At 40.5% G+C, this 72,089-nt stretch overlaps 1 long non-coding RNA gene across 1 annotated transcript; it reads left to right on the forward strand.

Moving 5' to 3' along the window:
- Positions 1-13,989: 13,989 nt before the first annotated feature.
- Positions 13,990-52,279, forward strand: LOC140482167 (uncharacterized). Its single transcript, XR_011961678.1, has 5 exons — positions 13,990-14,222; positions 17,667-17,767; positions 19,642-19,846; positions 50,441-50,566; positions 51,710-52,279. It is a non-coding gene; the product is annotated as an uncharacterized lncRNA (long non-coding RNA).
- Positions 52,280-72,089: the final 19,810 nt, after the last annotated feature.

Consider the following 72,089-nt stretch of genomic DNA (forward strand, 5'->3'; position numbering starts at 1 on the left):
GTTGCTAGTATAACCATCCCAGCTGATACTATATCCTAGTGAGCCTGCCATTGCTGGTAGGTAAGTTGTTGGCAGGAATTCTGAGGGACAGGATTTACCTGTATTTGGAAAGGCAAGGACTGGTTAGTGATTAGTCCCCTAGTCTCCTTATCACTTTTCCTAAATAATGGCACCATGTTGGCCAACCTCTAGTCTTCTGGCACCATACCCATGGCTATTGATGATGCAAATATCTCAGCAAGGTCCCCAGCTTCCAAGCTTCCCACAAATTTCTGGGGTACACCTGATCAGATTCTGGGAATTCATTCACGTTCATGCATTTTAAGACATCCAGTACCTATTCCTCTGTAATATGAACATTTTTCAAGATATTGCTATTTATTTCCCTAAGTTCTTTAGCTTCCATGTCCTCCTCCACAGTAAACACTGACGCGAAACACTAATTTAGTATCTCACCCATCTTACACATCCCAGCTGATGCTATTACTGGACAAGTCAGATCCTAAACAGGAAACTGGCTTGATAGATCATTTTGTGATTTGTCTTGGTTTTAACAAAGTGGTCTCTTGCTGAATTATAAGTGCAAAGTGCTGCAGATTTTGTTTCACAAATAAGACAGAAATTTATTCATGAGAAATGAAGATAAAATTGCATGATCAAACTACCTACTTCACTAATATAAATTCAAAGATTTTTAAACACAAAATAAATGTGTAATTCAATTAATTCCAAAACACTCCTTTATATATATTGTGAAGAAAGAAAGCAGCTTTTTATAGTACTCAAAACATTATTTATAAAACACATGCAGAGTCCCTGTATCTAGCACCCTCAGTCAGTTTAAGTCACTTGTGATTTTGAGTTTAAACTAAGACTACAAATAGCTTCTTTCCAGAGCTGTTATACATATATTTAAATGTAATCAGCTTTAATTAACCTCGACAGGATTTTATCCACACACTCCTGGATGGGACTAACACTTCACTCTTGGTAATATATATATTAGACTTCTCAGGTGCTCTACTCTATACAGCCATTCTATTCTATGTACTTTCCACGATTGATTTACTCAAAGTCAAAAGTGCAACTAAAAGTCTCTCTCTCAGCTATAGGTGTTTCCCTTATGCTTAAGTAATAAGTTCCACAACTCTCCAACAAACCCTGAAACCCTCCTATTTACCACGCTGGTTGTAAAACAATATATGGGAACAGAAGTCCATTAGTCGAGCAGAAAACCCATTCATTCTAAAGTCAGGCTTCAAAAACTACCTTTGAAACAAAATGAGTGCAGAAATGAGTACAATTAATTATTAACTTGATACACATAGAAAGCCTATTGGTTTCTAACTCAAAGACTAGAAACCCAAACCTCCACTAGGAAATGTAGACACAAATCCCACAATTTACATCATAAAAGACACTAGTGTCTTAAATGATCAGAGACTTCCTGAACTCTAATTGACTTCTTAATGATAAACAGTTCATGTTTAATCTTAGATTGACTGAGCAGCCTCTTCCCAATTCTTGGTTGTCTTTTCAAGAGGTTTCTTACTTCCCCTATATCACTTCCTACTGTCGCCTGCTTTATTCCTTAATATGCCAGTCATTTTGTAAGATTATCCATTTAGTAACTGCTTGTCCCTCATAATTTATCAACTCCATAGATATTTACTACAATAGGTGCAGTAATGAGGGATGTATGCATCTGCTTACAATATGCAATGTCACCTCTCAGTGATTAGCTATTTTTAAAAATGCCCCAACTTGTACATCTAAAAATGATCAAAACAGTTATAAGATTGCAAAACTCAGTACACAGCCTAATTTCAACAAGTCGGATGGTTGGTCCTTTAACTAATTGCAATGAACGGTCTCTCGTGCAACTTAAGATATATTCACTGGGCAGTGATTATGAAAGGGCTCAATTAGACTTGCATGATCCAAATGGTAGATTGTGTGTCAGACATAATTAGATGCTGCTAAACATCATGGTCAGCTCACTCTGCTTATTTCTGAACATGTCTGTGTGCTTTGCCAGTCAGGTTGTGCCACATGGGATATCTTTGACGTGGTCGGCATTGTTCTGAGCAACATTTTCTGAACTCAGAATTTCCATAGCATTATCTCATGCTAGCTCTTTTAACTTGAATTTCACAATCAAGGAACATTAATTTTGAACTTATAAGATTTTTAAAAATTCTACCTGCAAAAAAAAGTTATCTGCCAAACAACATAATTCCAGCAATTGCAGAACATCCTCACTTTCTCAATATAACATTTTCTTAGTTTATGCATAGCTGAATTTTACCTTTCTTTTCTGCCAGTTTGATCCACCAGAATTGAAACTTTTATTTACAATTTTGTTACCCAGACTCAACTTCTCTATGACAAAACAAAAAGAAATTGCTGGAGAAATGCAGCAGGTCTAGCACCATTGTGGAAAGAAAGCATAGTTAACTTTTTGAGTCCAATTCTGATGAAAGGTCACTGTTTTACTTTCAGATTGCTAGCATCTATGTTTCTTGGTTTTATTCAACTTCTCTATGACCTCGTTATCTGCCTTTCAAACTGAAAAAATATAACTCATCTAAAGTTGCAACACATGTTCTGTTCTACAATGTATCTTGTTTATCCATTTTTTTCTTGACTCTGTTTTTCTTATGTCCAGCTTTTACACCTTTCTGTAATTTCTTTGCAAAATTGTTTCTTTTTATCCTTCCCACTAGTTGGTGACCCATAGTAATTTAATATCACCTACATTGCTTCTTGCTTCTAATAAAGTAGATTTAGTCCCTAACCCCTTTCGGATATCAACTATCTGGCACTGTGGTATTTTTGTTAATAAATACTACCGCCTACCTCCAATTTTCCTTGCCCATCGTTCACAAACAACTTAAATCCAGGAATATTTAGTTCCAGTCATACCATGTTTGAGTCAGAACTCTATTACCACCACAACATTATATTTTCACAACTAATATTATTTACCAAACTCTCTGCATTCACATACAAGCACAGTAAACCTAATTTAGAACTTGGTGTTTTCTCTCTAAGTCTGACATTACTTGAAACCTAACTGTTTCTTACACAAGTACTCTATCTCCTGCAATTACTTGTGTGCCTTGTTTTTCTCCCCCATTTTAATATTACCTTCTGGTTACTGGAGAAAGTCAAAGGGAATAGAAGCCATGCCAAGGTGTGATTTTTTGGTAAGAGCCACAATAACACTACAAATGGTAATTTCAGTTAGACAAGTGGTGAAGGTATAGCCAGACAATGATGTTTTGTTTTAACCTTGAGTCATGTTTCCATCAAAGCAACTACATTAATTCAATCATCCAAAATAAACTCACAGTTAAGTAAGGGGAACCTTGCTCCACAGTGAATGAATATTCTGGAGGGAGATGCCCAGGATGTGAGGAATGATCTGCTGCTGGATTAAGACTGTGGAAAAAAAAGCTTAATTCAATTTATTAATACAATTATACTCTATTCATACATGAGTGTAGTTCGTAAATGATAGACACGTAGCTTTGGTAATAAAATATGGATTAAATTTTGGTATTGGAAAACAGAGGCTACTTTAATTATAAACAGATTATGCAGACTAATTTCCTTCCAAGAGTCCTGTCAAAACCTTCAGTAACTTCCTATGCAAGACAGACATTTGTGTTTGCTCTCCTCAATTCTGTTTTAATTCACTTTTTTGGACGGTACAACATTAGCCTTGAAGCGAAATCTCACAATGATAAGTGCCAAATGCCGTCCGCATAATGCATCTTAGGAGCTCTTAATCATGTGACTTGGTCTGCTGCCTCGTCCAAATACTTGCACTGCAGCTATGCAAGACCTTTCTCTGCTTAACTCATTTAACAAGATCAGCCAGAATTGGTATAATTGGGCCATATTTTGCAGCTCTCCACATGACAGATTTTCATTTAGTTGGGGGAGGGAGGGGAGAGCGGAGGGAGAATGTAGAAGGGGGTGCAGATGTAAAATGTGACAGGTACCCAGCCATTGCCTATCTGTCTATCCCTGGCTGATTTCCTATTGTACAGATAATGAGTAAGGCAGCCATTAGCCCATCCACCCTTAGGCCTGTTTGACAGTCTTATAATTATTGTCCAGTTAAGGCCCTTAATTTATTTCCACGGCCTTAAAATATGAGGGAGTAGAAGGTGGGTGAAAATCGTAACAACTTTGTTGAAAATCATATGCAGGAAGGTAGAGAATATTATCAGAAATAATATAATTGAGTTGGATTTTACAATCCTCCAGGGAGCAGGTTTACAGCAGGGACCATGTAAAATATGTTATTTGGCTAGTCCACTGCCTTCCCAACAAATCCTGCAGTGTGTTAGGCAACTATTAGCAGTTCTCTGTTAGGACTATTAGCAATGTATTTCCATTAAACTGGCTTTGCTGCTATAGCGCACTAGGCTAGGACTCATGTAGTGCAGTGGTAGTATTCCTACCCCTGGACCAGGATGCTTGGGTTCAAGTCCCACCTCCTCCAGAGGGGTATAATCACATATCTGAACACGTTGATTATAAACAAAGGTTCAAAGCTTAGGAGAAGGTTTGTAGCTCGGGTGCTCGTTGTTGTGGTTCTGTTCGCTGAGCTGGGAATTTGTGTTGCAGACATTTCATCCCCTGTCTAGGTGACATCCTCAGTGCTTGGGAGCCTCCTGTGAAGCGCTTCTGTGTTGTTTCCTCCGGCATTTATAGTGGTTTGTAGAGTGGAGGTTGAACTTCTGACTCGACTCATCTCCTCTCCCACACAAAGGCAGTCCACTTGCACTTCTATACTATTGGCCACCTCACCCTATCTGAGCTCACCTCATTCATGCCTTTTTCAACCTCACCAAATTTTTTAACAGATTGTCCACCTCTAATCTTTTACACCTTATCCATAATCCTGCAACCCACATACACAGTTTCACATCAAGAGGGGCTGCCTGACAACCTTATGGGTGTTGCTGGTCTGATCTCGCCAACTCCTATCTCAACGGCACACCCATGGGCTCACCCATCTCTGGACTCATAGCAGAAGCGGTAATGCAAAGGTTAGAACAAACAGTCTTACCGCAAATTCAACCCAAACTCTGGGTCAGATATGTAGATGATACCTTTGTAATCATTAAAAACACAGAAATAGAGAACACACACTGGATCATCAACGCCACACTCACAGGAATCCGATTCACTAGAGGAAGAAAAGGACAACCAACTCCCATTCCTAGAAGTGATGGTACAGAGAACACCAAACGGAGAATTCACCACAAAGGTATACAGGAAAGCCACACACACAGACCAAGTTCTGAACTGTGAAAGCAACCACCCCAACACACACACAAAAGAAGTTGCATCAAGACACTGTTCAAAAGGGCCACAACACACTGCAGTGCATCAGAACTGCAAAAAACGGATACCCCTGCATTTTCATCAACAGATGCCTAAGGGAAAGACAATGGAATGAGGACATGCCACAACCCAAAGGACTAGCCACGCTACCATACATCAAAAACATTTCTGAACTGACAGCCAGACTACTGCGACCACTAGGACTCATAACAGCACACAAACCAACAGCCACTCTCAGACAACAACTCACCAGGACGAAAGACCCAATACCCAGCATGAGCAAAACCAATGTAGTGTACAAAATCCCATGCAAGGACTGCACAAAACACTACATAGGACAAACAGGAAGACAGCTAGTGGTCCGCATCCATGAACACCAACTAGCCACGAAACGACATGACCAGCTATCCTTAATAGTCACACACTCAGATGACAAGCAACATGAGTTTGACTGGGACAACACTACTATTATAGGACAAGGAGAAAGTGAGGACTGCAGATGCTGGAGATCAGAGCTGAAAATGTGTTGCTGGAAAAGCGCAGCAGGTCAGGCAGCATCCAAGGAACAGGAGAATCGATGTTTCGGGCATCAGCCTGAATTCCTGAAGAAGGGCTGATACCCGAAACGTCGATTCGCCTGTTCCTTGGATGCTGCCTGACCTGCTGCGCTTTTCCAGCAACACATTTTCAGCTATTATAGGACAAGCCAAACAGAGAACAGCCAGGGAATTCCTAGAGGCATAGCACTCATCCACAGATTCAATCAATAAGCACACCGACCTGGACCCAATATATCGGCCACTGCAGTGGACAGCTGGAACTGACAACCGGAAGCAGCAGATACAAATCACTATAAATGCCGGAGGAAACATCACAGAAGTGCTTCACAGGAGGCTCCCAAGCACTGAGGATGTCACCTAGACAGGGGACGAAACGACTGCAACACAAATTCCCAGCTCGGTGAAAAGAGCCACAATAACAAAAGGTTAAATTTTTTAAAAATGTAGAACACTGGGCTGTGGAACATGGACAGTCATCAGAACTCCATTCTTTTAATTTCATTGTTGAAGAAGCAGGAGGTAAAAGAACATAGAACATAGAACATAGAACAATACAGCACAGAACAGGCCCTTCGGCCCAAGATGTTGTGCCGAACTTCTATCCTAGATTAAGCACCCATCCATGTACCTATCCAAATGCCGCTTAAAGGTCGCCAATGATTCTGACTCTACCACTCCCACGGGCAGCGCATTCCATGCCCCCACCACTCTCTGGGTAAAGAACCCACCCCTGACATCTCCCCTATACCTTCCACCCTTCACCTTAAATTTATGACCCCTTGTAACACTCTGTTGTACCCGGGGAAAAAGTTTCTGACTGTCTACTCTATCTATTCCTCTGATCATCTTATAAACATCTATCAAGTCACCCCTCATCCTTCGCCGTTCCAAAGAGAAAATGCCGAGAACTCTCAACCTATCTTCGTACGACCTACTCTCCATTCCAGGCAACATCCTGGTAAATCTTCTCTGCACCCTCTCCAAAGCTTCCACATCTTTCCTAAAGTGAGGCGACCAGAACTGCACACAGTACTCCAACTGTGGCCTAACCAAAGTCCTGTACAGCTGCAACATCACTTCACGACTCTTGAATTCAATCCCTCTGCTAATGAACGATAATACTCCATAGGCCTTCTTACAAACTCTATCCACCTGAGTGGCAACCTTAAAGATCTATGTACATAGACCCCAAGATCCCTCTGTTCCTCCACCTGACCAAGAACCCTACCATTAACCCTGTATTCCACATTCTTATTTGTTCTTCCAAAATGGACAACCTCACACTTGGCAGGGTTGAACTCCATCTGCCACTCCTCAGCCCAGCTCTGCATCATATCTAAGTCCCTCTGCAGCCGACAACAGCCCTCCTCACTGTCCACAACTCCACCTATCTTTGTATCATCTGCAAATTTACTGACCCACCCTTCGACTCCCTCATCTAAGTCATTAATAAAAATTACAAACAGCAGAGGACCCAGAACTGATCCCTGTGGAACTCCACTTGTAACTGGGCTCCAGGCTGAATATTTACCATCTACCACCACTCTCTGACTTCGACCAGTTAGCCAGTTTTCTATCCAATTGGCCAAATTTCCCTCTATCCCATGCCTCCTGACTTTCCGCATAAGCCTACCATGGGGAACCTTATCAAATGCCTTACTAAAATCCATGTACACTACATCCACTGCTCTACCCTCATCCACATGCTTGGTCACCTCCTCGAAGAATTCAATAAGACTTGTAAGGCAAGACCTACCCTTCACAAATCCATGCTGGCTGTCCCTAATCAAGCAGTGTCTTTCCAGATACTCGTAAATCCTATCCCTCAGTACCCTTTCCATTACTTTGCCTACCACAGAAGTAAGACTAACTGGCCTGTAATTCCCGGGGTTATCCCTATTCCCTTTTTTGAACAGGGGCACAACATTCGCTACTCTCCAGTCCCCTGGTACCACCCCCGTTGCCAGTGAAGACGAGAAGATCATTGCCAACGGTACTGCAATTTCCTCTCTTGCTTCCCACATAATCCTAGGATATATCCCGTCAGGCCCGGGGGACTTGTCTATCCTCAAGTTGTTCAAAATGTCCAACACATCTTCCTTCCTAACAGGTATCTCTTCTAGCTTATCAGTCCGTTTCACACTCTCCTCTTCAACAATACGGTCCCTCTCGTTCGTAAATACTGAAGAGAAGTACTTGTTCAAGACCTCTCCTATCTCTTCCGACTCAATACACAGTCTCCCACCACTGTCCTTGATCGGACCTACCCTCGTTCTCGTCATTCTCAGGTTTCTCACATACGCATAGAATGCCTTGGGGTTATCCTTGATCCTATCCGCCAAGGATTTTTCATGCCCTCTCTTAGCTCTCCCAATCCCTTTCTTCAGGTCCCTTCTGGCTATCCTGTATCCCTCCACTGCTCTGTCTGAACCCTGTTTCCTCAACCTTATGTAAGCCTCCTTCTTCCTCTTTACTAGACATTCAACCTCCCTCGTCAACCAAGGCTCCCTCACATGACCATTTCTTTCCTGCCTGATCGGTACATACATATCAAGGACACGTCGTATCTGCTCCTTGAAAAAGTTCCACATTTCCACCACATCCTTCCCTGACAGCCTATGCTCCCAATGTATGCTCCTCAAATCCTGTCTTACAGCATCGTAATTTCCCTTCCCCCAATTGTAAAAACTTCCTTGTTGTGCGCACCTATCTCTCTCCATAACCAAGGTGAAAGTCACAGAATTGTGGTCACCATCACCAAAATGTTCACCCACTAACAAGCCCACCACTTGTCCCGGTTCATTACCGAGTACCAAATCCAATATGGCCTCCCCTCTGGTTGGACAATCTACATACTGCGTTAGAAAAGCTTCCTGGACACACTGCACAAACACCACCCCATCCAATCTACTTGATCTAAAGAGCTTCCAATCAATATTTGGGAAGTTGAAGTCGCCCATGACTACGACCCTGTGGCTTCTGCACTTTTCCAAAATCTGTTTCCCAATCTGTTTCTCCACATCTCTGCTGCTATTGGGGGGCCTATAATAAACACCCAACAAGGTGACTGCACCTTTCCTATTTCTGACTTCAGCCCATACTACCTCCAGAGGCAGATCCCCCTCAAACTTCCTTTCTGCAGCCGTTATACCATTTCTAATTAGCAATGCCACCCCCCCTCCTTTTTTACCACCCTCCCTAATCTTACTGAAACATCTGTAACCAGGAACCTCCAACAGCCATTCCTGTCCCTCATCTATCCATGTTTCCGTGATGGCCACAACATCGTAGTCCCAGGTACCGATCCACGCCTTAAGTTCACCCACCTTATTTCTGATACTCCTTGCATTGAAGTATACGCACTTGAGCCCATCTCTGTGTCCGCAAGTAGTCCCTGTCAGTGCTACCTTCTCCACAGCCTCCCTCCAGTCTTGGACATCCTGACACACAGCTAGCTTACTTGCTGGACTACAAGTCCGGATCCCATCCCCCTGAGGATGGAATGAGGATAAATCATTCAAAGGGTGTTCTGTGCACAACATGAGCATAAGCACCTCAAGATGTTAACCCCCCCCATCTTTATCCACCTTCAGCTGGCCTCAAAAAACCCCATCAAACCACTCATGTTCCCTGCCTTTGGTATGATCCCTTACCTGGGCCTTACCTTGATCTAGACACAATGTGTGGTCTTCATGGAACCCCTTGCAAACACAATTATGCCTTGCTGTTACTGAGACTGTGAGAGCTGCTGGCCAATGTCAAGAGTAGGACCTCATATTTACTGTAGAGGAGCTCCCACTCCCACCTTGTTTCTCTCAGCATGTTGTTGATTCAGAGCACACATTATAAATGTCATTCAGTTTGAAACCTACATTTCATCATGGGGGAGGGGAAGGGGGATTACAACCATAAATTGCAATCCATCATCTTTTATGGTAACATCAACTGACAAAGGTTAACATTACATGCAGTCTTATTTTCCATGAACAGGTACTAAGTTGGTTGGAAAAATAGTAGTTCAGTTCCTCATCTTGATTGTTCCTTTATTATTTCTCCTCTCGAAAATGATGCTACCAACTGTGGTCTGGCTGAAATTATCACATTGGGGCAGGAAATTAATTGTTTGATTTCCACTCTTGGGAAATTTAGTTGACATTAAGAAAATGCTGCATTATTGAAGTTGCAGGCTTTCAGATGAGATGTTCCAAAACACCCAGTCTATCTGGTTACTTAGATGTACATCTCTATTAGATCCCAAGGTACAATTTCAAAAAAGACCATGGTGTCAAAAGTAATTTTTACTCATCAATCCTCATACCTTAAAACAGATTATCTGGTCATTATTCCATTACTGTTTGTCAGACCTAGTTTTATGCCATTAAATGTCATGTTTGCTGCTTCAGTTGCAATCATATGACAAAAAATTGCATTGCTACCATATGATGTTGTAAAAGTCACTAAATAAATGCAAGTCTTTCAGCTCTTTTTGATGGCTCATGCCTGAGGTCTCATTTTCACATGGAGTCATGCCCCTCTGGTATCATCAAACTGGACAATTGGCATATACAGGCCAGTGAGTATCAGCACCTTTTTGATAATTTGGGACATTGCAATCAAGATTCATTCTGTTGTCTGAAGTCTGCTTCTACAGGGGAAGGGACAATACATTCCTTTTCCTTCTTACACCTTTGTCAGGCTCACTCAGAGAGGATTAGGGGTCAAATAGGGCTCTTTCCTCAGTCACATGAAACACATCATGCCCAATATTAGTGTATAGCTTGGGTTAAAATGACAAGTGCATGAAAAGTACAACAGTTCAGTCACCATTTATGAGGAGATGATGAAGATTTATGAGAGTGGATATGCTCTGATGAAAGATATAAACCCAAAACTTTCTAACCTATTCTTTCCCATGCTGACTGACTTGCTGGGTCTTCCTAACATCTTTAACATTTTTAAATGGAGATTGCCAGCATTTACGGCTTACCTTTTTCTTAAACTGCTGGAACTGATGGTGATACTTTTAAATAAATAAACCTCCAGAAATTGACCTCATTAAAACAGCTCTAAGGACATGTATCCCTAAAATATGTGACTGTTTATATTATAGGGTAATTAATGATAATAATTTTTAAGATTTAAGCCAAATGTGCTATCTTGGTGCATGTAGAATGACAGAACTAGCTATATTGTTCCAATATACACATATGGTCACAGTAATAAGCAATGTCAAGCTTGTGATTCAGAATGGAAACACATTGATCAAAGTAATAAGGGTGAAAGGACTGCAAACAGCTGAATGAATATAGTTGATGAATAAATGGCAATTTGAAAATTAGGGTAAGATATTGGGGAGATAAAGCTGGAGGCTGGCACAAAGAAGCCAGTAAAAGAAGGGAGTGAGAGGCCCAAGTTAATAGGTTCTTTGGCAAACTCCCATTGATCTTGAGCAGACCCAATAGTTGGGATAGAATTATTGCTTAGGCTTAGTAGGATAGTTTATCTTCAATGATTTATAAAAACATTTACAGACATATATCTTTACTTTTTCCATTTTGCTTTTTTTAAGCTCTACTTGATATGTATTTTTCCCCTTATTAGGTTGCCCTGCATCATTCTTCAGTGAAGGAGGCGGGCAGGTCACTAGAAATCCACATAAGCAGCATTCTAAAATGCTCCTAAGAGATGTGTGATATCAGTCTGAGATAAATTGTCCTCCAGTTTTCTTGACCCTCATTGCTATAATAGCTGGGTCAGTGCTACAGGTTAGATAGACTTTAATTTATAAAAACTTGCTACTTACAATAATATGGACTAACAACATAGTTCCAGAAAACAACAGATCCAGAAAAAATTACCTTTTGATTGTATTAATATTTGTAAAAAAAAAGTTGATATTTTATATTAATAACAGCATCTCCTGTTTAAGAATTCTCTGCACAGTTGAAACAGTAGGCCAAATGGGCTTCAGTTGTCCAGTACTGTGTAACCACCATGTGTTAGCATGACTTAAAATGAGGGTTGGCATTGCATCTAAAGAATGGAGCAATTAGAATTGTGTGGACAGCTTTTCTCTTTAGAAGAGTAATTTACTTTTCCAGATTCAGCATCTTCCAAGGTATTGAACTTTAAATAGTTATCACAAGGCTGAGATAACAAGCCAATTTCCTCTATCCCCTTCCCTCTCATCTCTGAACATGTTGGTTCATGCTCTGAATCTATGAGCTGAATATATGCACCAAAAAGAGACAACTAATGATATGAAGTGGACATGCTAAGCCAAGTACAAACCAGCAATGATTTGCATGTTACATTGCCAGTGTGTTTGGAGGTGACAGGGAAAGTAGGACTCATTGGTTGGCCTCACTACCACCTATTCTTGGCCTCTCTGAGATTCTGTAGGAGGGATCTTGGGTATTCGCTTGCCCATGGGTGTACTGAGACCCTTCAGTGGCCAATTAATGTTAACTGCAGGGCTTTATTCCACCACTGCATGTATTATACCCACAGTGGTTAAGGTCCAACAGAAAACCCAACATCTTTAGCCATGGGAAATATTGTTGGGCAAAACTGGAGTGACCCCATTTGTGAATCCATTTTATCCATTCAAAGCACAATAGACCACTAGAAGTCTGCCCTGGCTTTTGGATGAACCCAGGCTCCATAGCCTCCTAAACCAGACCCTTTTCTTGCTGAGATCCCAGATCTTGGACTACATTTAGCATGGTGAGATGCTCTGCAGTTCCCAGCAGTGACTATCACTCCTCACTGTTGCTTTTTGGGACTTTGCTGTCAGTCATCCAATTGGTTGGCGGGTCTCTCAGATGGGCTTTCCTCCCCAGAAAAAGATAGCAACCTAACCTTAAATCAATTAATGTTACTTGCAGCTTTAGATTGTTGTGGGACAGTGATAAGGGTCACATTCGGCCTTCACAACCACAGAATCTGGCCCACCATCTTCAGAAATGATGAAGAATTACTTGTAAAGGTGAAGTCACTATAGTCTTAGTAGACCTTTGGGTTGTTCTCTCATTTAAGAGAGAGAAAGAAATAACTGTAGTGTTATTGACCTCAGGGTCACCACATCTCAGGCAAGCGCAGAGGTTGAGAGGAGAGCTATTCATGGTAACCTCAGCTATTGTGTTAAAAATCACACAACACCAGGTTATAGTCCAACAGGTTTAATTGGAAGCACACTAGCTTTCAGAGCGCCACTCCTTCATCAGGTGATAGATGAAGGAGCGTCGCTCCGAAAGCCAGTGTGCTTCCAATTAAACCTGTTGGACTATAACCTGGAGTTGAGTGATTTTTAACTTTGTACACCCCAGTCCAACACCGGCATCTCCAAATCGTGTCAGCTATTGTGGAAATTGAACCCACATTGTTGGCATTATTCTGCATTGCAATCCAGTCAATTGCACCAACTGACCCTCTAAATTTGAGTCACAATGAGCCTCAACAGTATGTTTTGTATTTTAGTTTGTTCAATTTTTTTAAACATTATTTAACTTTTCAAAACATATGCATTCAATAAAACATTTATTTATTGATTATAATGTTTGAAGAGAGCTGTTTTGTAATAAATTGAGCATAATTATAAAAGAAATTTACATCACTTTATTTACTCTGGGAATAAACAATTACATGAAAGCATCCTGTGGAGTCTAGGTCTTAACTGTGCAATACATATAGGTATGGGTACATTAAGTTTGAGTCCTCTAAGTGAGAACATATTAGTTTACATTCCCAGTAAAGAAGTAGCATGGCTTGGATGGGAATCAAAATGTAAGGACTCAAAATTAAATATCAGTCATAAAGCTACAAGGTGAAATAAAGTGAATTAATTTCTTGATGTTTCAGAATATAATTTAGATATACTGAAATATTTTTTCATATATAAATATTTCTTATGAAAGTTTGATGCTGTATTGTGCTCCTGTTTCTGTCAAAAAGTTCAAAAATATGTTTTATTGTTTGTAACTTGCCAATAGAATGACAGCAGATCTCACACGCATATATTTACAAAGAAATATATTTTCAAGTGAAACTGGCAGACTCCGTGAATTACATCACTAGTGCCATGATGCCAAAGTAATGCGCAGCAAGAATGGATCTGGGCTATATCATCCTCCTTTAATCCACATGACGATTGCAATAAGGACAAAATTTACACATAGTAAGAGGGCATGTCATGATTTTTTTGCTGGACCTTATCAACAGAAATCACTCAATCATTATAAAGCTGACATCACCAATCTTCTAAAGGTGCCTAACCTGAGGAAACTGGAAGATGTGAAGGTAAGTTAATATATCTCTTCTTAATCCATTTTTTTATATAGTTTGTAAATTAATTTGCTCAGTGGGCTAGCTTGTTCATAAATTATGATTGCACACATTCTAGGGTTCTAGTCTCTCTTACTAATGGAAACATTTCCCCCACACCCACTCTATCCAGATGTCTATGCATTCTGTAAGTTCCATTTAGGTCCCCATCTCGTCTTTCTAAACTTCATTAAGTACAGACCCTGAGTCCTCAACCACTCCTCACAAGACAAGCCTTTTATCTCCAGACTCATTTTTCTCCTTTGGGCCACCTGCAATGCCAGAACATCCTTCTTTAGTTACAAAGCCCAAAACTGCTCACAATATTGCAAATGTGGTCTGACCAGAACCCTATACTGCCTCAGCAATATGTCCCTGCTCTTGTATTCTAGCCTTCTTTGAATAAATGCTAACACTGCAATTGCCTTCTTAACTGCCAACTTAACCTGTATTTAATCTCAAGAGAATCCTGAACTAAGACTCCTATGTCTCTTTGTGCTTCAGATTTTCAAAGCCTTACGCCATTTAGGAAATAGTTTATTCCTCTATTCTTCCTAGCAAATGCATAACCTTACACATCCCCACACTGTATTGCATCTGCCACTTATTTGCTCACTCTTGTAGTCTGTCCAAGTTCTTCTGTAGTCTCCCACATGCTCAAAAGCACTGTCCATCCATCTATCTTTGTGTCATCTGCAAAACTTACTAACAATGCCCTCAGGTAATACATATCAGGATTAGTTGTGGTCCCAACACGAACCCCTGGAGACATCCTCTAGTCAGTGGCTGCCATCATGAATAAAACACCTTTATTCCCACTCTCTGCCTTCTGCCAGTCAGCCAATTTTCTATCCGTGCCAGTACCTTGACCCTAACACCAATGGCTCTTATCTTATTTTGCAGCCTCTCGTGCAACACCTTGTCAAAGACTTTCTGGAGATCGATAAAGATCAAGTCCACTGGCTTTCCTTTGTCTTACTAGCTCATTACCTCCTCGGAGAATTCTATCAGATTTGTCAGGCACAATTGATGAAGCTCTGCTTAATCAGCCCTATTTTAGCATTTGCCTCCAAGTACTTCACAATCTCAGTGTTAATGATGGTTTCTAAAATCTCAGACTGAAGTCAGGATAACTGCCTATAATGTTACAATTCTGCTTCTCTCCTTTCTTAAACAGGGGTGTCACATTTGCCATTTTCCAGTCCTCTAGGACTGTCCCTGATTTCAGTGATTCCTGAAGGATCACCACAAATGCCTCCACAATCTCCTCAGCTATCTGTTTCAAAATCCTGGGGTGTAGTCCATTTGGTCTGGGTGATTTATCCACCTTCAGAGCTTTCAGCTTCCTCAGCACCTTTCCCTTAATGATGGCACTCACCTCTGCGCCCTGATTCTTATGAAGTTCTGCTATGATACTGTTGTTTTCTACTCTGCAAAGTATCTATTCAACTCCTCTGTCATTTCTTTGTTCCACATTACTAGTTCTTCAGCCTAATTTTCCAGCAGTCTAGTGTCTACTCTTGCTTCTCTCTTAACTTTTTTTTATCTAAACTCTTGCAATCTTCTTTTATAATACAAGATAGCTGACCCTCACCCCTAATTGCATTTTTATTTGTCCTCTGTTGGCTTCCAAATTTTCTGGCTTGTGAGTAATCTTCACTATATTGTATGTTTTATTTTCCTTTGTTGTTATGCTGTCGTTGACTTCCCTTGGCATAGTTGTCTTGACTTCCCTTCTCTGTTTTTCCTTCCTTGGGATAGGTTTCTGCTGAGCCTCCCGACTTACCACCAGAAACCCTGCTGCTCCATCATCTTCATTGTAAAGCTCTCTTTTCAATTAACTCTGGCCAGCTCCTCCTTCATGTCTTTATAGTTATCTTTACTCAGTTATAATACCATTTCATCTGATGCAATCTTCTCCTCTCAAACTGCAGAGTGAACGCTACCATATCATATGGTCCCAGCTGGTTCTTTACTCTGGACAATGCCATGACCATTCAAACTCAATATACCAGGCTTAAAATTTCAACAAATTTTGGTAGTTAACTGTCAAACATCATTATCTGGTGCATTCTCTCTACAGCAATCTCTATACCAATCACAGTGCAATTACCGCCAATCAGAACTCTCCTTTCATATGGTATAAACTTTGATTTCTCCTCACATTGATATTGTTATGAATTGTCCTAATGGTTAAAACAAAAAGATTTGGCAAAATAATTTTGTCTTCAGCAATACTCAAATTGACTTTCAATGGTACATTCATAAGAAAAAGCAAGACATTTACCTAATATCAGAAAGCTCACCTATGAATTAAAACAATCTTTAGCAATGCTTATTATGGATAAATAAACCAGTAGATACAGTACATGATTGCAAATATTTCTTTGAGCAATAAATGTCTTCTAACAACTTCAAGGTCACAGGCACAAATTTATGAGCAAATGGAAGCTTTCTTTGCTTAACAAACTCAGCAGCTTTGACTGGTGTTGCAACAATGTTGAATATTTTGACTTCCTATTGCTCAGCAGGTTTACTTCCACAACTTGTATTACTTATTTATTGTAGTCTCCAAGCGGTATTTTGGCAAACACAGATGTAAATCATTTACATACATTCCAATTGACAATGTTTTACAAGCCCGCTCAGCATACGTTGGAAAATTAAACGTGACCTGGGCTCCAGCACTGTTCCCATGAGAATCATGGCACTAATAGAACTTGATAATAGCAAAAGAAGTGTGAAAGGTTGAAAGATCTAGTCTTCTTCCTATGTTCCTAACTGATGTCAATTGTTATATATTGGGTCTGTTTCTGATTGGCATAATATACAAGTTTAATCCTACAGGAATCCCACAGCTTTTTACAATTTGAATTGATGACTTAGATCAGGGGAGCAAAGCCTTGTTAGCTAAATTTGCAGATGACAGAAAGGTAGGTAGGAGTATACATGTAAAGGAGACCTAAGGAAGATGCAGATAGGTGGCCAGATCATTCTACTGTAACCCACGTTTCGTTAATGCGCATTCGCTGTAACATGATTGACACATTGGGGACACTGTTTCTAAAGCACAAACTTTTAAAATGTGTGTTGGCTGTAATGCAATTACACTTTAAGTGCTGTTTCTAAAGCATGACTTTTCTATAAGGCAGGGTTGCACAAGCACACAACTATCATATTATGGAAGATAGACAGTAGATAGTTTGAGTGAGTAGGCAAAGATTTGGAGATAGAATGTAATGTGGGAAATGTGACATTGTTCACTTTGGCAGGAAGAATAAAACTGCAGATTACTAATTAAATGAAGAACACCTGCAGAATGCTGTGGTACAGAGAGATCTAGTTGCACTAGTACATGAGTCACAAAATACATGTACACTAGGTAAATAAGAATGCTAATTGAATGCTATTCTTTATTAGAAGGGGAATTGGACAGAAAAGGATGTTATGCTTCAACCATACAGAGCCTTGGTGAGATCATATTTGGAGTACTGTATGCAAATTTGGTCTCCTTATTTAAGGTAAGACGTCGATGAATTGGATCCGGTTCAGGAGATTTACCAGATTGTTATATGGAATGAATAGGTTGGCTTATGAAGAAAGTTGGAAAGTCTGGCCCTGTTTTCACTGGAACTTAGAACAGTGAGAGGTGACTTGATCGATGTGCTGTGTTGATAGTTTGGATATAGAAAGGATGGTTCCTGTTGTGGGTGAGTGCAGAACTAGTGTGCACTGTTTTAAAAGTAGTGATCAATATGGTGCAATACAGGAGATGAGAATTTGTTTTCTCTCAGAGAGTTATATAAGTTTGGAATATGGTGAGGGCAGAGATAGATCAATTCTCGCTTGGAAAATGAACAAAAAGGTCTATAGGGACCATGGAATTCAGCACTTAAACAGATCAGCCATGATCTTATTGAATAGCAGAGCAGGCTTGAGGGGCCAAAGAGTCTCCTGCCATTTCTGAATCATATGTTCGTATATGTGCAGAACCTTTTACAGGCACGTGCACTGCATAGACTAAAAGTGCACAACTGCAGGAAGAAGGAAATCAGTGATATTGAGATAGAAAGGGAAACAGGTAGAAGACATTGAAGCAACCCTTTGTGGTGAGGGAATAAGAATAATGGCAGAATTATCAAAGAAGCAGGGCAGAGAGGCAACAGAAACTGGGAGAATAGTACCAGCGTAAATGAGAGTACACTAGAAACAAAGTACCAGCTCAGACAGGATTGCAGCCTGAGCAATATCAAAAATTGCTGTGAGTCAAATGGAAGGCAAACAATGCCGAGATGAATTAGGTCAGAGGTAGAGATTGGGTCAAGAATAGGGTGGTTTGTCTCCCCAGTCCACACACTTACAAAAAATACAGCATGATAGTGATGGTTTGGTAATCACACGCTAACCCAAACCTTAACCCTATCACCAGTTTACGATAACATGGAAGGTAAGCAGATGCTGAAATTGGAAGCTGAAACAAATCTTACCAATTATCTGTCAGTCATTGTTAACTGATGCATTCTCTCTATGGAAATGGCTCCACCAATCAGAGTGCACTTGCCAGTCAAGCACTACTCTCCTCTTACTCTCCTCTTACAATATAAATGTTGGCTTCTCCTTACATTGGAATTGTTGTGAATTGCCCTGATGATATAAGACGAAATCCAACATGCAAATGCATTTTAATGGGACCTTCAGAAGGTAGATGGCAAGAGGTTTTGCTAATATCAATGGCTCACTTTTGAACTATATTAATCTTTAGCAATGCTAAGTGACATTTTGGAAAAAGAGCAAAATCAATTTGTACAAACTGAGATTGCAGCCAATTAGGTCTTTAACAATGTTTTGTTGCCCATTCATTTTTAGATTAGATTAGAGTCCCTACAGTGTGGAAACAGGCTCTTCGACCTAACCAGTCCACACCGACCCTCTGAAGAGTAACCCACCCAGACCCATTTCCCTCTGAATAATGCACCTAACACTATAGGCAATTTAGCATGGCCAGTTCACCTGACCTGCACATCTTTGTGACTGAGGGAGGAAACCAGAGGAAACCCACACAGACACAGGGAGAATGTGCAAACTCCACACAGACATTCACCCAAGGTTGGAATTGAACCTGGGACCCTGGTACTGTGAGGCAGCAGTACTAACCACTGAGCCACCGTGCCACCCCGTTCCATTTCCTGGTAGTTGGACAGGAAAAGGTTTGGGTATTATTTACAACAGCTGAAGCTGGCAGAGTTTGGACAATATCAGACTCAAAGTATTCATGGATTTTAGGTTGCCATCATAAATAAGGAGGAGATGAAAATGCTGGGTTCATTTAATTCAGTATCTATGACAGCCTTCTAGTTCAAGGAATAACCTGTCTCCTTTCTGATGTCCATTCCAGATGACAGATTGGATATGGAGCCCTGTCCTTTCCGATGCTAATTGGCAGCCTTCCCATTGGCTGGCCACTAAAGCTTGTATCACTGTGCTGAGATCACAGGGATGGGAGTGAGTGGATCACTCCTTTCCCATCATGCTTCTCTAACCCAGCCGGAAACCGGAAAGACCTCCATAACCAAGGCAAGGGAGCAACATACAAGTCTCAGGTAACTTTTAGATGAATGGTGAGCTGATTAGTCTGTTGAAAATTCAAATTCCACTGCCTTTTCTTTGAATGTTAAAAGTGTCTAACTTATGTATTCTTAAAAAACTATATAAAATTAAATAGAATACATGATTTTTCATGTCAAACATTTAAAGGGGAGCATGCCCTGCACTCCTATCATCATGTCCGTGCCAATTTTATCTCCATCCCCTTTGGACTTTTATGTACTTTTTCTTTTCGCATTCAAACAAATTCAATATAATTGGAGCTGAAAGTACAAAACCTATATGACTGGTTGTTTTTTTGCATTTTGTCGGCTAAAGCTTAAGGCTGCTCCCAAGTTGTCAGCTTTTAATTTGAAACTGTTGGCTGGCTTTGTTATTTTTCAAAGATGTATGGATCCATTGCCAATCATTGATTAGTCAGTGATGGGTCCTTTGAGAGACTGCCTAATTTTGCACCTGTTTTTTATATATCTGTGATGCTATTCCAATGGGTTGATCATTCCAGAGGACAGCATTAATTTAAACATTATTTCAAACAAAAGTTCTGGGCAGTGGAAAAATTAGGCAAAAGGTACAGTACAGAGACGAAAGATGGAAATCATCTTGGAGGGGTTTAAACATAAGGATAAGAATTTTAAAAGTCAATCTTTTGGTAAGGGATTGGTGGCTGGGTTGAGATAGGAGTTGGCGAGATCAGACCAGCAACACCCATAAGGTTGTCAGGCAGCCCCTCTTGATGTGAAACTGTGTGTGTGGGTTGCAGGATTATGGATAAGGTGTAAAAGAGTAGAGGTGGACAGTCTGTTGAAAAAATTGGTGAGGTTAAAAAAGGCATGAATGAGGTGAGCTCAGATCGGGTGAGGTGGCCAATAGTATAGAAGTGCAGGAGAGGAGATGAGTCAACCTCCACTCAAACAGAAGTATGAGGTCAATTGTAACAAGTTTAATTTTTCCTGAGGCATGGCTGGATAGCAGGATGTGGTTGATGACAAAGTTAACAAGTTAGTCTTTGGTGCAAGAGCCAATGTCCAATTTTGTGACCAAGTGGCTCCTGACGTTTCTTTTTATTGGGGTTGTTGATAAAAGCCAACTTAATACTATTGGTCTACAATACTGTTCATCTGGCTTGATGCAAGATGATATTGAGATCATGGAGAGAATTCTGAGAAAAGTGAGGACATTTTGACCTATGAAGAGAGACTCAAAAAAGGAACCATTTTCATTGCTTAAAAGGGACATTAAAGATAAAACAATCCATATTCCTAAATTTTGTCATGAATTCAAAGTTTGAGAGAAGATTTGTAGCTCGGGTGCTTGTTGTTGTGGTTCTGTTCGCCGAGCTGGGAATTTGTGTTGCAGACGTTTCGTCCCCTGTCTAGGTGACATCCTCAGTGCTTGGGAGCCTCCTGTGAAGTGCTTCTGTGATGTTTCCTCCGGCATTTATAGTGATTTGTATCTGCCGCTTCCGGTTGTCAATGGAATGAGGACATGCCACAACCCAAAGGACTAGCCACGCTACCATACATCAAAAACAATTCTGAACTGACAGCCAGACTACTGCGACTACTAGGACTCATAACAGCACACAAACCAACAGCCACTCTCAGACAACAACTCACCAGGACGAAGGACCCGATACCCAGCATGAGCAAAACCAATGTAGTGTACAAAATCCCATGCAAGGACTGCACAAAACACTACATAGGACAAACAGGAAGACAGCTAACGATCCACATCCATGAACACCAACTAGCCACGAAACGACATGACCAGCTATCCTTAGTAGCCATACACGCAGATGACAAGCAACATGAATTCTACTAGGACAACACTACTATTATAGGACAAGCCAAACAGAGAACAGCCAGGGAATTCCTAGGGGCATGGCACTCATCCACAGATTCAATCAATAAGCATATCAACCTGGACCCAATATACCGGCCACTGCAGCGGACAGCTGGAACTGACAACTGGAAGCAGCAGATACAAATCACTATAAATGCCGGAGGAAACATCACAGAAGCGCTTCACAGGAGGCTCCCAAGCGCTGAGGATGTCACCTAGACAGGGGACGAAATGTCTGCAACACAAATTCCCAGCTTTGTCATGAATTAATGACATTGGTACAAGTAAGTAATTATTTGAGTGCAAGAATAAATAGCTTGAATGAATGTAACTTGAACTGCGATGCGCCACTGCCAATGCTCATTGAAAAGGGACAGGAGGATGACTAACATGCAGAGAAGGAATGGGAAGAATGTTGAGAAATAAACCATTAATCACTGAATAAACTGTTAGGTTGTTCCAAGGATGGAATTTGTCAAAAAAGTGAATAACACTGAATCAAATTAAAACTGCAGTGACCTTTTTAACTGATCATTTATTATGAACAATAGGTGCTTTAAAATTGCATATTGTGTATCAGCTTTTTTTAATTGCACTAGCTTGTTAAGACTATTGCAGTATTGAATTTTTTTTACCATTAATGTGTCACAAGTGCTATTAATAAATATTTTCATGTATTTCCAAAGCATTCAACTGTCTAACATCAAAATTTCAGTGAACCTGCTGTCCACTTGATTATTTTAGGAAATTTGAATGGACTGATGTTAAAACTATGCTTGTTAGATTACTCACAAACAATGCATGTTAAAAACCTCCATGAAGTCTACAAGGCATATTTACCAATATTTTACATGTGATCTTACACATTTTTCATTACTTTTGATTATAAGTAAACATTTTTTTGAAGCATCACATTTCACTAGATTTAGGGAATTATCAAATGAACAACTTTGTAACTATTCTACTCAAAATTGATCGTTTTGAAGAACAGAGTACATAAATTCCACCTCACTAAGAGCTAGCAGCTGTTAATTTTAGTTAGTTCCACAGCTGTATCATGGAAGTAGGTATTTTCATATGTTTATGTCTATCAATATCGCGGTGGAAATTTTGACTGTTTTCCACATAGTCATACAGATGTATAGCACGGAAACAGACCCGTTAGTCCAACTTGTCCTTGCTGACTAGATAAATGGATCCCAAATAAATTCCATTTGCCAGCATTTAGCCCATATCCCTGTAAATATGTCCAATTCATAAACCCATCCAGATGCCTTTTATGGCCAGACGGGCTGCTCAAAATGATGGGTGTTAGTTTATAATATTAATTGTGTTAGATAAATAAATATTATTGTTTATTAGTATCAAGAGTTGACTTGCAGTTTCTTTGCTAGATATAAGTTAAAACACACCACTGTGCAGCAGGCACAATACATTTAAATGTTGTAATTGTACCATTCTCTACCAGTTTCTCTGGCAGCTCATTCCATATACGGACCACCCTCTGCATGAAAAAATTGCCCCAGAGCTCTCTTTTAAATCTTTCCCCTGAACCTATGCCCTCTAGTTTTGGACTTTTTCATCCCTTGGGAAAAGACCTTGTCCATTTATCCTATCCATGCCCCTCATGATTTTATAAACCTCTATAAGATCACCCCTCAGCCTGTGACGATCCAGTGAAAACAGCCCCAGCCTATGCAGCCTCTCCCCATAGCTCAAAACTTCCCACCATAGCAACTTGCTTGTGAACCTTTGCTGAATCCTTTCAAATTTCACAACATCCTTCCTATAGCAGGGAGAGCAGAGTTGAAGGCAGTATTCCAAAAGTGGCCTAACCAATGTCCTGTACAGCTGCAACATGACCTCCCAACTCCTATCGTCAATGTACTGACCACTAAAGGAAAACCTACCAAACACTTTTTTTCCCCATAAAATAGAATTTACATTTTTACAGAGCTTTTCTTGATCTCAGTACATCCCAAATTGCTGTACAGGCAAATACACGCATTTAAAATGTAGTCACTGTTGTAATATAGCAAATTTGCACACAGTAAGGATCCATTAACACTAATGTTAGCAGCAAATAATCTGTTTGTCACTGGGAATAACTGAACTGCTGTCCTTTGAAACTGTTCCATGGGATGTTGTTCTCATAATGAGAAGGCAAATAGGGTCTCAGCCTAGCATCTCATGTGAAAGCTGGCACCACCAATAGTGCTGCACTCTCTCAGCACTCCACTGGAATAGCTACATGAATACAGTCTGTGGAATAGGACTTTAAAGTTATGAAGGATAATGCTTACTAAATAGTAGGAGGCCAGGAGCTGTAGTTTTAAGGCTGTGTCATTAAGTATTTTCTAGGTTGTGATAGGGAGATTTTTAATTATTAAGGGAATCGGGGGTTATGGTGAAAAGGCTTAACATTGGAGTTGAGGGTTATCAAATAAGCCATTATCTCATTGAATGGTGGAGCAGACTTGATGGGCAGAATGGCCTACTTACATGGAAACACAGAAAATAGGAACAAGAGTAGGTCATTCAACCCTTCGTAGCTGCTCTGCCATTCATTATTGTAGTGATTGGGACCAGGTGGACTTAGTTGACTTTGAGGTTCTTGATTGCGATTGTTAACCTGAGCCATCAGGATAAGCCTTGGCTGATCAATATAACCAGGAGATCTGCACTCGGTGTCCTACACCTACACACACATGAAATGGGTGCTGGGGAGAAATAACCACTACTGCTGTTTGGCAGTAGTAGAAAAAAAATATAACTTGAATATTACAATTTCCTTAATAAAAAAAAAGCAGGAGATGAGATTCTCCCCAGCTCCAGATAACTGACTTTGAAAAAAAATATATATAACCATGAGATCAGAATCTCCTTAGTTCGGGGATTGACTCCGAGCTGGCTGGCCACAGCCAGTGTACTGTGCACAAGTAAATAAAGGGTGACGTGATGATGGGACTTGCCTCTGTTTCAGTTATGATCGTGGCTGATCACCCACCTAATAGCCTGTTCCTGTTTTACTCCCATATCTTTTGATCTATTTAGCCCTAGGTGTTATATCTAATTCTGCTCTATAATGCTGCCATAGCCTCTTGTTTTGTAAGCCTTTCCAAAACCCTTACTTCCCTTGCCCCTCCAATTATTTTAAGTCCTTCTCTGCAGCCCTTGTAAATCCATTTACCAAAAGACTGGTCCCATCAAAATAGTTCCCTTCCAGCCCAGTACTGGTGCCAGTGCCCCATGAACTGAAACCCATTCCCCCCCCACCCCACCACCAATTTTTGAGCCACACATTCCACCCCTTGACTATTTACTTAATGCTAGATTCCACATGGTTCAGATTGCAGTCCTGAGATTATTACCTTGGAAGTTATGCTTTCTAACTGAACTCCTAATTGTTTAAATTCTTTCAGCAGAACCTCTTTTCCTATGGTCCCAATGTCATTGGAACTAACATGGATGACAACAACTGGATTCCTCCTTTCCCTCTCAAAGTTCCTGTTGAGGACATGTCCTTAACCCTGGCACCAGCAGACAACACAGCCTTCTGAACTCCTACTCATGTCTGCTGATAACAACTTATCTGTCCCCTAATTATATTATTATTGTCCCCTGCCACAACAACATTCCTATTTCTTCCCCTCTTTTGAATGGGCCCATGTACCAAGTTGCTGTGGTCAGCTCATTGGCATCTCCCCTCCCCCCCTAACAGGAAGTCTTATCACCACAGTTTACAAGAACTTTGTAACTGTTACAGTTGTTGAGGCCATGGTTCTTCAAATGCATTCCCCTTCATCGTCATACCTGCTTCACCTGCATTCATACTTTCTGTCCCTGATCACAGACCAAATCTGAATTGGACTGGTGTGAGACTGCATCCTGGGATAAAGTGTCCAGCTAACTTTCCCTTTCCCTGATGTGGTGCAATGCCTGAATCTCGGACACCAGCTCCTCGAGTTGGAGGTGTTGATGTCCAGCAGCTTATACATGCTGCAGTAGCAATACGAAACCCTTCCTGCAGGACTGTTGCATTTCATTTCATTTCTAAATTAATCACTCTAGATTCCCTGCTTCTTAACTTTATTGTAACAAGTGTCACTCTTAACCTTAACAAGCTATTTTAAGAAGGGAGAATCAAATGACAGGAAACCTGAAACAAAGTGAAGACTTTAGTTTTAGTTCAAAGGCAAGAAATGGTCCCCAGTCCTACTCAGCAATCAGCTGCTTTGCCTGCAGTCACCTTACATTGTGGTTTGTGGTGTCCATTGGTCTCACTCCAGGTTAATCTCTCCTTGTATATCATTGACATAATGGATAATGCAACACAATTAACAAATGTGGCAGGATAGATAGAAATAAGATTGTTCTGATTGTGGAAGTATCTGGAACAAAAGGAAATAACTTTAGAGTCAGAGCTCAGTTATTCTGGGATAAAGTCAGGCATTTGAAATTCTCTCTCCCAGAAAGCTTTGAAGCTAGTTCAATTTTAAAAAAATCAATGCAGTCATCGGTAAATTTTGTTTTAGCAAAGATATTAACATTTATGGATCCAAGGTTAGACACAGTTAAAGTACAAATCAGCGTATTCTAATTGAATGATAGAACAGACTCTTGAGTATTATGGTCTGAAACCCCATGAACTCACAACTTCCTGACACAGCTGGAGTGCCTCCACTGTGTAATAACTCGGCCATGGTTTATAACAAAGGAATAAAAATCTTAAAAATGCTGGAAATATTCAGATGTTCAGACAACATTTGAAGAAAGAAACAGGGTTAACATTTCAGGTCAACAATCCTTCTTCTGAATGCATAAAAACAATGAGTTCTGTTTGAAATTCCAATGCATTCATTCAATAATGGAAAATAAAGGTTTTGGCCTGAACAGTTTTTAAGATTCTAAAAGAGTTGGCTGTGCTGTGAACAATGTTTGAATTGAATTGAATTAAGTTGACTTTATTGTCACATGTACCGAGGCACAGTGAAAAGCTTTGTCTTGTGAGCAATATAGGCAGATTACATAGTTAAATAGTATAGATAAGTAAATAATAGGTAAACAGTGGCAAAAACAAAAACACAGGCACAAATGAATGTTAAGAGTTTGTGAGTCCATTCAGTATTCTAACAACTGTTTTGAAACCTGCTAGAGCGTGTGTGTTCAGGCTTCTGTGCCTTTTCCTTGATGGCGGAGGTTGAAGGAAAACATTAACCAGGGTGGGATGGATCTTTGAGAATGCTGGCGGCCTTTTCTTGACAGCAGCCCTGGTAGATAGATTCTATAGATTGGAAGTGGGCCTTTGTGATTGTCTGAGCCAAGTTCACCACTCTCTGTAACCTTCTCTGATCTTGAATGGTATAGATTCCATACCAGGTAGTGATACATCCAGACAGAATGCTCTCGATGGCACACCTATAAAAGTTGGCAAGGGTATTCGCTGTCATGCCAAATTTTCTCAGATGCCTGAGGAAGAAGAGACGTTGTTAGGCCTTTGTAACCAGTCCGTTCACATGAAGAGTCCAAGAAAGCTTGTTGTTGATGACCACTCCCAGGAGCTTGACACTCTCCACTCATTCCACCTCTGTGCTGTTAATGTGTAGGGGAGGCATGAGTAACATCTCATCAACAGTCAATAATGAATTCCTTGGTTTTGCCGGTACTGAGAGCGAAGTTGTTCTCAGTGCACCATTTTTCCAGGTCTTCCACTTCCCGCAGTCTGTTTTGTCACCATCTGAGATTCAACCGACTATGGTGATGTCATCAGTGAACTTATAAATGGCATTTGTGTGGTATTTGGCAATGCACTCGGGTATACAGTGAGTACAGTAGGGGACTGAGTACGCACTCCTGGGGGGCTCCAGTGTTGAGTGTTAATGAGAATGAAATATTGTCCCTGGTCTTCACTGATTGTGGCCTGTTGGTCAGGAAACTGAAGATCTAGTTGCAAAGAGTGGGGTTTAGTCTGACATTATTAAGTTTAGTAATCAGTCTCGACGGGATAAGTGTTGAAGGCTGAACTGTAGTAAATGAGTAGGATCCTTAACCCAAAGAGAAAATGCTGGAAAATATCAGCAGGTCTGGCAACATCTGTAAGGAGAGAAAAGAGCTGGCGTTTTGAGTCTAACTGACCCTTTGTCAAAGCTTTTAGCATCCTTACGTAACTGTTCTTTGTGTCAAGATGTTCTAAGGAGGAGTGAAGAGCAGGTGATATGACATCTGACATAGATCTGTTGTCTGATAGGCAAATTGGAGTGGGTCAAGAGTAGTGGCAAGGCTAAAGTTTATTAATACCATGACCAGCCTTTCAAAGCACTTCATGATCACCCAAGGTTAGGGTCACTGGGGGATAATCATTGAGACATGTTGCATGAGCCTTCTTAGGCACAGGAATGATGTTGGCCCTCTTGAAACAGGTAGGGACAGTGGCCTGTTGCAGGGGGAGATTGAAGATGTCTGAGAAGACCTCTGCCAGTTGATCTGCATATACTCTGATGCACAGCCTGGTACTCTGTCTGGTCCCACTGCTTTCCTTGGTCCTTTATCATTTTCCTGTAGGATGTAACTAATAAGCAATTCATTAGCCTACCTTGACAATCAAAACATACCTCACACCACTGTGTTAGAAAGTTTTTAGCTATGAATAAAGAATGACAAAATGACAGAAGTCAGTTAGGACATTGAAACAGAAAACTACCAGGCAACAAGGCCCCAAAGGTTGTGTGGTCAGTCTGCTTTTTGAAAAATAATTCACTTGTGCTCTTGACCCACATCAGAATGTTAGAAAATAGTTACCAATCAAACTTGGGGAAATGTGGCATGTCTTCTAATATAGTTGTAGTCATTCATAAATTTGCTGAATGATCGAAGTGATCTTACTTAAAACCTCATCGAGTGTTTGCTCATTATGAAGTAACACTTTTATTATTGTAAAACATCCTAGGCATGTAATCAGACAAACCTTTAAAAAAGGTGAGGTGTGTAAAAACTTGGTTATGGAGGTAGGTTTTAAACAGTGTCTTACAGAATAAAAGAGAAGTGGTGGGGCACAAAAATTTAGGGTGAGATTTATGAAGGAGGATTTTGTGACGAATGTTATGTGGATTGGAAGCTCAGCTCAGGTTTTATTGGCTTGCCGAGCTTCTCAACATCAGACAAAGCCAGTAGCAAGGGGAATAATTCAAGATGCCAATTGATTCAAGACACAGCTCAGTGGGAAAGTGACCCTTGGTCACATGCTTTAAGTAGAGACAAATATGCAAAATGTGGCATTGACATTTTGTTTTGAAGACAAGGTGCTGAGATATGAACTTTGTGATGAGACTGAAGACAAAATAAAACAGCTTAACAATTTGCAGCTAATCTTTTGTTGTCAAGGGTCTGCACTGGAAAGACTGGCAAGATATGTAGGGATGGGTAAAAGATACAAATATATAGATTGTATCTCAAGGTGTAGGTGAGAGTAACCATCCTTGCTGCTCTGGATTGGACGTCAGAAAACACAAAAGATAGAGCAAATCAATGCTACGAAAGATGTTTGGACAACTTGCAGATGTCAGTAAACTTGAGAGTGTCTTCAGCGCACATTTAGCGCACAACTGTCGCTGTGATTATTTTTTAGAATTTTCATTATACAATTTATAACTGTCATGAATTGCACTAATGTTGTACTGTCATGCCTTTGTTTCAATTTTGGCCTTAGCAAGCTGTCTATAATCAATTTTACCTATATTTACTCTCTAAAACAGTCCCAGTTTCTGTCACTATCCTTTCCCATCTCCAAAACTTCTAAAGCATGTTTCCAAGAAACTTTCTGATTTCTGGAATACATATTTTCACTGCTGCCAATTGATTCAAGACACAGCTCAATGGGAAGGTGATCTTTGGTCATATGCATTTAAATAGAAATACCCTGCAAAATATAGCATAGACATTTTGTTTTGAAGACTGGGTAAATGTTGGCAGTAAGAGATTAAGGAGTCAGATCCAATAAATTGACAGGATGCAAAGATGGGCTGAGAGGTGGCAGATGGAGTTCAACCTGGATAAATGTGAGGTGATGCATTTTGGAAGGTTGAATTGAAAGCTGAGTACAGGATTAAGGAAAGGATTCTTGGCAGTGTGGAGGAACAGAGGGATCTTGGTGTACATAGATCCCTTAAAATGACCACCCAGGGTGGACAGGGTTGTTAAGAAAGCATATGTTGTTTTGGCTTTCATTAACAGGGGGATTGAGTTTAAGAGTCGTGAGATCTTGTTGCAGCTCTATAAAACTTTGGTTAGACTGCACTTGGAATACTGCATCCAGTTCTGGTCACCCTATTATGGGAAAGATGTGGATGCTTTGGAGAGGGTTCAGAGGAGGTTAACCAGGATGCTGCCTGGACTGGAGGGCTTATCTTATGAAGAGAGGTTGACTGAGCTCGAACTTTTTTCATTGGAGAAAAGGAGGAGGAGAAGGGACCTAATTGAGGTATACAAGATAGTGAGAGGCATAGATAGAGTCGATAGCCAGAGACTATTTCCCAGGGCAGAAATGGCTAACATGAGGGGTCATAGTTTTAAGCTGGTTGGAGGAAAGTATAGAGGGGATGTCAGAGGCGGGTATATTACACAGAGAGTTGTGAGAGCATGGAATGCGTTGCCAGCAGCAGTTGTGGAAGCAAGGTCATTGGTCACAGAAATTTGAGGGTGCATACATGAGGATCAATGGTCAGCATAACATTGTGGGCTGAAGGGCCTGTTCTGTGCTGTACTGTTGTATGTTCTATGTTCTATGTTCTAAAAGAAGTATATCACCTTGTTTTAATAATGTTTCATTGATAGCTTTGAGGCTTTTGAGAAGTGACAATTGTTTGGAACTATAAGGCTTTCCATTAAATTCAATTTTTGCTATTTTAAATTGATTTACACTTTTGTTAAAATAGGTGGCAAAGGAGTGTAATAAATGCATTAACTATGTTTTATAGTTCCAGAACAGATGGTGGCCAGAACAACTCTTTCCTCACTCTCAGTTCCAAGTAACTTTTGGGCGGCACGGTGGCACAGTGGTTAGCACTTCTGCCTCACAGCATCAGAGACCCGAGTTTGATTCCCGCCTTGGGCAACTCTGTGTCGAGTTTGCACATTCTCCCCATGTCTGCGTGGGTTTCCCCCGCGTGCTCCGATTTCCTCCCACAGTCCAAAAATGTGCAGGTTAGGTGAATTAGCCATGCTAAATTGCCCGTAGTGTTAGGTGGAGGGGTAAATGTAGGGGAATTGGTCTGGGTGGGTTGCTCTTCGGAGGGTCGGTGTGGACTTGTTGGGCCGAAGGGCCTGGTTCCACACTGTAAAGTAATCTCATTTGGCTGTACAGTGCCCTGCCCATTGGTGTTTGAATGCCAGTGACATTTTTAGTAATATTCTTGTTTCTTTTCTATTATCAATTCATTACTAATGGTGAACTGTTCAAAGCCTTCCAGCAGTTCATCTGGAAACATTTACTTCTTTAATGATAAGATTTTACAGTATTAAAACTACATGTTTGAACTAGTTGGAGTTATAAGGCTACAAGTTGTAGAAGTATGAAATTGTAGAAGTATGAGACTGACTCCTCTAAATAGTCATACTTTGATCCTAATCAATTTGGATTCAAATAATGTGCTTCAAATGAACTTATTGCAAAGGTTTTGGTTGTTATTCTGCTGGAAGCACAATGCATCTCAAAGAAATCTGGTCTTCTGTATGAGGAGAACATGTTCACAAAATTTAAGTCTTCATTTTCCTTTATTAGTATAATGGCAATCCTGTTTCAAACAAACTAAGTGTGTCTGAGAAGAGTTAAAGTGAGAGTGCAGCACGCATCATGATTTTCTCTCTGGTTTGTGAGACAGGAAGTTGAAAATTACTGCAAAATTATTTGATAATTAATCAATGTGCTTATATCTAATTGGCAGTTCCACTCTTTAAAAAAGTTTACGATCTTTCATAGAATCCCTACAATGTAGAAGCAGGGCATTCAGCCCATCAAGTCCAAACTGACCCTCCAAAGAGTCCACGCTGACTGCCCCAATCCCCTTAACCCTGCATTTCCCATGGCTAATCCACATAGCCTACACATCCCTGGACAATTTGGAATCCCCATTTGCTCTCACCCACCCTGACCATGACACCATTAAGCCTGCAAGCCCTCTGCACTGCCTACTCGCTCACTAGAGACATCTTCGAATGTACTCCAACAGAAGTAAGTGTGCCACTTAGTAATGTGTAGGCATTATTGCTTCAACAGCAGTATGATGAGGCTGGTATCTCTGGCTAAGGGACAAAATGCAAAAAGGCAAGCCAAAGCAAGGCATAGGTGCTATGATCATTCAAAGAGGTTTAGAAAGAGTGAGTGCTATGAGAGCAAGTGAAGAGTCTGGAGATACAGCCTGGACCAGTCTGTGAGCTGGGTGAGTGTCCCTGAGCACAGAGTGTCTTCACTGCAGCATTACAATGATAGTTGCTATTGGGATTCAAGGTACAGCATTGAAGTGTAAGTTGACTGGAGATGTACTGTGGAGAAAGTGAGGCCTGTAGATGCTGGAGATCAGAGTTGAGAGTGTGTTGCTGGAAAAGCACAGCAGGTCAGGCAGCATCCAAGGAGCAGGAAAATCGATGTTTTAGGACGGAGCCCTTCATCAGGAATTAATTGCAGAGATAGAATGAGTAGGACATTGACCTCCTTCCTATGGTGCTGCCCGTTCCTAATTGTTTGGTATTTGAGGTAATCTCAATTTCCTAATGAACACCTTGCCTTTTAAGTAATAGTATTTGGGTGTTGTTTTTGATTCAATTACTGAGTACTCCATTTGATACAACTGTTGATTCATGTTTCCTTTATTGCATTTCTATTTTTAAAAATGGGATAATCATGGTAGTTCTCATTATCTTTTCCTTCATTCTTTTTACTTTAGTTTCAAAATAGTGTTAGATGACCTGAAGGTTTATTATCTATCTTTTCAAAGCCTCCTCCTTTTCTTGTCTAGTTATACATGCCTGAGAACTAGATATAGCATGGCCAGGGAAAACAAATCCAAGAATTTCCTTTTGTGGCAAACAATTGCCTTGACTGTATGGGTTATAAAACAACTTTGATAAGGCCAGTATTGTCGAACCAGCCAGGTCAAATACCTCTACCTTTGAAATAAAAATTTAAAACCTCCAATGGATGAAATTCCTTTAGCAATAATCAAGGAAGAATTTGTTTAAATGTCTTGAGTCAATTCGCCTTTCAGAATAGGCTTCGAGAAAACATGATCCATCATTACTTCTGTTACAGCAATAAAACTCATTTCCATTCCCTTTTCCAAGGATTTCTTAAACATCCCTACTTCTGCAAAAGGTTTCCCATTTATCTTCCTGCAGTTAACTTCATTTTGTCCCGTATTATTATAATAAATGTTCATGATATTTTTGAAATTATTTTTAGGTTCTAGCTTTTCTGCTTTATGGTTTTGGTGTCCTTCTGTTTGGTGCCCAAAACCAATACCTCTTCCATCCTCGGAGTTTTCATATTTTCAATTACCATATTGATTCCCATACGTGGGCAGCACGGTGACTCAGTGGTTAGCACTACTGCCTCACAGCGCCAGAGATCCAGGTTCAATTCCCGCCTCGGGCAACTGTCTGTGTGGAGTTTGCATGTTCTCCCCGTGTCTGCGTGGGTTTTTCAATACATCACTACTTGTGTGAAATATCAATGTATCTGTGGAACTCCTGCTCTTCAATTGTCTATACCTGACACTCATCTCAATAAGTCTTCAGGGTTGCCAAAATGCTATTTGCAATTCTTCCATAATCATGATTTCCTTCAAAATTCTTCTTTTTTAGAATTTAAGGTCCCAAAATAATAATACATTATGAACATTCATTACATTAGTCTCATTTTAACTCACATCATTATGATTATATTCATTGAGGTCTGAATTGTAGGTATGTGAAAATGGCCTTTAGATCTAAGGTCTAGATTTAAGTCTCAGTAGGTCAGCTTTAGCTTCTTGTGTCATAAATAGTATATTATACATGTAGCATATTCTAAAATATATTATGTTAGATTAGATTATTTACAGTGTGGAAACAGGCCCTTCGGTCCACACCGACCCTCCGAAGAGCAACCCACCCAGACCCATTCCCCTACATTTACCCAATACTACGGGCAATTTAGCGTGGCCAATTCACCTAACCTGCACATTTTTGGACTGTGGGAGGAAACCGGAGCATCCAGAGGAAACCCAAGCAGATATGGGGAGAATGTGTAAAGGTGGGAATTGAACCCGGGTCTCTGGCACTGTGAGGCAGCAGTGCTAACCACTGTGCCGCCCAATGATGACTTTAGAGCCCAAATTATTATCATGCTCACATTAAGACTCACCTTTTATTTGAACAGATATGGTAAATAATTTAAACAGCTCTGTAAATGGTTGGACCATTAGTGTCAACTTTACCAATAAGATTGAGGGATAAGGTAAATCAAGAGTAATCTTAGAAGTTCCTGTGGTTCAATAGGTTATGATCCTCCCTCTGAATAAGGAACCAAGAATTTAAGTTCTATTCCAGAATCTGGTGGCTGCCAGACTAGTTTTCAGGATTTGGTTAGACAGGTTGATGATCAGCCTGCTAATCTGTCCTGATGGACATGAAAGAAATAGCTGAAGGGGAGAGTGAAATAGGGTCAAAATCAGACGCAGAAAAAAAAGGGAAAGCACCATAAGAGGGAATAGGAAAAGTACAAATAAAATAAAACTTAACTTTTTAAATGATCCAACAGCAATCCACTCCTTGAATGAATGTGGCTCCCTAGATAATTGCATTCATTTCTGAAGCAGTCATTTGGCAGTCATTTAACCCTTTTTTTAAAAGGATCCTCATGTTATTAATTACTAGACTTAACTTCCGAGGGTTCAGTTTGATGGACAATTTAAAAATCAAGAAAATCCACAAAAAAAAACACATGGTGATATGTGGGAGTGAGGGTGTGCTATCAGAATAAGGGGGGATGAGGAACTCAGCATAGCATACAAGTAGACCAGCAATTTGTTACAATTGCAGGATGTCTCTTAATCTCTTAAATTGACTGTTTGTCTCATATGATTTGCTCACACAACACTATATTTTTCAGTGAGTACCTGTCTGCTATATACTGTCATACTTTCTAGGTGCCAAAGTCTACCAGTCAGTCCTACTGACTGGGGAAACGTGCAACAAGCAGTTTTCACACCCATGCTGCAGAGTGGGAATCATGGATGGAGTATCAGGGGTTTAATGCAAAGGAATTAGAAGGAGGAATGGCTTTCAGAGGCCAGTACACCAGGCAGACTCTCATAGATTCACACCCAAGAAACTAGCCACATTTCTTTTCTGCTGGAGACTCAGTAGACTGGGGAGATGATGCATTGAAATTCTTAAGTGACTGTGAGTTAGCCACGTGAGAACCTTAGTTGGTGGTAGGATGAGTTGATCACACTATTGAGATGAGAAGAATGGGTGAGTTTTTCTCTGTGGCCAACTCACCCAATTACCTCTCTTTATCATGCCTCCCTTATCAGCTGCAGGGATAGGAAATTGCAACTGTAATTGTTTTAGCTCAGGAAAACCAGTAAATGTATCTTGTTCTTTGTTTACCCAAGAAAAGAAGTAAGTCTTCATAACCTCAAAACATAAGTAGTGAGATACTTTTGGCAGAGCACATCCTTTATAAAGTTTAAAGCCAAAGCCTGCTGCTGTTGAATGTGGATGGGAGAATAGGGTGCTATTTCATTGCTCCTCACCTGGTCTTACCAGCAGAGAGGTATCTTCATGTCGGGGCACACCTGCAGTTGCCAACACTGTCACAGGAATGCCCAACCTTACTGTGGGGAAATCAAGGCCCCTCAGCAGATTAAAATTTGAGAAAGATTTTTATTAAGCAAGGATAATAGGTGATACAGGTCAAAGGCAGATATATCATAGAGTCCCATTTCCCACAAACATCCTCTGAAGAGCGTCTGACCCGGACCTATACCCCACCCTATCTGTGCATTTACATTGGCTAATTCACCTAGCCTGCACATCCTTGGATACCATAGGCAATTTAGACTGGCAAATCTACCTAACCTGTACAACTTTGGACTGTGGGAGGAAACCGGAGTACCTAGAGGGGACCCCGCAGACAGGGGGAGAATATGCAAACTCCATACAGACAGTCATCAGAGTGTGGAATCAAACCTGGTGCTGTGAGGCAGCAGTGCTGACCACTGAGCCACCATGTTGCCAGTGGAGTTAGGCCACAGATCAGCTATGATCTAATTGAATGGCGTGACAGGCTAGAGGGACTGAATGACAGACTCCTGTTCCTATGTTCCTCCTGTTCTTAACTGAGGTCATAGCATCAAGAGCACTCCAATTGTCCTCAATAGCATGGCAAGCACAGAAATGATCAATTAGCTTCAGGTGGAATGTCCCACAGAATTTGCTCCCAGCAAAGGCATGCCCAGGACACCCAGTTGTTCCTCGTATGAATGTCGCAAAGCATCTGAGACAATGTAGCCTTAATTTTTTTTTAAAGGTAGATAACAAGGTAATATCAAATCAAATATTTCATAAAAGTAAGGACAGAAAATGTGACTTCAGAATCTGGATTGGATTAAGCTGCATGACCTTGTCTGATTAGTACACACTTAAACCTGCTTTACATTAATATCAGCCACACTCTTGACTTTGGAGGTGGGTGTTTCACTTTGGGCCCACCAGTAAAATGGGCACAAAGCATGCCCAAAATTATATCAATTTTGAAAAGTTTTTTTTTGTTCTTCCATTTCCATTCATAATCAGTTACAATCACTGAAGATAAACTTACCATGAACTGATGCAATGCAGATATATTTGGAAATATAAATTATAATATTTTTAAAATGGCTTCAAATATAGCTCTTGGTACATTTAAAACTTGATTGATCTTGATAAAAGGGACTTATCACAGCATCAATCCACCATCTGTGAGTAGCTTCATTTTAAATGAGTAAAGAGAGTTTTAAACATATGCAGTATGCAGAACTACAGATCTGTACATTGTTACATTGGTGTACTATAGGCAGTTTCTTGGCAATTTTTTTTTAAATTAAGGAGGTTTAAAATGTAGCTTTTTAAAATTGCTGTTGCATCCAAAGGAAACAAATTAAATTTTAGGGCCTCTGCAAATGAGGACAGTTGAGAGAAATTTCAAAATGGCGATTAGTTTATCTGGGGGGTGGGGGGTTTGGTATCTGTAAGAAGGGTTTGCTTCTAATGTGATGTTTCATACCCTGCTGCAAAAGGTTGTGGAAATTTGAGGTGCACTGAATGCCATTTACATTTAAAATGCCAAGACATTTGCCCTGGCTATACCAATTCCATTTAATACTGCCAAAAACTATGGGGAAATGGAGTAGATTATGTCTCTTAGCACCAAAGTTGATTGATATATTCCATTGATACAAAATTTGCAAAATATTCTTGCTAGTTTCATTTAATTTCTTGGAGGTTTGTTTAGCTCAAATTATCAAAGCACACTGTGTGACATAATGTCTGTGGAATATTGTTGGGTATTTTTTGAAATCTCAATCGTTTTCTTCCTTTCTCTTTTAACCCTCCAAACTCATCCAAATATGACTCCATCCATTCATGTGCTGTCAGTGAAGAGGCTATTCCACTTTTGGAAAAATGAAACTGAAATTCACTGATCCACACAGAAAAGCCCTGGTTAATTTTCCATTCTCTAATTCAGGAGCCCAAAGGTGAATTCAATGAGACCAGAGGTCAATCCTAGTGGTCATCTCATGTGCTGAGATCAGTTCAATTGGCCGCAACGGATAATCAAAGCTTCCTGGTCTGTATGACTCAGCTGTTCACTGGATAATCCTCTTTGTAACAGCACCAGAGCTTAATTCATATAATTTCCTTTGCTCATTACAGGAGATAATTATTCTATTGTGCCATTAGAGATAGAAGCAATTTTTAGTCTCAACAGCCATATTTTAACAATTGCTAGCAATTGACAACAAAGGGGCAATTCTGGTGATATGTGGTAGCTCTTCTGGTTAGTTCTTGTAGAGGTTTTGTATTGCTAAAGAAAGGGATAAAATCAGAAAACTATCAGAATATTTTAACTGCTACTAGAAGATGAGAAATGGATTCATAATTTAAAGTTTGGCTTACCTTAACCTATACAGCAAGCTTCTCATGTCTGAGTGTTTAAGTGTTGACAGCAGTCTGATTTGATACAGAACATGTAGATGATGAATTGTTACTAATGGAGAGAGAAGGATTCAATTTGTGCTCAAAGCTCAAAATTGCCCACATACTGAAAGAGCAATTGCTCTGGATGCTAGTCCTTCTTGGTTTGAAGCATAGATGAAAAGAACAACCGCGTTTAGCTTGCTGGTCAAAGCTTGATTGCTTTTAATCATTTATAATACTGATTCAGCTCCTAGATAGGTCCTAGGAGTGGGCAGAGCCTGAATCTGGCATGAAACATATGCTATATTCTCACCTGGTCAAGGGGCAATATAAGATCTTGCCTTTCCCAATTACATCCACCTCAATGATTCAGCTCCTGGTCACTTTTTTTACAGACAAGAAACAGAGAACCATGAGTTGAACTTCTCTTAGTCTGATTTAGGAAGTTGGAGGAAGATAGTTGAGCTCACCATTCATTTCCTCACAGCCATTTACTTCTCAGACAGGACCAAAGCAAAAAGCTTCAAATATATATTTGTGTCTGCGCTTTTTATTTCATTGACCATTAGGACAAGGTGAAAGTGACAAATGTGTACACTTATTTATACATCTATGTTTTCTGACCGACAGGCTATATTTACTTTCCAAAATATTTGTACGAAGTACTGTACTGACATAAATACAAAGTCAAGCTAAACCAATTAAACTCTTAAACAATTTCGTTTTTCTCTAGACTATCTTACCTATTATTTTACCATATGTATGTAAATTATATATTGATTAAACTTTAACTCTGTCATATTCAGCTATCTTTATTCTTTGTGGTTGTGCAAAGGCTGTATCTCAGAAGCTAGTGAAAAGATAACAAAACCTTACTTTGAACATATTGATATATACATCTGATACAAAGTTACATATCTCTAGACAGAGTTATATATTATTATCCTCTTCTACCTAAATGTTAACAATTTAGTTCTGCAAAGATTCATATGCTAGAAAAATGATTTTTATGACATTCTATTTTAACTTATTACTACCCGTCACATCATTGTTCAGAAATCATTACAGTTTCACATTGATATCAGATACTTAATAAATAACTGAAATTTTTGAATGCAGATCTTTTACTGTTAACTATACCATTAGTATGCTGTGTATTCCTTGTAGATTATGTTGCAGAGATTAACTGTAATTTGCAACTATTTTATGGACAAATCATGTACACAATTTATTTTCTCAGTGTGGTTGAACTGATTATAATAAAATGTTTTCGGAGGATAGGAAGGTGTTTGAAAGGACATATGAAAAACTTTAATGTATTTCCTCAGACCTCCAAATAATGACACTGCCTTTTTAAAGGAATAGTGTTCTCTACTCTGACAACCATTTAGTAAACAGAAGACTGTTCTGTCCCCTGGGTGTAGAATTCCTGCTCACAGAGGTCATACTGAGAGAAGATGGAAAAAATCCCTAATAAAATGTTGGTAGAAGCTACAGGTAGGAAATAATGAAGATCCTGTGACCTATAATCTTCTCCCACCTTGACTCACTTCGAGTGTTGTCAGGGCTGAAATTAGACAATGAACCAACGGGTTTTCTGCCTTGATCAGAACTCGTGGAGTGCAGTCCTCATTTCAAACTCAATGCGAGCAAAGGATACAAGCCTGACTGTGCTTTCCTTCATGTGGTGGGGAATGCCTTTCAGATATGTCACATATGTCTAGTCACAACTGGAAAATAAAACTGCTTTCAGCATTCCATAGAATGTTCTTTATAAGAACAATATGTTTTTTTTGGCCTGATCTGATATTTATCCAACCAATTTCAGTAGAGGGATTTATGAGTGACAAAGAAAGAATAATTTTGTCAAGAGTTTTGCTCTACTAATGGGCTTGTTTGGCTGAAATAAATCTTTGGAATCCTAATGCAGCTCTGAGGGTGAGGCATTTAGCAGAATTTTATTGTGCAGAGTGAAACAAGTTTGTGAGCTGGAATTCAATTGTGCAGTATTGATTCTCGGCATCAGTCATTATTCCTGTCTGATTGACAGCTGAAAATTGGTTACGTTAAGTATTTCATATGTTATATTGGCTGACATTTGCTTGCCTGCTGCTGTGTCAATATTGTTGTAGAGATCTCGAGCTTTATGAGATAGCAATATACACTGACTGTGGCTTTTGTGTGATGTTCCAGTGTTTTTCTGACATAATTTAAGATATATTAAAAATGAGCAGCATCTTCCCTCTTGAGGAGCTTAATGCCAATATTATTGTCTTCCAAGGGAAGATCATGTATGCTCATAATCTGGTGCTAATTTCCACCTGCACGCTCATGTTTAGGCATTAGGTGCTCTAACTGTAAAATTGAGCTTGATTGATTCATGTCAAGCATCATCTCTGCTTTTGCAGGGGAAGTCATCTAGATGACCCTTTTAAACTAGGAAATGAGATTTGTGTTTTATTTCTTCACCTGGAGGTATCAAATTGACTGAATAATCTGTAATACATTATCACTGGCATTTGTTGGTTAAGAATTAAACATGATAGAAGAAACTTTCTGAATATAACTCTCATTGACCTGCTGCTGAGTTTCAAGGAAGTTTTGTTACAATTTATAGATCATGCCAGATAATATTTAATGTTCCTTAACATGCCATTTGGATACAGAACTAGTTTGAAGGTAGAAGACGGAGGATGCTGTGGAGGGTTGTTTCTTAGACTGGAGGCCTATGACCAGTGGAGTGCCATAATGATCAGTGCTGGGTTCACTACTGTTTGTCATTTATATAAATGATTTGGATATGAACATAGAAGGTATTGTTAGTAAGTTTGCAGATGACAAAAAAATTGGAAGTGTAGTGGACACGAAGAAGGTACCTCAGATTACAATGGGATCTTGATCTGATGGGTCAATGGGCTCAGGAGTGGCAGATGGAGTTTAATTTAGATAAATGCAAGGTGTTGCATTTTGGGAAAGCAAATCTTAGCAGGACTTATACGCTTATTGTTAAGGTCCTAGGAAGTGTTGCTGAACAAAGAGACCTCAGAGTGCAGGTTCATAGCTCTTTGAAAGTAGAGTCACAGGTAGGTAGGATAGTGAAGAAGGTGTTTGGTATGCTTTCCTTTATTGGTCAGATTATTGAGTATATGAGTTGGGAGGTCATGTTGCAGGTGTATAGGACTTTGGTTCGGCCACTTTTGGAATATTGCAAGCAATTCTGGTTTCCTTCCTATCGTGAAACTTGAAAGTGTCCAGAAAAGATTTACAAGGATGTTGCCAGGGTTGGAGGATTTGAGCTATAGGGAGAGGCTGAACAGGCTGGGGTTGTTTTCTCTGAAGCATCGAAGGCTGAGTGATGACCTCTTGGAGGTTTATAAAATCATGAGCGTCATAAATAGGATAAATAGAGAAAGTCTCTTTCCTGAGGTGGTGGAGTCCAGACCCAGAGGGCATAGGTTTAGGGTGAGAAGGGAAAGATATAAAAGGTACCTAAGGGGCAACTTTTTCACACAAAGGGTGGTGCATGTGTGGAATGAGCTGCCAGAGGAAGTGGTGGAAGCTCGTACAATTGCAATATTTCAAAGGCATCTGGATGGGTATATGAATAGGAAGAGTTTAAGGTGATATGGACCATGTGCTGGCAAATTACTTTGGATTAGGTTGGGATATCTGGTCAGCATGGACGAGTTGGACCGAAGGATCTCTTTCCATGCTGAACATCTCTATGACTCTGTGACTGTATGCTCCTTACACTTGCATTATTCTTTTAAAATGTCGCTAATCGCTCCTAGCCAATAGCACCAATATTGTAGCTGGTGGAAATCTGAAATGAAAACAAAGTGCTAGGAAAACTCAGCAAATTGACCAGCATCTGTGGAGAGAGAAACAGAGTCAGCATTTTAAATCAAACTTGACTCCCTATCATTTCCAACAGCTGCTGTACCAACATGTTCCATTTTTATTTCAGATTTATAGCATCCAATGTATTTTACTTTTCAATGTTTAATTTATTGCCATTTTCCTCCCATGGCTGCCTGTCTTGAAGAACTTCTGTCCTACTCTCTGATTCATCACAGTTGTCTTCATTGCATTCCATTTCTCTCTTGGGCTTTGACAACAACCCAGATTTTCATAATGTCACAAGTTATCTGATGTGGCAGAGATGGAGGAAGGGATTAGATGTCCTATGTCCTCCCCTGGAAATAGCATGGACTGGGGACAGCCTTTGTTTTGTGGACATTTGTAAATGCAGCTGGGTAATTATTTCATCAGATGCCTGCACTAAGACCAGGTTTTGTCATCCCTTTCATATGAATCCTGGAGTGTGTGCAAAGTAGATAGCACCAAGTGGATCTGAATATGTTTGGATAGCATAGATCCATGTGACGCAGGTAAGGTGGACCTCTCAGTCTGCTCCTGGGATACTTCTGAAGGAAATCAGATACCATTGGGATTGTTAAACATATGCACAAATATTTGTAAAAGAAGTTCAGAAACCTATTCATATCTCAGCACATTGGAACTGTCGACGGTTAACTATTACAACAGGCAGAAGCACCTGTCAAAAGAATCTGTTAAACATATCATAACATTTAAAAGTGCTTTAAATGCTTGAAAAAGTGTAATAGTATTTAAAAAATATATTGTTGGCAATTTTTATTTCATTAAGCCTGAGGGTTTCCCTTGCTACTTTATTGCTGCACCGCTGATTTCACAACTATCCATTATCACAATGGGATGTCTTTCATTTCAGATTTTGATTTATAGCCTCAAAATTATTTTGTAGCTATGAGTGCTAACATTTGTTGTGCTAGAATGAAACATTTATTATTATGAATTTTTACCTTGCTTATTGAAGGAAAATAAGTGTAGTTTTTCTTACAAAGTATCAAGTTTCTTTTTCAGAATAGTGAAGTCTGCAGTCCTAGAAGTTTAATTTATGGAATTTTATGGGTCAATGGTAGATAGTAGGTGTGTTAGTTGGTAAGTATAAGGGCAAAGTATGTTGGGTAAAGGGAATGAGTTGGCCTGTGTTGGTGCTAAGTAGGCACAAGGATTACAAATGACCATGATAAGGGCGCAACTTCGCAAGAGAATTATAAAAGGCCATGGGAGTGGATAGAGGGGTCCAAGTTGGCATGGAAGGAATGAGGAGCAAGAGGCACAACATGGGTATAGGAATGTGTGCTTGAGGTGGGTCAAGGGCTCTTATAATCTTGATCTTTGAAGATTGAACATAGTGCAGATTACTGAGGCAGATCTTCTGTATTGCCATCCTTCATTCTCAACAGTCTGCATAGATTTTCCAGGTTTGCTTGCCCTAAATTTCCCCCAGGATCCCAGTTTTTTTTTAAAAAAAGCACATGGGGTAGGAGATAATGTACTGGCATGGATTTGTGATTGGTGAACAAATAGAAAATAGTCGGAAAAAATAGGTCATTCTTGTGATTGCAGGCTGTGATAACACAAAGATCAGCACTTGGGCCACAGCTGATGACAGTTTGAACTTAGAGTTTAAATGTAATTTTTCCAAATTTAGTGATGATACAAAGCTAAGTTCAGGGTATTTCTTCAATGGTAAGAAGTTGAAAAGTGCAAATGGATGTGCAAAGGAACCTAAATGTCCTTGTCAAATAAGTCACTTAAGGGTAACATTCAGGTGTGGAAAACTGTTAGGATGGTTAGTGGAACATTAGCTTTTATTGCAAGAGAATTTAAGTTCATCAGTAGCTTCAAATGTATAGATATTTGGTTCAACTACACCTGGAGTACAGTGAACAGTTTGATCTCGTTATCTCAGGAAATATATTAAGAGTGAGTGCAAAGAAAGTTCACCAGACTTGTACTGATGATGGCAGCAGGACTGACTTCTGAAGAGAAATTGGGCATACTAGGTCTGTATTCTCCAGAATATTGAGGAACAAGAAGTGAGCTAATTGAAATCTACAAAATATTTAAAGGGATAGACGAAGCTATTTCCCTGGTTGGGGAGTTTAGATTAGATTATTTACAGTGTGGAAACAGGCCCTTTGGCCCAACAAGTCCACACCGACCCTCTGAAGAGCAACCCACCCTGAACCATTCCCCTACACCTGACACTACGGGCAATTTAGCATGGCCAGTTCACCTAACCTGCACATCTTTGGACTTGGGAGGAAACTGGAGTACCCAGAGGAAACCCACGCAGACACGGGGAGAATGTGCAAACTCCACACAGGCAGTTGCCCGAGGCAGGAATTGAACCTGGGTCTCTGGCGTTGTGAGGCAGCAGTGCTAACCACTGTGCCACCGTGCTGCATACTATGGGCACAATTTTAAAATGAGAGAATGCCGCTTAGGTTTGAGATAAGGAATTTTTTTTATTTGAAGGGTTGTAAACCTTTGGAATTCTCTACCACAGGCAGCATGGAGGATCAGTTACTGAACATGCTTAGCTAGAGATTGAAAGATCTCTGATTAGCAATGGCATACAGGGATATGCGGATGGGGAAAAGGCATTGAAGTGTTTGATCAGCCATGATTGCATGGAATGGCAGGGCAGGCTCAATAGGCTGAATGGCCTACCCCTTTTCCTATGTAACTTGGAACAGCTTGCCTGCTGGGACTCAAAAATCAGCAATGCATACAACAATTTATATCTTCTGACTCTGAGCACCAAACAAGGTTGTGAAAATCTGGACTAAACTGTTTATAAACCTCACTTTCACAGTCGTACTGCTCGGAAGAAGAGCCCCTTTGGATGCAAAATGTTATCTCTGATTGTCCCTTCACAGATACTTCCAGAACTGCTGAGAGGTTTCCAGCAATTCTGTCTGTCGTTTTATTAGTGTTGGTATCATATTTGCTAGTCAATTTTTATCATGAGATGTAAAATCATTCTATTTTAAGGTTAAACATTGTTTATTTTGTTTTTAAAAATGTACAGTTACACAGTATAAGATGAGCACAACCATCATAATTTGATGTATAATATTGTGCCACTGACATTAACATGATGCAGAGAGCTTGTACGCATAATTGCACAGTAGGTCCACTTCAGGATCAAAATAGTAGCTGCACATTTTTACTAAGATGTGTTTGATGATGTATCTGAATTTAATTGTCACATATATATTTTACTTTGGATAAACAAAAATTATTAAGGTCAACATATAGTATTTTGAATCATCTTATTTCTCCATTACAATACTGAATAGAAAAATGTAAAATGTATTATAAATATTCTAAGCAATTATCTGCTCTTATAAGCAACATTATTGCTTAGTGTTTAGTAACATCTGTGTTACTGGTTGGTGTCTTATAGTTTTTGAGTCCAGATTAAGAAAGTAAACCTTCGTTGTCCAAAACAATGTTAGCTAAAGTAATGTGTATTGATTTATTTAGAACCTCAAACATGATATTTATATATCCAATAAATAATAATTATCAGATCATGTAAGGTAAAACAAATTGTGCAATCTTATGAATTAGAAAACCTGCAGTTTGGTTTTAGCAGTAATTTGTTTAAAACTGCCTCTGTCGTGGGCTTCTAAAAGAACACTGAGTTCTTCGAAAAGACAATTTGTTTTATTTTACTCCCTATAATCACTTGAAAGTAAATTTGCCTCCAGCTGTAAGTTGACTAAGAGTTGAATGTCCATCTGCTATCTGCCACCTGCCAAACAAGGAGTCTCCAAAAGCCTTGGCGCATTATGTATGGGTGGCCTTTTGTTGATGGGAGACAAAAGCAAAAATCCTTAGGATTACTTTAAGATATTATATGTCACATAACATGGAGTTTACCACTGTTCTTTGCTGAGACACATAGTGCTTCCCTTGGGCTGAGAATGAAAGTACAGCCAATTTTGGGTAAGTAACTCCTATTAAAGATTTACGCCAGCCGAAATTATTTGGCTTTAAACTACACTTTAATGAGAATGTGTTTTTTTCACTGCAGTCCTAAGTGAAGTAGATAGTATCGTTGGTAATCCAGGGCTTAGTCACAGGATTCTAAATGGCTATGAATTAAGGGGAGTACACACATGTTTGATTTTGTACCAGAACTCCCCTCCCCCACACCCCCACTCTGCCCCAGCTCTATTTCCATCCATGTCCTAGATAGTTTAATGCAGGAACATGGCTGATTTCCTAAATATGCCAAAAAATATCAGGCTGAAAAACTCAAGGACAAAGTTTACACGTTTGAAAATCTGGCCAAGAGTTTTTTTTCCCTTACAAATAACGCTTTCATCTGCAGGTAATCTCTTGCAAGACAAGATGGTGGACATCTAGTTTAGTTCAAATAGGGAGAAGCAACAATGAGTTGATATTGTAAAGACCATGACATTGTCAGAAATGAAACATTTTCTCATCACTCGTGGTACCTGGTTCTTTGTTGTTTTGTATTAAATCCAGAAGCTGCCTTGAACTGTGTGGACTTTTTGATCAACCTTGAATTTAATGCTTTTTCTTCTTTTTATTACAATATTACCTCGAGTAGGAATCAAAATGAGAGAAGGATTTTTCACATATGATTGTGCTTGTCTAAGGCATATGTAATGCTATAAAATTGCACAACTATTAGTACAGTCAGAATTAGGAATAATCCAAATTCATAAAAGTGATTCTCGATGACAGTTTTTCCAAAAGAAATTATTAACTTAATTTATATGAAGCATGATGGCTTGATCCAAATGATTATGAGCAGATATATGGCATAAATGTGTATTAATTAGCTTTATGTTGTATATTGATATAAAATCAGCATTTTATTGAACAAGTATTAGTTCCTTTACAGTCTTCAGTTGTCTTAATGAACGGCATAATAAAGTTTCATAACCAAACCTTCTAATTGTTTTTTTCTTAGGTTCAGTAAGAAAACATTTGCATGACTGCTGTTGCTTAGCAACCACGATTTCAGCGCTGGGTCAGACAGTTGCTTTTAGCTCCTCCGATGCAATGAAGGCAGATACACTGATCCCCAGCATGTTATCAATTCATCTCACATGTGATGTTTGGACGAGTCTGTAATTACAATTCTCAGTGCATCTGACTTGTACATATTATTCTAAGTTAACTTATCATGATATAAAATACATGCTCAGTTAGAAGGATGTTAGTGACGTGACCCACTGGCACAGCAATAAAACAGTTGGTTGACACACAGCTCATGTTTCCACAGGCTTGATTCAAATCTCAATCTCATCTGTCTGAGGAGAAGAACCCATTTGGGGAAACAGTGAATTACATTAGATATTCATCACATCTAATACCACATACTTACAACATCAACTACCATCTCAAATGCAGATATGTATGAAAGACAAGTGTGTGAGTGCTATTAAATGTAGAAGTGCACATTCTTGCTTTACCTAATGGATACTCATATTATAATCTAGTTCTTGTCTGTTTATTTCCATGACTGTGGCACAAACCCAATGGTCAATATGGACTGCGATATTATGTTAGTGTTTTTCTTGAAGTTGTTATAAAGTGCTCATGTAAAAATATATATGAAATTTGAAAGTTAGCTCTCATCAAAACCTGATAAATGACATTTAATTATAAATAGCATCTAGGGAATCTTACCATTTGTACCCATTGCTATCAAATACTCGAGCAAGCAAAACAACATTGGTATCATTAAATAGGAAAAAGCTAACACTCTTCATATATGTGCAAAGCACTGAACAAACCTGAGTCAGCAGCTGGTGAGTGAAAATAAAAATCAATATTTAACTATAGCAGAGCTCACCAGAAGGAAATGCAAAGTTATTATTTTGTTGCTCAATTAGTGGATTGAAGGTTGCATAGAAAAAGTCTTGTAAAAAATAAAGGTGAACAACAAATTAAATGTTTATCACCAATAAATAAATATGGCTGCAATCTTTCTGAAAATGTTCCCTTGTCCACAAAAGGAGAGGAATAACATGGCACCCGTATAGAGTGATATCACAGGTATCGTTTTACATCAAAGTTCACTCACAGTTCGGAAACAACAAGCAGATACTATTTTGAAAGGGAAGTGTCTCCTTAGAAATAGTCGACTACAACATTAGTCAGTGACTATGCAGGCTGCTTGATTATTTCAATCTTTCTGCAAGGGGTCTAAAGTATGTCGAGGAGACGGATATTTGTGTGATGTTTTCAACCAGGCTTGTGATGTGGTGTGATTGCATTTAATATTATCAGAGGATTAATTCCTTGGTAAACAAAGCAATTAAAAGTATCAACACCTCAAATCCAAGACAGGCTATTATCAAATATTCCTCATACCTTTATTTAAGAAGAAACAAATAAGATTTGTGTAAAACAAATGCATATACAAATACGTCTAACACTTGTAAAAAAAAATATAATTTCCTCCAGTTACCTTATTTTTTAAGGAAAACACAGTAAGTGTTATGTTAGGTGGGAGAAGTTGAAATTGAAGAGTAAAATCTGTGACAGTATTGTATTTTGTTTGGTAAAAGGCATGCTGTATTGAAGGTATCTTGTGTTCTTCTAAAACAAAGGCATTTTTGACAAGAACAGTTGAATTATGGAACACCATCCTGCTTCTTAATCCCCATCACAGATATGTAATAAAAGAAAATTTGTAACAAGCTATGTGCCTGTGTAAGTGCCACAGATTTTTTTTAAAGAGCTATTAATTTAAAAATGTTTCATAACCACACAGATCTAATAGTTCCATTTCATTCTTAGGATTAAAAGGCTTTTCTGAATTTTCGTGGCTGATTTGCAGTTAGAAAAGAGCCCCGGTTCAAAATCTCGAGTGAAATCAGCAGCAGCTGTGCTGAGGCCATTTAATACTCTTTTTAGGGTCCATGGAATACACATGAGCAGGCAAAAGCACTTTAACCCAACGGTGAGCTGCATGATTCACATAGAATTACATAGAATCTACAAAACTGAAATAGGCCATTCAAACCAACCGATCTCTGCTCGTTCTTCTATGCTCCCTGTAAGCTTCATCTTATCCTCCTTCTCTAACCCTGTCAGCATATACGTCACATGCTCAGTTCTTGTGGAAACCTTTGTTAGCTCTTTTTCCTTACTGCCGGCTTGTCACCGAGGGTATCTATAAGGTAGCACCATAATAATCGTGGTAATGGAAAGCAGCAGTTTGAATGGTCTGCCTCCAAGACAACAAGCAATAATTAGCTGCGAGATAAATCACTCTTTTTATGAAGATGAACTGTAGCAAGTACTGTCAAGGCAGACCCCAGGTTAACAGGTGGGCTCTGTCAAAATTGCAGGAAATGAGGCAAATCATATGGAAAACTATGACAGCAACCAGTTCAGTGTTAATACAGCATATCATCTTGTTTGTAAACTAGAAATCCTTGCAATATTCCGGGAAGTTGGATGTGCTATTTTGTTCCAGAGATGAAAGAGGATCAAATGGAATTTGTGGTCTATTTGTTACTAATGTTGAGTTATTGTATTAAGAGCTGCATCACATTACATTCCCATTTTTTGCACAATAGCATTCTAGTTCTTAAACAATACAGCCTTTAAAGTAATGATACAGCTCATACTGTGTTGTTCTCAGTACTTTTGTCAGAGTTTAGTTTCCGATGCTTATTGTCTAGAGAGGGTCACTCGAAAACAAATACTTTCCTTGCTAAAATAGTGAAATTTTTAAAGAGATTGGCGATATATATTTTGCACAGCAAGTGTACTGCCCACTCATGTAGTGGAGACAGTTTCAACTGTGGTTTTTAAAAGGGAATTGGATGAGTACCTGAAAGGAAAGAAAGATAGCAGGGCTACCCGGAGTGGGCAGGGAGATTGCACAAAGTTGAATTGCTCACATAGAGAGCTAACAAAGGCTTGATGGACCATATAGCCTCTTTCTCTGTTGTAACAATTATATCATGCTGTAATTCTATTCTGAGTGTTTGTGCTTTCTATTTTCACCAATTAACATAAATTGAGTCCAGATAATCCATATATAAGTGTTTTGATTAAACTGGATTCAAAACATGTGAAGTAACCCTTAATTCCTAAAGCTGAATATGATCAATGGAACTTACCCAATAAAATACAGCAATACAATCCCATAAAATATATAATATCATGAGTGCACAATGATATCTTTAATAGCATTAATGAGAGGCAAAACTGAAGCTGGTAGGTTTTTAAAATATATTTTATTCCAGAGTGTTGGCATTGATGGCAAAGCCAGCATTTATTGCTCATACCTGGACCATGGATGAAGCTGAATGTTGAATGAAATGAATATTGAATAATATTTATCAATTATTTGTTAAATAAAGATCTCAAAGCTGAAGTTTTGTCATGATAGAAAGACCACCTAGAATTTCTTCAAAGTCTGAGTGACATGGGCAGTGAGGAATAAGTTGGTAAAATATGGCAAGATTTGAAAAATAAGATTCTTGATGTTGAGAATAAAAGGAAGTTTAATTTTTCACTCAAGATCCAAATGCAATTTGACTAGTGAGTAGTGAGAGGTCTGTTTGCATATTTTTACATCTGATTAGTACCTAATTTCACTTCATTTTGCAATTTCCTATCCTCCTGTGCAGCAGAGAGAAATTAGATGGCAGCAATTCCTGACATGAAAATCAACGCGGGCACTGGCAGCTGCAGCTCACCATTTGCTCTTCCAGGCCTCCAGCAACATCTTCAACATCTCAGGTTTTGCTCCGTAGGTAAGGACCGCCTGCACCTGTCATCTATGAAGGTTAGCATCAGACATCCATCAGCATCACCACATTACCATGGAAAATCTCTGAGTCACTTAGAACACGCCAAATCTGCTTTCAATTTTTATTTGTATCACAAATGCACAATGGGAATAATAAATGGCTGATCCCTCAGTCAGAGTGGGCAGAATAAGTGGGTTTATTGGTATTAACACACATATCCTATCTGTGAACATTGTGAGGTCCTTCAAAGGTCAATTGTAGTAACAAGCATTTACACAATACATGGAAACACATCTGTAATCATAATATCCTGCATGTGAAATGCATGCATTATCCAGTTGTGTAGGACATACATCCTGGCTACTATCAAAATTGACCACATCGCTCCTCATTACAATTTGATCACAGTCATCTCTGTGAAGCAGAAACAATCACAGGCAACCTGAAAAATGTTACCTTCAGATCACAGTTCACAAAAATAATCCAAGATCTCATTGGTTGCACAAGAACATGATTTCCTCTCACCTTGAACTGTTTGTATTCATCAACATGCTATTGTATGCAATGCTACCTTCCCTGAGTGATACGGTAGGTGGTTTCAGTAACTTCACTGTACTCATCATTCATTACATGGGCCTCCATGTCAGCTCTCCACCACAGCTGTATTGAGGTCGATGCTAAATTATCATTTGTACTTAATTGACCAATGGATCCAGCCACAGCAGAAATTGTTGTCACTCTATCTACAGTGCAACAGAGAAATGGAGGAGGAACAGCCTCCAAGGATCCACTTGGAAAATGTGGGATCTCTCAAACCACAATACATAAATGTATCAAGACGATTGGCAATGCAATTTGTCAAAGTCACATTGCTTCATCTTGTTTCCCTATGACTAGGTCAGTGCAGAGTCCAGGCAATTGGCTTTGCCAACATCGCTGGCTTCCCCAGGTGCTGTACCTATGTCATAATGAGAGCATTCTATTATAATGTGGCTGAGTTCATCAACAGAATCAGGTTCTATTCCATCAATGAACAAGTCATTGGTGGTCACATGCACCACAACAAAGAAGTCTACACAAGTTAACCTGAGAGTTGCCATAAAGCTTATATCTTTGATAACTCTCATTTTCCTGTATTATTTCAAGGGCCAGATGCATGACAAGCTTGACCTACAAGAGACAAGAACTACCCTTTACAACCATGGTTGAAGCTGAGGCCGAGTGTATGTAGCCCATTCTTCAACCAGGGCCATTGTGGAGTAGACGATAGAACTCCTGAAGATAAGGTTCCAATATATGAGTTGGCTTGGAGGCCCTCACAGTATAGACAAAATATGCAACATAATCCTGGTAAACCATGCACTACATAAATAGAGCTGACAAAGAGGGGATGTGATGTTGAAGAGCTGGAAGAACAACAGCTATCTCTCATGGAGAAAGGTGAGGACATTGAGCAGGAGGAATGCCATTTTCAGCTTGAAAGAATGGTGCAGCATTATGTGCAATATCAGACACTGTTGAATTGATGCCCACTTACAGTAGATGTAAGTTGGGTGAAGTGCTCACTCATTGACTGTAATTTGTTTTTGCTCAAAAGACAAGCAGGCTCTCTTTGTTTCCTGAAATAAATGCAACTCTTTTTATTTATTTTTCTTCCTTCACTTTTCCTATTGATCAATAAAAGGTAACATTTTCAACTGTGCCAAGGCTTTCCAAGATGTGATGTTTCCAAATTGAACCATGACCTGATATTGCAGTAGGCCAATGGTGTAACAGTTAATGCCCCTGACTTCAGCTGAGAAGCTTTAAGGTTTGAATCCTTTCTGGTTTGAGTGTGTGTGTTGGTTTGGGACAGCATGGTGACTCAATGTTTAGCACCGCTGCCTCACAGTGCCAAGGACCCAGGTTCGATTCCAGCCTTGAATGACTGTCTGTGTGGAGTTTGCACATTCTCCTAATGTCTGCAAGGGTTTCCTCCATGTGCTTTGGTTTCCTCCCACAATCTAAAAAATGTGCAGATTAGGTGAATTGCCAGGCTAAATTACCCATAGTGTTAGGTGTGTTAGTCAGAGGGAAATGGGTCTGGGTGGGTTACTTTTTGAGGGGTGGGTGTGGACTTGTTGGGCCAAATGGCCTGTTTCCACACTGTAGGTAATCTAGTCTATAATGCAATTCACGGCATTACCGAAAACGTAGCATTCCCTTCAACATGGTATAGCGTTGAGGATGGGTAGTTGTTCAGTTTCATTCTTGTAACTGCAGTTAGAATAACAGTCAATCAGGTCATGGTAGGCAAACGTGAGGACTGCAGATATTGGAAATCAGAGTCTAGATTAGAGTGGCGCTGGAAAAGCACAGCAGGTCAGGCAGCAAAAGCCGATGAAGATTCCTGATGAAAGGCTTTTGCCTGAAACATCGATTTTCCTGCTCTTCAGATGCTGCCTGACCTGCTGTGCTTTTCCAGCACCACTCTAATTAAGTCATAGTGTAAACGTAGGAATACATTTACGAATGTAAGCTACTATTTCCAATGAAAAGTCAGCCATGCCATCTGTGTGCGCTCAGAAGCTTTCTTTATTCATTACCTCCCCATGATCTATATTCTAAAGGGCTATTCATGGCTGATGTTAATTGATCTGGTCCCCAGCTTGACTTTAAATGGGGTACTGGAAACTGAATCCCAGAAAGTCCCAGCAACAGCAAGTATTTCGCCACTACATAGTGCACATGTAACGAGGTGAGCTGTAGAGAATTGTTTGAAATAACTCACTAAAGCTCACAAAATTCAATGAAACTGACACTGAGCAGATTTTTGTTAAAATTCAACCTACTTGTGTTGCACGACCATTTCTGTGTCATAGAGTCATAGAGCTGTACTGCACGGAAACAGACCCTTCGCTTGAACTTGACCATGCTCACCATATATGCTAAATTAATCTACTCCCATTTGCCAGCATTTGGCCCATATCCCTCTAAACCTTTCCTATTCAAAAACCTATCCAGATGTCTTTTAAATGTTGTTATTGTACCAACCTCTGCTTTCTCTGACAGCTTGTTCAGTATGTGCACTACCCTCTGTGTGAAAAGTTGCTCCTTGGGTCCCTTTCATATCTTTGTCCTCTTACCTTAAACCTATGCCCTTTAGATTTGGACTCTGCTACTGTGGGAAAAGATCTTAGCTATTTACCTCATGCCCCTCATGATCTTATAAACCTCTATTAGGTCACCCCTCAGCCTCCAACGCTCCAGGGAAAATAGTCCCAATCTATTCAGCTTCTCTCCGAAGCTCAAACCCTACAACCTCTGCAACGTCCTTGTAAAACTTTGGTGAGACTTTTCAAGTTTCACAACGTTTTCCTACAACAGGGAGACCAGAATTGAATGCAGTACTCCAAAAGTGACCTAACCAACAGTAATGGAACAAGTATGTGTTGTGTCTACTTTTGCCTCCCAATCACAACATTACCATTGAGCTCTTGATTGTAAAACATGAAGGGAGGAATCAGTCCAGCCACAAGACAGAAAAAGTTATGTCCATGAATATTTTATTTGCAAAATAGAGTAAAGAACCAGTCATTTTTCATAAACATTCAAATTAATGAAAGCCGAAATATACTTGACGCCAATAAAAGTCATGCAACATCAGAGAATTCCAAGATATGTCATCGTGCACAGAGTTTCCACTCTTATGCTGTGTTAGTTAGTATAGTTCCAATAATTAGAGGTAATTTTCTTCCCCCTTAACTACACTTCACCTTTCAAAAGGAGATTTGTGGAAAGATGATACGCCTTGAATTAATTGTATAGAATAGAATTACACAACAATTTTGTGCAGACGTGCTCCTGAGTTGCAGGATAATGACAGGAAAATCTCATGCAGAAGAATACCGCTTACTGTTTTGCAATGAATTTTCCAAACTACTATTGCAACAACACATCTTCAGTGGTGTAAGACTAACCTATCGCAATAGGCTGAACTCAGCTCATGATCCTCATTAGTGAGTGAGCAATCCAATGTTTGATGACTCTTGCTTTGCATTGATTTTTAGAACAATTTGAATTCAGACAAACAAAAACACATTAAGTTAATTACTCAATTACCTATAACACATTTAACCATTTATCAAATAAGGTCACTGGCAGAGACTCCCTGAAAATCTAAAGGGACATGCATTAAATAGAAGTAACATGCCAATATAATGACGATTGGATATCTGTTAACTGATTTTTGTTTTCAGATAATACCTAATGCTTCTTTAACTGTGTTTCCCAAAACAGTGTCTACGGTTTATTTTGTCCACAATGAGTTGCAGATGTTCATGTAGTCACATCTGCCCTCAACAAGCCAGTTCAGTTAACATGAATATGACAGATCTGTTACGGTACGTGATGATTACATGAAACTTTATTAAATAGATTTTTCTGTCTTCCCTCTTCCTGTACCCCTTTGATTTTTTCCAGTGGCTTCAAATTTATTTGAACACTCTGTAGCTGCATGACATGGTCTTCTGAAAGGGTACCTGTACACTTTCCAGATAGAAATGAAACATTTCCACCTCTTCTGGGATATTATGACTTGGAACGATCAAGTAAACAGAGTATATTAACTGGAGGATTCACATTTTTCCAACTCTTCCATCTTAACATGAGTCAGTGGCACTGTCTAAAATAAATGGACAAAATCATATTTTTCATTTTCCTCTACTAATAAACCAGTGAAAGGTTATTAAAACTATCCAATTCTTCTCTTATCAATCATAAAGAAAAAGCCTTTAACCATAACAACCATCTCATGATAAATGTGCAAACACAGCATTGCGCAGCGTTCCAATCTATCACTGCAATGTGCAGTAAAAATCCTCCCCCCATCTTTGCCACTTTGACAGGAGGAAGTTGGAAAAATAAGAAGAATGACTGGTTTAAAGAAAAAATGCTGGGGAAAAGGATTTCAGAGGTATTTTTAGATCTGAAAAATAAAGAGAAAAGATTGCAGTTAATTAATTAAACAGTCAGTCTTGGCTGCTTAAGTCCTAATTAAATTTGCCCTTATGCTCTGAACTTTAGTCTTTTCTTTCCAAATACAGCAAATCCTTAATTTTCTTCCTGCACATGATAAAAATTACTTCATACAACTGAATCAATTAATTGGACCTTAGTTATTGCAGGATAAGTCAGAGGCAAAATTTGGGAAATGAGGTGAGACAACAAAGACCTTTCACATGCAAATAGTAGACCAATATTCTGTATTCCATTGGTATGCAACATGGAGATATTCCAAGGAATGGGAAATTAATACTCAAGCAAAAGCAGGGGAGGAAGGAAATTGGAAATCAGATGCCTGTTTCAAAATTTAATGTGAACAATAAAATTGTGTCCAAGGTCATCACTAACCAGATCAAGTCTAGTCTGTAGTCTGATAAGCCCAGTGTGGTGTTGGGTTTTATGCCTTGGAAATGTGCAAAGATAATATACTTGAGATAATATGTGTGCAGGAGGATTTTATTCAAGGCTTTAAAATGTTTTCTCCTTTCATGCTTCCAGCTACTCACCTACAGTTTCAACAGTTTCATTTCTTTTCTCCCAGTCACCACGTTCAGGTTTAAATAATCACCCATGGAACATGGGTGGTACGGTGGCATAGTGGTTAGCACTGCTGCCTCACAGTGCTAGGGTCCCAGGTTCAATTCCAGCCTTGGGCAACTGTTGGTGTGGAGTTTGCATGTTCTTTTCGTGTCTGTGTGGGTTTCCTCCAGGTGCTCTGGTTTCCTCCCACAGTCCAAAGATGTGCAGGTCATGTGAATTGGCCATGCTAAATTGCCCATAGTGTTAGGTGCATTAGTCAGAGGGAAATGGGTCTGGGTGAGTTACTCTTCGGAGGGTTGGTGTGGACTGGTTGGGCCGAAGGGCCTGTTTCCACACGGTAGGGAATCTAATCCAATCTGATCGAACAAAGAGTCAAGAGACAAACATAATCAAACATTGATCAATTGAAAAATTTGATACTACATCTAGCAGGAAGCTCTCAGAATAGCCTTTAGAACTCAGGAATATGATGGCCCATGTACAGGCCAGAGATGAGCACCTCCATCACTAGAGTCATAGAGATGTACAGCATGGAAACAGACCCTTCGGTCCAACCTGTCCATGTTGACCAGATATCTCAACCCAATCTAGTCCCACCTGCCAGCACCCGGCCCACATCCCTCCAAACCCTTCCTATTCATATACCCATCCAAATGCCTCTTAAATGTTGCAATTGTACCAGCCTCCACCACATCCTCTGGCAGCTCATTCCATACATGTACCACCTTTAGGTGCCCCTTAGGTCTCTTTTATATCTTTCCCCTCTCACCCTAAATCTATGCCCTCTAGTTCTGGACTCCCCAGCCCCAGGGAAAAGACTTTGCCTATTTATCCTATCCATGCCCCTCATAATTTTGTAAATCTCTAAAAGGTCACCCCTCAGCCTCCAAAGCTCCAGGGAAAACAGCCCCAGTCTGTTCAGCCTCTCCCTGTAGCTCAGATCCTCCAACCCTGGCAACATCCTTGTAAGTCTTTTCTGAACCCTTTCAAGTTTCACAACATCTTTTCGATAGGAAGGAGACAAGAATTGCATGCAATATTCCAACAGTGGCCTAACCAATGTCCTGTACAGCCGCAACATGACCTCCCAACTCCTGTATTCAATACTCTGACCAATAAAGGAAAGCATACCAAATGCCTTCCTCACTATCCTATCTACCTGTGACTCCACTTTCAAGGAGCTATGAACCTGCACTCCAAGGTCTCTTTGTTCAGCAACATTCCCTAGGACTATACCATTAACTGCATAAGTCCTGCTAAGATTTACTTTCCCAAAATGCAGCACATTGCATTTATCTGAATTAAACTCCATCTGCCACTTCTCAGCCCATTGGCCCATCTAGTCCAGATCCTGTTGTAATCTGAGGTAACCCTCTTCGCTGTCCACTACACCTCCAATTTTGGTGTCATCTACAAACTTACCAACTTACCTCTTATGCTCGCATCCAAATCGTTTATGTAAATGACAAAAAGTAGAGGACCCAGCACCGATCCTTGTAGTACTCCACTGGTCACAGGCCTCCAGTCTGACAAACAACCCTCCACCACAACCCTCTGTCTTCTACATTTGAGCTAGTTCTGTATCCAAATGGCTAGTTCTCCCTGTATTCCATGAGATCTAACCTTGCTAATCAGTCTCCCATGGGGAACCTTGTCGAACGCCTTACTGAATTCCATATAGATCACATCTACTGCTCAGCCCTCATCAATCTTCTTTGTTACTTGTTCAAAAAACTCAATCAAGTTTGTGAGACATGATTTCCCATGCACAAAGCCATGTTGACTATCCCAAATCAGTCCTTGCCTTTCCAAATATATGTACATTCTGTCCCTCAGGATTCCCTCCAACAACTTGCCCACCACCGAGGTCAGGCTCACTGGTCTATAGTTCCCTGGCTTGTCCTTACCACCCTTCTTAAACAGTGGCACCACGTTTGCCAACCTCCAGTCTTCTGGCACCTCTCCTGTGACTATTGATGATACAAATATCTCAGCAAGAGGCCCAGCAATCACTTCTCTAGCTTCTCACAGAGTTCTCGGGTACACCTGATCAGGTCTTGGGATCTATCCACCTTTAACCATTTCAAGACATCCAGCACTTCCTCCTCTGTAATCTGGACATTTTGCAAAATGTCACCATCTATTTCCCTACAGTGTATATCTTCCATATCCTTTTCCATAGTAAATACTAATGCAAAATATTCATTTAGTATCTCCCCCATTTTCTGTGGCTCCACACAAAGACAGCCTTGCTGATCTTTGAGGGGCCCTATTCTCTCCCTAGTTACCCTTTTGTCCTAATATATTTGTAAAAACCCTTTGGATTCTCCTTAATTCTATTTGCCAAAGCTATCTCATGTCCCCGTTTTGCCCTCCTGATTTCCCTCTTAAGTACAGTCCTACTTTCTTTATACTCTTCTAAGGGTTCACTCGATCTATCCTGTCTGTACCTGACATATGCTTCCTTCTTTTTCTTAAACAAACCCTCAATTTCTTTCGTCATCCAGCATTCCGTATACCTACCAGCCTTCCCTTTCACCCTGACCGGAATATACTTTCTCTGGATTCTTGTTATCTCATTTCTGAAGGCTTCCCATTTTCCAGCCGTCCCTTTACCTGCGAACATCTGCCTCCATCAGCTTTTGAAAGTTCTTGCCTAATACCATCAAAATTGGCCTTTCTCCAATTTAGAACTTCAACTTTTAGATCTGGTCTATCCTTTTCCATCACTATTTTTAAACGAATAGAATTATGGTCGCTGGCCCCAAAGTGCTCCCCCACTGACACCTCAGTCACCTGCCCTGCCTTATTTCCCAAGAGTAGTTTGAACTGCGAGAAAGCCTTGAACATGATATCTCACACCTACATGATAAATCTGCTGCCCAAATTAACTTATGTGGAGGAATCTGCAGTTGTATGCAACTGTCCCACATAAACATCAATGGTTCAATCTTTTCAACAAACTGGAGGTAAGCACGGTGTCTGTTTTTTCCTGTTGTTCATTTGATGAAACAAACTTTTTACTGAGCCTGGCAGGAATGACTCAGGATTAAGATTGGTTCACAATCTCAGGGATTGGAGGCATTCAGGTCAAAACCTCCTTAAACATTAAAACCCTCACTGCCTATTGCTCCAATCCACTGACAGTTCATTTTGACCCAGCAACAGTGAAGGAACAGTGAAATATCTTCCAGTCAGGACGGTGAGTAGCTTGGAGAACAACTTGGTCATGTTCCCATTTATCTGCTGCCCTTGTCCTTCAAGACGTAAGTGGTTGTAGGTTTGGAAGGTGTTGTCTGAGGAGCGTAGATGAATTGCTGCAGTGCATCTTGCAGATAGTACAGTCTGCTGCTACTGAGTGTCAGTGATGGTGTGCTTGGATGCTTGTGGATATGGTGACAAGCAAGTGGGCTGCTTTGTTCTGGATGGTGTTGAGCTTTTTCAGTTTTGTTGGAGACACACTTATTCAGGCAAATGAGGATTATTCCATCACACTCCTGACTTGTGCCTTGTAGATGTTGGATAGGCTTTAGGGAGTTAAGAAGTGAGCAGGCTCAAAATCTTAACCCTTTGAAGAATAGACAAATCCATAATTGTGTTAAAGAAAACCAATTTTGAAAATTAAGCAGAATTTGGTAACAGACATCAAATAATGTTTCGCTTAAACACATTTTAATAACGTAGAACATAGAAAAATACAGCATAGAACAGTCCCTTCGGCCCACAATGTTGTGCCAAGGATTAATCCTAATCTAAACTAAAATAACAACCTACACACCCCTCAATTCACTGCTGTCTATGTGCATGTCCAGCAGTTGATTAAATGTCCCTAATGACTCTATTTCCACCACCACCGATGGCAACACATTCTATGCATTCACAACTCTCTGCACAAAGAACCTACCTCTGATGTCTCCTCTACACCTTTCTCCTAACACCTTAAAACTATGACCCCTCATGGCAGTCAATCCTGCCCTGGGGAGAAGTCTCTGGCTATTGATTCTATCCATGCTTCTCATTACCTTGCATATCTCGATGAGGTCACCTCTCTTCCCCCTTCTCTCCAGAGAGAAAAGTCTCAGTTTAGTCAGCCTCTCTTCATAAGACAAGCCCTTCAGTCCAGGCAGCATCCTGGTAAACCTTCTTCGCATCCTCTCCAAAGCCTCCACATCTTTCCTATAATAAAGCAACCAGAACTGGACACAATAGTTCAAGTGTGATCTCACCAGGGTTTTGTAGAGCTGCAGCAAAAGCACGTGGCTCTTAAATTTGATCTTAAATTGAAAGCCGAAACCTCATATGCTTTCTTAACAACTCTATCCACTTGGGTGGCAATTATGAGGGGTCTATGCACTTGAACATCAAGATCCTGCTGTTCCTCCACACTGCCAAGAATCCTGTCTTTAATCCTATATTCAGCATTCAAGTTCGACCTTCCAAAATGCATCACTTCACATTTATCCAGGCTGAACTCCATCTGCCATTTCTCAGCCCAGCTCTGCATCCTGTCAATGTCACGCAACAGCTTGCAACAGCCCTCGATACTCTCAACTGCACCTCCAACCTTTGTGTCATCAGCAAACTTACTAACCCATCCCTCAACCTCCTCGTCCAAGTCATTCATAAAAACTATGAAGAACAGAGGCCCAAGAACAGAGCCCTGTGGGACACCACTCACCACTGTCCTCTGGGCAGAATACTTTACATCTGCAACCACTGTCTGCCTTTTGTCAGCCAATCAATTCTGAATCCAGAAAGCCAAATCTCCCTGTATCACATACTTCCTGACTTTATGAATGAGCTTACCATGGGGAACATTATCAAATGGCTTGCTGAAGTCCATATACACCACATTCACTGCTTAACCTTCGTCGACCTGTCTCATCACCTCCTCAAAGAACTCAATACAATTTGTGAGGCATGACCTGCCCCTCACAAAGTCATGCTGTCTGCTTTTAATCATGTTATGCTTTTCCAAATAAATCCTATCCCTCATAATTCTTTCCAAAACTTTGCTGATCATGGACATAAGACTGACTGGTCTATATTTGCCAGGGATTTTCCTATTACCCTTCTTGAAAAGAGGAACAACATTTGCCTCCTCCAATCCTTTGGTACAACTCCAGTGGAGAGTGAGGAAATAAATATGTTCGCCAGTGGCTTTGCATCCTCCTTTCTTACTTCCCAGAGCAACCTAGGATAAATCTGGTCTGGCTCTGGGGACTTATAAACCTTAATATTTGCCAAAATTTCCAGCACATCAACTTCTTTAATCTGGATCTGTTCAAGCCCTGTTTCCCGGCTCCTTAAAGTTCTCATTCACAACAAGGTCCCTTTCGTTAGTGAAAACTGAAACAAAAAACTGATTTAGGGCTTCCCCTATCTGCTCAGACTCCACGCACAAGTTCGCTACCTTCTCCCTGATCATTCTCTTATTCCTCACGTATAAGTAAAATGCCTTTGGGTTCTCCCTAATACTTCTTGCCAAGCCTTTTTTTTGCCCTCTCCTGACTCTCCTTATTCCATTTTTGAGCTCCTTTCTAGCAAGCTTGTACTCCTCTAAAGCTGTGCTAGAACCTTGCTTCCTCGACTTTACTCAAGCTGTCTTCTTCCTTTTGATGAGAAGCTCCTCTGTTCTTGTCATCCAAGGCTCTTTAATCTTACCCCTTCTTGCCTGTCTCAGAGACACAAACTTATGCATCACTCACAACAACTGTTCCCTAAACAACTTCTTCATGTCTACTGTGGCATTTCTGTGGAACAATTGCTCCCAATCTGTACTTCCCAACTCTTGTCTGATAGCACCTTAATTTTCTTTTCCCCAATTAAATATCTTCCCTTGGTAACTGCTCCTTTCCCTCTCCAAGTCTATGTAAATGTGAGGTGGTCGTGGTCACTGTCACCAAAGTGATCTCCCACCGCGAGGTCTGTCACCTGTCCTCGCTCATTGCTGAGCACCAAATCCAAAATGGCCCCTCCCCTTGTCAGCCTGTCTACATACTGAGTAAGGACACCCTCCTAAATGCACCTGACAAAAACGGCTCCATCCAAACCATCTGTACTAAGGAGGTTCCAGTCAATATTGGGAAAGTTGAAGTCTCCCATAATAACAACCCTGCTACATCTGTATTTTTCCAATATCTACCAGCCAATTAGTTCTTCAATCTCCCTACTGCTATTAGGGGGTCTGTAGAAGACCCCCAGTGAGGTGGCTGCTCCCTTGCTGTTCCTAACTTCCACCCATACTAACTCAGTAGACAACCTTCCTCAATAACTTTCATTTCTGTAGCTGTGATGCACTCTTTGATTCGCAATGCTACACCCCCTTCTCTTCCCACACCCACCCACCTCCCCACCTGCCACCGGATCTTTTTAAACATTCTAACCCCTGGAACATCAAGCAACCATTCCTGCCTCTGTGAAACCCACATCTCCATTATGGTCACAACATCATAGTGTTATTGCAAGTGTATTTATAAAAACAAAAACTAATGTAAGGGCATTTACATAATAAACATAAATCTAACCTATACAGAGTTTTTAGACAAAAACACAGATTATGCACATTGTCTGTCTTGTTACTCATAGCCACTTAACAAACAAAGCCTTGGGTTCAGTAAGAGGAGGCATCTTCACAAAAGAAGGCAACACCCCCAGAACTCTCTGGTATACTCCTTGATGCTTCTATCACTTGCCAGAGTTTGCAATGTTTTTAATAAACACCTTCATTGCAGTATTCCTAGCCTCTCACATGATCTTGTAGTCACTATCTTTATGTGGCGAGTACAATTGAGTTTCTGGTCAATGGTAACCCCAGGATATTGATAGTAGGGGATTCAATGATGGTAACACCATTGGCATTCGAGGGAGTGACTATTGCCTGGCATTTGTGTGGCATGAATGTTACTTGCCATTTGTCAGCTCAAACTTGGATATTGTCCAGGTCCTCCTGCAATTGAACCTGGATTTCTTCAGTATCTGAGGAATTGCAAATCATGCTGAACATTGTGAACATCAGTGAACATCCCTGCTTCTGACCTTATGATGGAGGAAAGGTCATTGATGAAAGCAGCTGAAAATGGTTGGGGCCTAGGATACTATCCAGAGGAACCCTGCAGAGATGCCCTGGAGCTGAGATGACTGACCTTCAACAACAAATGAACATCTCCAGGACACCCACACCAAACAACCCTACCACCCCGTGGCTGAACACTTCAAAACCTCCTTCCACTCCACCAAGAACATGCAGATCCTGGGCCTCCTCCACCGCCACTCCCTAACCACCCGACAGCTGGAGAAAGAACGCCTCAGCTTGGGTTAGTAAGTTTGCGGATGATACTAAGGTAGGCAGAGTTGTGGATAGTGCTGAAGGATGTTGTGGGTTACAAAGGGACATAGATAAGATGCAGTGCTGGGCTGAGAAGTGGCAAATGGAGTTTAATGTGGAAAAGTGTGAGGTAGTTCACTTTGGAAGAAGTAACAGGAATGCCTCATCTTCCACCTCGGGACCCCTCCAACCCCATGGCATCAATGTGGATTTCACCAGTTTCCTAATTTCCCCTCTCCCCACCTTATCCCAGATCCAAACATCCAACTCAACACCGCCCTAATGACCTATCCTGACTGTCCATTTTCCTTCCAACCTATCTACTCCACCCTCCTCTCTGACCTATCACCATCTCCATCTACCTATTGCACTCTCAGCTACCTTCTCCCCAGCCCCCCCCCACCCCCCCACCCCCATTTATCTCACCTCCACCTTGGCACACAATCTCATATCCGATGAAGGGCTTTTGCCTGAAACATTGACTCTCCTGATCCTCGGATGCTTCCTGACCTCTGTGCTTTTCCAGCACCACACTCTTGACTCTGACCTCCAAGAACTACAACCATCTTCCTCTGCGCAATCATCAGCATGATGTGCAGGCTAAGTGGATTAACCGAGGTAATTGTGGGATTATGGGGAGAGGTTAGGGGACTGAGGCTAGGTGGGATGCACTTCGGAAGGTCAGTACTGAATCAGTGGGCTAAATGGCCTCTTTCCACACTGTAGGAATTCTATGATTGGCTGTGCTGAAAGCAACCCCTGTCATGACAGGAATAAGATGTGGAGGAGGGTACAGAACATAAAAGGACAGATTCAGCCTTCTAAGTTATTGAACTCAATGTTGAGCCCTTGAGGCTAATGGTTCCCAAGTGGAAAATGAGATGCTGTTTTTTGAGCAACGCTGAGTCTCACACCAACGTCCCCAAAAATAACAGTGAGTTTCCAATTACTTGCCACTTCTGCACACTGCTGTTGTTCCCTGGCCAATAATGTTTGTCGTAGGCCTGCTGCTATGTTCCAGTAAACCTTAGCATAAGCTAAAGCTTTATTCATGCTTCCATGACCCTCTTTGGAAAGTTGGTGCAGACTCAATGGGCTGAATGGCTGCTTCCCGCACTGTAAGGATTCTAGGTTCATGGTCCATGCTTAACCTAATGCCAAGAGACTTCATGGAGACTGAATCATACAGTAATAGAGTCATACAATCCAATCTGTCCATGCTGAACATAATCCCAAATTAAACTAGTCCCACCTGCCTGCTGCTGGCCCTTATCACTCCAACCCCTACCTATTCATGTATCTACCCAAATGTATTTTAAACATTGTAATCGTACCCACATCCACCATTTCCTCAGGAGGTTCATTCCACATGCGAACCACCCTCTGTGTAAAACATTTTCCCCTCATGTCTTTTTTTTAAACCTGTCTCCTCTCATCTTAAAAATCTACCCCCTGGCCTTGAAATCCCCTATCCTAGGCAAAAGACAACTACCATTAACTCTATCTATCCTCTCATTATTTTATAAGTTTCTATAAGGTTATCTCTCAACCTGCTACACTTCAGTGAAAAAAGTCCCAGCCTATCCAGACTTTCTTTATAACTCAAACCTTCCATACCCAGCAACTTCCTGGTAAATCTCTCCTGAATCCTCTCCAAGTCAATGTTGAGAACTCCCAGAGTAATTTCCTCAGACTGTAATACCACTTTCTGCCACTCTGCTGGGAGTGGATCAAGACGTATCCAGGGATGGTGATGGTAATGGCTGGGACATTGTAAGGTATGATTCCGTGAGTATGACTATATGAGATTGTTGCTTGACTACTTTGTGACAATTTTGACACAGACCCCCAGGTGTTAGTAAGGGGACTTTGCAGGGTCAACAGGACTTTTTTTTTAATTTCACTTCCAGTGCCTAGGTCAATGCCAGGTGGCATATAAACTGTATAACAGAGTGTCATGTTGTTTAGGAACTTGTCTGACCAATCCTTGGTCATCTTGAATATCAGATGAAAACCTGGTCTTCATGGTGCAAGGCATCTTAGATATTGGTGTATGAGGCACAGGTTTAGGCCAGATCCCATTCCTGCACACTTTCTGATGCCATCTGAGCTCTCTTCCACTCTGCCTGTAAGATAAAAAAGGACCGTGTTTGCAGAAGCACAAGGTACAGATCTGTAAACAAAGGAGAGGAAAGGTTAACCAAATGCAACCCTCATCTTGATGACTATCATCGTGTTTGACAGCATCAAACAAAGCATAGGCCCTTTGCATCTACACCAAAGGCTGGATTCTCATCTTTAAAGTGGATAGTGGGAATTGGAAATTTTCCAATTTTTGAAAAAGTGTTCATGATTATTGGGTTCTCATTTGTGGAGTGGGTACTCGCAAAACTTGGGTTCATTGACCCTGAAAAGTGTTTGTAGGCAGCCAAGAATGTACAATAAAGCTGAGAGCCCAGTACTCCATCAGAGTGTTGAACAGCTGAGTCCCAGGGGAAAAATTGGTTGATTGATAGCTCCGGTTCTCTGGTCTATTCTGTCAATTGTACAATGTTTAACTACACAAGATAAAGAGGTTTCAACGTCTTGCAGTTTAAGCTATTGACTCTTTAAAGTGTCAGGATAAGGATATTTTTTATTGTCATTTACTGATTAGAACCTTTTTTAAAGTCATGGCAAGTTATGAATTATGACTTTTTAGAGCTTTTTTTTCTTGACACATCATATTGTCACTATAGGTTTCATTGATTCTATAAAGGTGGTGCTGGAAAAGCACAGCAGGTCAAGCACAATCTGAGGAGCAGGAAAATTGACATTTTGGGCAAAAACCCCTTATCAGGAATTCCTGATGCTGCCTGACCTGCTGTGCTTTTCCAGCACCACACTCAACTCTTACCTCCAGCATCTGCAGTCCTCACTTTCTCCCAGATCATGGTTCATGTCATCTTTTAGATTTTAAATCTTTTAAATTTTGGATTCAGAGTCACAGTTAGCGAAAATAGGCAATCAACCATTCCTAAAAAAAAACTGATTGTTTATTACATTTGTTGTGCATCAGCACTTTAGACATGATACATTAGTTAATTAGGCAGGACCATCTATACAACCCATAACATTTGCAGATGGTTCATTGAAATGGGAGGATGAACAGACATTTATCACAAGCATATCCTGTTCTCTGGGTGAATTGTAAGGGAACTCTAGACTGTCTTTCTTTTCTTCTTGTGGTCCAACTTCCATCTGAATGAACAGGTGCCTGCCAGAAGCACTGCCCTCCAAAATTGATGATTTATCTAATTCCTTGGGGAAGGTAGTTCACACTGTATCAAATACTCACTTTAATTCTTCTAGCTAATGGACATTGGACAAAGACTCAGGATACCACTACTTACTTTCATTTATAAGGTTAATTTCTACATGTTCTTTGAACAAAACCTTTATTTTTCTCAGTGCTGCATTGATATTAGGCTGCATGTAGATAGTTATTTGGCATCAGCTTATGGAACGTAGTGGTCAGAATGGTCCTATTGGCCTTTGTTGTCACCTTCTTTTTGTTCTTGTTTGTTAGCTATTGTTTATGTTTGGCAAAGGGATGGAACACTGTAGCAGCAGTCACACGAACACACATGCTACACTGAACATAACTTGAAAACTTCAGTTTTTAAAGAGGCCCTGATTTCTCATGCACTTTCAAGGTACCCATGAACTAGGAGTTCTTAAAATTATGAATGACTGCGACTTATCTATCCCTGCAATAATCCCAGTCAGGTTGAGAATGCAGTTTCAAGGCTTGTGACTGAGAGTGCTTAACCGACATGGGCGAGAAACAGAAACCCCAGCAATAGGCTAAGCAATTCCAAAATCAGTACTGGATGCCATTTTCACAACACCATGATGCTTTCCTTTGCTCCATGAAAATCCAGACCATTCTGTGCTGACTTCAACCTATCATCAGGGTGAGGGTGAGTCTTTCCAAGTTATCAGGGAGTGCTTCATTCAGTTGGACCATATAGAACATAGAACATAGAACATTACAGCACAGTACAGGCCCTTCGGCCCTCGGTGTTGCGCCGACCTGTCATACCAATCTGAAGCCCATCTCACCTACACTATTCCATGTACGTCCATATGCTTGTCCAATGACGACTTAAATGTACTTAAAGTTGGCAAATCTACTATCCTTGCAGGCAAAGCATTCCATACCCTTACTACTCTCTGAGTAAAGAAACTACCTCTGACATCTATCCTCTATCTATCACCCCTCACTTTAAAGCTATGCCACCTTATGCTCGCCGTCACCATTCTTGGAAAAAGGCTCTCCATGTCCACCCTCTCTAACCCTCTGATTATCTTATATGTCTCTATTAAATAACCTCTCAAACTTCTTCTCTCAAATGAAAACAGCCTCAAGTCCCTCAGCCTTTCCTCGTAAGACCTTCCCTCCATACTAGGTAACATCCTAGTAAATCTCCTCTGCGCCCTTTCCAAAGCTTCCACATCCTTCTTATAATGCGGTGACCAGAACTGTACACAAAAGTCCAAGTGCAGCCGCAATAGAGTTTTGTAAAGCTGTAGCATAACCTCATGGTTCCGAAACTCGGTCCCTCTATTAATAAAAGCTAAAACACTGTGTGCCTTCTTAACAACCCTATCAACCTGGGTGGCAACTTTCAAGGATCTGTGTACCTGGACACCGAGATCTCTCTGCTCATCTACACTACCAAGAATCTTACCATTAGCACAGTACTTTGCATTCTGGTTACTCCGACCAAAGTGTATCACCTCACACTTGTCCGCATTATACTCCATTTTCCACCTCTCAGCCCAGCTCTGCAGTTTATCTATGTCTCTCTGTCACCTATAACATCCTTCATCACTATCCACAACTCCACCGACCTTAGTGTCATCTGCGAATTTACTAACCCACCCTTCTAAGCCCTCATCCAAGTCATTTATGAAAATGACGAACAGCAGTGGACCCAACACTGACCCTTGTGGTTTACCACTAGTAACTGGACTCCAGGATGAACATTTCCCATCAACCACCACCTTCTGTCTTCTTTCAGCAAGCCAATTACTGATCCAAACTGCTACATCTCCCACAATCCCATTCCTCCGCATTTTGTACAATAGCCTACTGTGGGAAACCTTATCGAACGCCTTGCTGAAATCCATATACACCACATCAACCTGTTTACTCTCATCTACCTGTTTGGTCACCTTCTCAAAGAACTCAATAAGGTTTGTGAGGCATGACCTATCCTTCACAAAACCATGCTGACTATCCCTAATCAAATTATTATCTTCTAGATAATTATAAATCCTATCTCTTATAGGATTTATAATACTTTTCCAATATTTTCCAATACTTTACCAACAACTGAAGTAAGGCTCACTGGTCTATAATTACCAGGATTGTCTCTACTTCCCTTCTTGAACAGGGGACCCACATTTGCTATCCTCCAGTCTTCTGGCACTATTCCTGTAGACAATGACGATTTAAAGATCAATGCCAAAGGCTCGGCAATCTCCTCCCTGGTTTCCCAGAGGATCCAAGGATAAATCCCATCCGGCCCAGGGGACTTATCTATTTTCACACTCTACAGGATTTCTAATACCTCCTCCTTGTGAACCTCAATCACACCTAGTCTAGTAGCCTGTATCTCAGTAATCTCCTCGACAACATTGTCGTTTTCTAGAGTGCATACTGTCGAAAAATATTCATTTAGTGCTTCCCCTATCTCCTCTGACTCCACACACAACTTCCCCCTACTATCTTTGATTGGTCCTAATCTTACTCTCATCATTCTTTTATTCCTTAAATACCTATAGAAAGCCTTAGGGTTAACCCTGATCCTATCCGCCAACAACTTCTCATGTCTCCTCCTGGCTCTTCTGAGCTCTCTATTTAGATCTTTCCTGGCTACCTTCTAACCCTCAAGTGCCCTAACTGAGCCTCACATCTCATCCTAATGTAAGCCTTCTTCTTCCTCTTGACCAGAGATTCCACTTCCTTCGTAAACCACGGCTCCCGTGCTCTACAGCTTCCTCCCTGCCTGATTGGTACATATTTATCTAGGACACACAGTAGCTTTTCCTTGAATAAGCTCCACAATTCTAATGTGCACACCCCCTGCAGTTTCGTTCCCCATCTTATGCTTCCTAAATCTTGCCTAATTGCATCGTAATTGCCTTTCCCCCAGCTGTAACTCTTGCCCACCTATCCCTTTCTATCACTAAAGTAAACATAACAGAATTGTGATCACTATCACCAAAGTGCTCACCTACTTCCAAGTCTAACACCTGGCCGGGCTCATTACCCAGTACCAAATCTAATGTGGTCTCACCCCTTGTTGGCCTGTCTACATACTGTGTCAGGAAGCCCTCCTGCACACACTGGACAAAAACTGACCCATCTATAGTACTCGTACTATAGTGTTCCCAGTAATATTTGGAAAGTTGAAGTCCCCCATGACAACTACCCTGTCTTTCTCACTCCTATCGAGAATCGTCTTTGCTATCCTTTCCTCTACATCTCTGGAACTATTCAGAGGCCTATGGAAAACTCCCAACAGGGTGACCTCTCCTTTCCTGTTTCTAACTGCGGCCCACACTACCTCAGTTGACAAGTCCCCAAACATCCTTTCTGCAACTGTAATGCTGTCCTTGACCAACAATGCCACTCCTCCCCCTCTTTTACCATATTGTCTGTTCTTACTGAAACATCTAAATCCTGGAAACTGCAACAACCATTCCTGTCCCTGCTCTAACCATGTCTCCGAAATGGCCACAACATCGAAGTCCCAGGTACCAACCCATGCTGCAAGTTCACCCACCTTATTCCGGATGACCCTGGTGTTGAAGTAGACACGCTTCAAACCAACTTCTTGCTTGGCGGTGCCATCTTGCGTCCCTGAAGCTTGATTTTGGACCTCCCTACTCTCAACCTTTTCTATACTTGAACTACAATTTTAGTTCCCATCCCTCTGCTGGATTAGTTTAAACCCACCCCAATAGCCTTAGCAATTTCCCCCCCAGAATATTGGTACCCTTCTGGTTCAGATGAAGACCATCCTGCTTGTAGAGGTCCCACCTACCCCAGAAAGAGCCTCAATTATCCAAGAATCCAAAACCCTCCCTCCTGCACCATCCCTGTAGCCACGTGTTCAACTCCTCTCTCTCCCTATTCCTTGCTTCACTAGCATGTGGCACGGGCAACAAACCAGAGACAATTCTGTTCGTCCTAGCTCTAAGCTTCCATCCTAGCTCCTTAAATTTCAGCCTTAAATCTCTATCTCTCTTCCTACCTATGTCGTTGGTGCCTATGTGGACCACGACTTGGGGCTGCTCCCCCTCCCCCTTAAGGATTCCCAAAAACACGATCAGAGACATTACGAACCCTGGCACATGGGAGGCAACACACCAACTGTGAGTCTATCTTGTCCCCACAGAACATCCTATCTGTGCCCCTAACTATGGAGACCCCAATGACTACTGCTCTGCTCCTCTTCTCCTTTCCCTTCTGAGCCGCAGGGACAAACTCTGTGCCAGAGCTCTGTGCCCCACTGCTTTCCCCTGGTAAGTCGTCCCCCAACAGTATCCAAAACGTATACTTATTGTTGAGTGGAATGGCCACAGGGGATCCCTGCACTGCCTGCCGGTTCCCTTTCCGTCCCCTGACTGTAACCCATTTGCCTTTTTCTTGTACCTGAGGAATGACTACCTCCCTGTAACTCTTCTCAATAACCCCCTCTGCCTCCTGAATGATCCGAAGTTCATCCAGCTCCAGCTCCAGTTCCCTAATGCGGTTTTCAAGGTGCGAAGTTCGGTGCATTTCCCGCAGATGTAGTCAGCAGGGACACTAGTGGTGACCCTTAACTCCCATATTCTGCAGGAGGAACATTCAACTGCCCTAACCTCCATTCCCACTCTTCTAAATTCCCAAAGAGACTGATGAAAAAATAAGGAATTAAAAAATAAACTCATTACCTTACTGATCTGGCGCACAGGTCCTTTTTTATGGTTAGAGGAGGAGGATGAGTGGGAGACGGGTAACGCAACCACACAAATATATGACTTTCCACAAGTCCTTTGCTCCTCCCTCGCATCTCTCGGCAAATGGAGGACCGACTCCCGAGGTAAGTCCCTTTTAATGCGGGAAAACTCACCCTTCCCGGCAGCCCTCGCTTCACCTCTCCTTCTCTCCTCGCTGCTCTGGCGAAATGGACCTCTTTTGCAGAAAAACATCTTTGACCGCAAGTTCACTGCTGTGGTCTGAACATAACATCCTTCAGTAAAGAAGCTCGTCAATGCTATTGGATTTCTCCCTAAGCACTTTCAAAAGTTATTTGGCAGAAGCACTGATTATGAGAACTTTTAAACACCAAGACCAAGCTTGGCTGGTGGTAAAAGGAGCTCTCCTTGTCAGATCCTTGCTACATGTCCAATGTCTGACTCCATTGTCCACATCATTCTGGAATGTGCTGTTGTAAGGCAGGTCTGGAAAAAGATTTATGGTTTTCATCAAGGTTTATCCTGAGCAGTTCTTTTTCACAGGATTCTATGTTCTATGGAATATTCCCAGGGATAAACATTGAGACAAATATTACTGATTGG

The sequence above is a fragment of the Chiloscyllium punctatum genome, chromosome 1 (assembly GCF_047496795.1).
Source record: "Chiloscyllium punctatum isolate Juve2018m chromosome 1, sChiPun1.3, whole genome shotgun sequence".
Lineage (NCBI taxonomy): Eukaryota > Metazoa > Chordata > Chondrichthyes > Orectolobiformes > Hemiscylliidae > Chiloscyllium > Chiloscyllium punctatum.